Here is a 72,089-nt window from a genome sequence, read left to right as displayed (position 1 = left end):
CCAGCTTACCAGCTATCACCCACTCAGCTCTTCAGAATCATCCCCTCAACTGTCTTCAGAATATGATTAATGAAACCTTCAATGTGAATTTTTCAGATGTATCATTATATGTAGCTCATAGTTCCTGGTCCTTACAGAGTCCAGCAGCCTAGAATGTATCTTTTCTCTGTTTACACAATATTGGAATTGCAGACAATTGCCAACATGCTAAGTATACCCTGTACCTGTCTTAATTTTGACTAACTTTAATTCTCTTGAGTGACATGTAAATATGTATCCCCAGAGTTTTAGCCAGACCTCTGGGTTGGGTTCATGCTCTACAACACCCAGATGCCTTTATCAAAACAGAACCCACAATGAAGATCTTTACTGACTAGATGCAAGCAGGGATTTAGGCACAGAACAAAAGAGGGCAGCTTTCCTAGCTGTGGTTACCTGAAGATAAGTAACAGGACAACTCCAGTAATGTTACCTCCTTTAAAAGTTCAACTGCTGTCTATTAATATTTCACATTCAGAGCCATTTCTCTGAATTGAAATAACTGGGTGTATGTATGTATGTTTCCCCAGAGGATGAACAGGAGAATAGACAAATAGCAGAGGAGTAGGTCACAGGATGGAGGAGCAGTCTTGCTAGGCCACAGATAAGGACATTGCAGCCAGTCCTGGAGATACCTGATAAGCTAGGGTCAGATGGAAAGGGAGGCGAACCTCCTCTATCAGTGGATTTGGAAAGGGGCATGGAGGAGATGAGGGAGGGAGGGTAGGATTGGGAGGGAAAGGAGGGGACTTCAGCTGGGATACAAAGTAATTAAAATAAAATAAAAAAAAATAGTGAGGACTAAACCAACTTACCCAGGTACACTCAGGAGTGTAAGCTTAGATTTTTCACCAAACCTACTTTATTTAGGGTTCTTATACACCTTTACCTTTCTTCCAACTCACAGCCTTAGATAGGAGATTAGTAGGGAAAAGAGCTATAAACCTCTTTTATCTAGCTCCTGCTGATTAGGGTCAATGGGTCATTAGGGAATTACCAAACTCAGATGTCAGGATACCAGCAGTCTAGTCCAAAGGACAACACCAAGCAGCAACAGGATTCAGAAGATCAGGACAAGTCAGCGAAAGCCACAAGACTTGGCTGGATTGTCCTGAGAAGTTCTCTGAAAGGTTTCTCTCTGTGAAGTCAAATGTTGAAGCATGAAGATTAGCACAGCGATCCAGAAAGCTAAACCTCACTGTGAATGGGCCTCGATGTACCACCCCTCCTCAGTCTACCCAGAGATGTTGTAAGCTGCCCAAAGCCACACACACACTCTTGTTCAGATAATAGGTTGGTAGAGGTCACTTACCCTTAGTGTTAGGCGTCCCCTCTTTATGAGATCCAAGTGAGTTCTGTAGAGGCTTTGCTCAGTCTTTTGTCCGATACTTTCTGTCGATGTACTTCTACAGTTTCAGTTCACCACAGTAACTTTAGAGAGGGTCATTCTTCCTACTCCCAGGAATTTACCAGTCTGTGCTAATGAGTTCTGCTGAATAGATGCTCTCCCATTTCCGCCTATGTACATGGTCGTCATTCATCCTGAAGATGGGCCTTGTAAATGGAATATCTCAGGGCAACCACAATATGCACAAAACCCAGTTTTGCACAATATGAGCTATCTTAGGGCAGGACACAAATCTTAACACTGTCTATACTCCATTGAGCAAAACAACCCAGATGAAATACTGGACGGAAAGTAAACTCCCGTTGTAGGAGCAGCAAACCTTCAGTTAAGTGAGGGATCACATTGTCCATCTTCGGAACCGTAGTAAAACCTATGCTGTGATAACTCACATGCTTTGTATGTGGTAAATGTGTGGACATATTTACCTCCAACATAGGCTGAACACAGGACAGTTCTTTGGGTCCACCCTGGGGTTCCCCATATGGCAGAAGCCATCTTATGTTTCAGTGACGGCAATGTTTCCTAGGGACCTTCAGAAATGGCATCTATGTCCTTCAAATAGCTTCTTCCTCAATCTCTCACATGGTTTCCTTATTGTGCTGTTCTGATAAACCAAATATTGAGATAATTCATCCTGAAAACCAGCAATAGAATTCACACAACAGCACCTGCTTCATATTTTACTAGTCAAAGAAAGTAAAGAGTCACAAAATTGCACATGTAAAGGGCTAGGGATGAGGATGTTTTTATCTTGGTAGAACCTTTATCTCAAATATGCAAAGCCCTGGGTTCAATCACCAAAACCATTTAAACTGAGCATAGTGATGCAAGCTTGAATTTGCAGCATAGTGACGCAAGCTTGAATTTGCAGCATAGTGATGCAAGCTTGAGTTTGCAGCATAGTGATGCAAGCTTGAGTTTGCAGCATAGTGATGCAAGCTTGAGTTTGCAGCATAGTGATGCAAGCTTGAGTTTGCAGCAGAGTGATGCAAGCTTGAGTTTGCAGCAGAGTGATGCAAGCTTGAGTTTGCAGCAGAGTGATGCAAGCTTGAGTTTGCAGCAGAGTGATGCAAGCTTGAGTTTGCAGCAGAGTGATGCAAGCTTGAGTTTGCAGCATAGTGATGCAAGCTTGAGTTTGCAGCACTTGGGAGTGAAGGCAGAAAGTTCCCAAGTTCACGGAAGTACAAGAAGGTTGGCACATTCCTGAGCCACAAGAGGCCCTGTTCAAAACAACAAATCTCGGGAAAGGCTTCAGTTGTCGTTGTGAAGCAGCACAGGCAGTTAATGAAGAGGAAGGAGTGCAGCTAAACACCCTGACACTTGTATCCAACTGCTATGACTTCAATCTTTTCTGACAAAAGCAAACAAACTTTCAGAGAAGTCACTTCTCATTGCAGCTGCCCCTGCCAAGCAGGACACAGAGATGTCTTTCCACTCCTCCCTCCCTTTTCTCCTGTGACAATGCTTCCCACAATATAAAAACAATAGGGATATTTTTGACACTGAAAGTCTATGTAAAGGTTATTTTAAGTGGCCAATTTCCCATAATATAGACTCTCTTGAGAAAGGAGTCTCAGTGAACAAATTATCTAAAACATGCTGGATACGGAGCTGTCTGTGGAGAGTATCTTGATTATATGAATTGAGATGGGAAGATCCAACCACTGTAGGTAGCTTCTTACCCTAGGCAAGAAATCCTAAACTTCTAAATGGTTCAAAAGTAGAGAATGTGAGCTGAGTACAACCATGTGTTCTATGGTTCTCTTGGCTCTTGACTGAGGATATGATTAGAAGTTAAGGTCCTGCCACTTTGACTCCTCCATATAACTTGGAAATATGGGCTAAAATAACTCATTTTCTCCTTAAATTTCTTTTCCAGGGTGTTTCATCACAGCACCAGAAATAAAATTTAGAAGTCATAGCATCACAAATAAAACTTAGAACCTAAAACAAGGCTGTACACATACTCTAAATGACTATTGCCTGAAGAAGATTAGAGTCTTTGAGTACTGCAAACATTCCTTTGTTTTAGGCTGTATCTTGCTAGAATTATATGTTATTAGTCTTATAAAGTATTCTTTCATGTCATTTGTCTATTATGGTGAGATTTTTGGTTTCTTTTAAAACTCAGTTATGTTATGTAAATATGCTTTTGTTGTAATCCCAAGTGTGGGATGTGGGAATGCTATTAGTTTATACCCAGCTGATAACAACCTTGTGAAAAAGATCATGATCTTTGTCAGCTGTCAGCTGTAAACTGCCTTGTGCTGGGGACATAGTTCTTCAAGCTGGAAAATCTCCTGTGCAGACTCTGGGAGAATATAAATAGGAGGAGAGAGAAGGAGAGAGGGAGAGAAAGAGAGAAGAGAAGAGGGGAAGAGAGAAAGAAAAAGTGAAAGAAGAAGAGAGGGAGAGAGGAAGAGGAGGAGAGAGAGGCAGAGAGGGAGAGGAGTAGAGAGGGAGAGAGGGAGGAACAGGGGGAGAGAGGGAAAGAGGGAGAGAAAGGGATAGAGGGAGAGAGAGAGAGAGAGAGAGAGAGAGGACACTTTAAGATGCTCCTAGAGAGAAACACTCCAGAGAGTTCTGAGGAGGATGCTGCTGCCATTTGCAGTTTGTTTGTACTGCTGGAATCCTGACAATAAAGAGTGCAATCACCACAGGCAATTAAGTATGAAGAGATCTACATCCCAGCCCCTACTGACCTTCTTTTACTCCTGCCTAGGGTGTGTGTGTGTGTGTGTGTGTGTGTGTGTGTGTGTGTGTGTGTGAGGGAGCATTGAAGGGAGATAGAGGCATTTAAGAACCCCAAATAAAGTAGGTTTAAAAATCAAAGCTTATGTTAATCCTGCCAAGCCATGAGCATGGGAGATCCATGGCTTGGCAGGATTAACATAATTAAAATGGCCATTTTACCATCTACAGATTCATTGCAATTCCCATCAAATTACCAACACAATTCTGTACAGACCTTGAAAGAAAAATTCTCAACTTCATATGGAATAACAAGAAACCCAGAATTGCTAAAACAATCCTCTACAATATAAGATCTTCTGGAGGCATCTCCATCCCTGATCTCAAGCTGTACTATAAAACAACAGTAGTAAAAATTGCGTGGTACTAGCATAGAAACAAAAATGGTGGATCAATGGAATGGAAGAGAAGACCATGAAACAAACCCACACACTTATGGACACTTGACAAAGATGTCAAAAGCACACAAAGGAAAATAGACAGCATCTTCAACAAATGGTGCTGGTCCAACTGAAGGTCTACATGCAGAAAAATGCAAATCCATCCATACTTGTCAATCACCCTTATCACAAAACTAAAGTCCAAGTGGATCAAAGACCTCAATATAAAGCCAGACACTATAAAACTATTAGAAGAAAAAATGGGGAAAAGCCTAGAACTCTATGGCACAAGAGACAACTAATTGAATAGAACATCAACACCACATGCTCTGAGATCAAAAATCAATAAATGGGACCTCATGAAACTGAAAAGCATAGGACACTGTCATCAGAACAAAACAACAGCCTACAGATTGGGAAAGGATCTTCACCAACCCTATACCTGACAGAGGGCTAATATCCAGAATATATAAATAACTCAAGAAGTTAAACAGCAACAAATCAAGTAATCTAATTTAAAAAATGAGGTACAGAGCTAGACAGAGAATTCTCAATACAGGAATATTGAATGACAGAGAAAAACCTAAAGAAATGGTTAAAATCTTTAGTCACCAGGGAAATGCTAATCAAAACAACGCTGAGATTTCACCTTCTTTTTTTTTTTTTTTAATTTGACTTTTTTTAATTTAAGTTTTTTTCATTAACATTAGAATTCTAAATTATTTTTCTGAAGACAGTCCTGCCTTCTGAGTTTGTTTCTTTGAGAATTACACTTCTTTCATTGATGATGACAGTTATATACTAGGTATGATTTTCTTCCTATCTTATTAGCTTGTTGATTTTCTTGGGTTTCTAAATGAATGTTTTATACAACATTTGTGAGTTTTTTCAGCAATCCTTTTCTTTCTTCAAAATTTCTTCATTCTTTTTTCTTTTGAGATTTTGTTAAATAATTGTTAACTGCTTGATGTATTTCACCAGTTACAGAGGTTCAATTTTTAAAAATATTTTGGTACTTTGGATTAGATGATTAATATTGTTTTGTTTTAAGTTCACTGATTATTGTTTTGCCATTTCTTATCTCAATGCCCAGTGAAATTTGTCATTTTAGATACTGTCATTTCAGATCAAGAATTTTGGTTTTGTTTTTAACAGTTTCTATGTCTGTCTTCAGATATTTATTTATCTATTTATTTACTTTTAGACAAGGTCTCACAATATAGCCTTGGCTGGCCTGGAACTTACTACAAAGATCAGCTGGCCTTGAACTGCATGCCTCTGACAGACAGCTGAATATTGGGGCTTTCTGTTGATTTTTGATAACCATCTTTCCCCCAACATTTTTGCCCACATAAATAATAGAGATTTCACCTTCTAACCATCAGAATGGCCAAACTCAAGTGACAACACATGCTGGAGAGGTTGTGGAGAAAGTAGAACACTCCACCATTGCTGGTGGGAATGTAAACTTTTACAACCACTTTGGAAATCAATTTGGCTCTTTCTCAGACAATTAGGAATAGTGCTTCCTCAAGACCCAGCTATACCACTCCTAGGTATATATCCAAAAGATGCTCAAGTACACACAAGAACATTTGCTCAAACATGTTTGTAGCAGCTTTATTTGTAATAGCCAGAAGCTGGAAACAACCCAAATGTCTCTCAATTGAAGACTGGATACAGAAATTGTGAAATATTTACATAATGGAATACTACTCAGCAATTAAAAACAAGGAAATCATGAAATTTGCAGGCAAATGGTGGGGACTAGAAAAGATCATCTTGAGTGAGGTATCCCAGAAGCAGAAAGACATGTATGTTATATACTCCTGTTGTACTTTATTTAGTTTATTTAATTATTTAGTCCTTGTTCCTCACATACACCATGGATGTTCTCCTCTTTAAGGTCCATACTAAACTATAATAAATAGCTATTTTTATGTCACCATGTGTCATTATATTTTGTGACACTAACATTTGGTGTGTGGATCAGAAAAAGGATAGTATCTATGTAATTGAAAAAATTAAAACTGTAGTATCTCTATATGATAAACAAAGGAAAAGGTTATGAGTCAGGAAGGAAATGGTAAAATATTAATATCTATGTCACATTATCCACCATAAAATTTAAAACAAAAAATATGCAAAATAATGAAGAATAAGAAACATTTTTTTTAATTTCTGACCATTTACATACATTTCCCAATATACTGTTTTTCATTACACCTCTCCAAATTGTATGCTGCTTTCAATGGAGTGTTTATCAATTGATCAAATTTCAGAGTCCTTTCTTTTATACTTACTGTTTTTTAATGTAATTCCCTATTAAGTTCAGTACAGAACTCACCAAATGAGACTTTTTGGGTACACACACACACACACACACACACACACACACCTACATATATGTACTAAGTGTCAGGAGGGGACAACAGAATAATTTAAGCATTATTCAAATCAATACCAGTTACTCCGGTTTCTAGAAGTGTACAAGGCCACATCAGCTACCTATTGAACTCACTCTTTCTCCTGGAATAAATTAGAAAGATGCATTGATGCTTCTCCTGAAAAAAATTATCACACATGACATGTCACACATGGGCCGCCACCAAACAGCAGTTACCAGCAATGTGGAAAACAGCTCCTTTTTCCAGAAAATGAGAGAAAACAATTTGGGCCTTTTTTTGTATGTTACATATCAGCACTTGGCTTATATGAATACATCTGAGGAGGAATTTTTTGACAGCTTTCTGTATGTTTCACTAAAAATATTCTTGGTAAGAAAGATTACTGTATTATGTTGGTGATTCTTTATGATTTGTCGTGAGACCTGGGAAGAGAGTGAGCCTCAAGCCAACAAACATCAGCTGTGCACCCAATGCACACATTTTAAACAGCTTACAACCTGGTCATAGCAGTAAACGGGCCAAAGTTCAGTCACAGAGATGTACACAAATTAAATCAAAATAGTTTATCAGAGAAAATCAGCAGGTGGTCTTTGTTTGGTCTTCCTACTGAACTTACTGAGAAAGTTTTCAGTGGTCACTCATGAAACAGTATTTCCATAGGAGCTAATTTAAGTAACATAACCAGAAAAGATGGGACTGCAAAATGATGTCAGATTTCAGGGCATGGCTGGTTTTGACTCCTCTTAGTGAGGCCCTTTTCTTTTCCCTTTGCTCTTTTCCTGATATTCTTTTTAATCAGGATTATTTTTATATTCATGTGCATGTATATGTGTTTGTATAAGTAGAAGGGACGGGTTCCTGATGAGGCTAGAAGAGAGTGTAATATGCCCTGTGGCAGGAAAAACAACTGTTTGTGTACAGCCTTATGTGACTGTTGGGAATCTAACTCTGAAACTCTGGCATCACAAGAGCTCTTTTTAAATTTTTTTTTTATTTTTATCAATTAAAGTTTATTCACTTTGTATTCCCAGCTGTAGCCTCCTCCCAAGTCCCCTCCCACTCCTACCCTTCCTCCCTCTTCTCCTCCCATGCCCCTCCCCCCAGCCCACTGATAGGAGAGGTCCTGCTCTTAACTGCTGACTCCTCTCCAAAGCATTTCTTCCTATTGAAAATAACAAACTACTTTTCTGTATCTAATCAGAGAAAATATAAGTAAAGTTGTGAGGTCTTGTCTTGTCCTCAGACCTTCAAAGTGTCTATTTTTTTGTGTGTTTTCTTATTAGTTTCTCTCTGTGAAGAAGCCTTTTCTTGAGACAAGGCAGCGTAGAACTTGCTTGCATTTGGCTCTAGTCATTTGATTACAAACCTTCTTTGGTAACTGGACTGGGAACAGTTTTGATTTAAAGTTCTGTATTGTTTCAATCTCATAGTTCTAACTTACACTTTGCAATATTATCCTCTTCTTTACAGTAATTTTTGTTTTCTCTTAAATTGTTATTCAGGATCATATGGTCAGCAGTGAAAGCATAAAATGAATGAAATTTGGCAGGTTGTAGTTTGCAATATATGATATGAACATACGTGTAGGTAACAACAATTAATGAAAAAAGCACACGTCTTTGAGAAAGAACACAAAGAATGTATGGGAAGCTTTGGAGGAAGAAAAGAAATTATCTAATTATTTTGTTATCTCAAAAATAAAAAGATATGTTTATTATTAAAAATATTAAACTGTTGTTTGTGTGTGAAAACGCAGGGTAGGAGAGATGCTCTGCTGTTCAGGAGCATCAAACTCTTCAGGTCCTGAGTTCTATAGTGCCAGCTTCAGTGGGTCAGATTTCGTCAGAACTTATTTTGCATACTCTATTTAGACTGCTTTGATTTGTTCGCTTGGTTTATTTTTGTCTAACTGATTAGACCATGACTTCTTAAACTACATGTAATAGAAATGTGACTTGGCAGCCCATTCCTATCCCTGGCCTTAGGGAAAGATTATCAAAATTCTGCTATTGAGGGTGATGTTAGCTGTGGTCCTACCACATGCTTCCGTTACTGGATTGGTGCATATTTCTTGAATGTGTAGACACTGACTTGGTGTTTACCATGAACAATTACTGAATTAGATGAGATGACTTTTATGCATCTCTTGTGATGGTAAATGTGCTTAATGTTTTTAGAACAGTTAGGAGAATCTTATTTATGATAGCATTAAAAATAAGAAGACACAGTGTCTAAACAGGGTCCACATATTAGGTAGGAGGAGGTATCAATGGCCCTATAAATATTTAACACAGAATCACTTAACAGGCTCTAAATTTTAGGACCCCTCCCCAGCCAAAGGGGGAAAATTTGTTTGTGAATGCTGGAGAAAGGCTTTAGTCATTCCCTGAGGTATGGATCACTAGCATGCTTTTTACAAGTTTTCTGGTATCCCCAGAGAACCCATATTTATCTCTATACTATTTAAATCCAGTGGCCATGGACAATCAAGCTCTTAGGTAGCACAAACACTGTCATCAAGTCAGTATTTCCAAAGCCTAGATGCTCTTTTCTAGATGTACTTATTATTAACTGAGGTCACTATCTGAAACTTACAGACATTACTGACTAAAGATCATTAACATTGATCTAAAGTAAATTAACATTACTTTGAAACACACAAATGGATAATATTAAATCAAATTTTAAAAATCAAATGCAAAGTTATAAGGATAAGATCCCAATTTATTTCTAATATCAGAGATCAGACCTCTACTCTTGCCTGATGCATCTAAAAAAAGGGGGGAACTGTAGAGAGCTGCGGAATGCTATGCCTTAAAGATGGAGCTGGTTTCCACCTTCCACCTTCCCGATGGTGAGTGCTCTCTGTCACGAACAATTTCACATTTGGCTAAGGCTGAGGATCTGGCTTGCTTCCATGTATGTGGACCTATCTGCATTGCCCATGTGGCACGCCTGGGTTGGCTACCCAGAGGCTATTTAAGCTGTGGGCTGGCTTTCCCCAGGGTCCGAGGATTGTTCAAGGTTCCTGAATAAACTGCATTGAAAAAAAAAAGATATTTCAGCAATTACTGTGACAATTTTGCAGTGTGAACGTCATAAAAAATAGGTATAAAAAAGATCCCTCATGCAGGCATGCTCTACCAAGGACTCAGGGAAGCACAGCCTCTTTTTGTTCCATTTCAATAATAAGAGGACACACAGCCAGGTGAGAGGTAACAGGGCCAAGTTATTGAGTAAATTTACAAAAAAAAAAAAAAAACAATAGTTTTGAGGATCTAATTTCCAATTATTATTAAATAATATTGCCCATAGAGTGTCTTAAATGCAGCTGGTCTTGATTCAATTTATCTCTGAGCATAAAATTTGCTGTTTTATAAATATAAATATGCATCAGTGCAGTAGATGAGTGTGTGTGTGACATACTCGCTTATTATCCATGAGTGTGATTTCTTGCTTATGGAAACCAGAACTTAGAGCTTCAAATTACGAAGATTTCCAAATCAGTGGCCTTCAGGGGATGCCAAATTAATTAATTTTTAATTCACTCGAAGTGATGGACATCTTTCTATATTTAGAATCATATGAACAGAAAATTGCCTACTTAGTTTAAATACTAAATAATAGTAACTTGTTCCTTCAATGTAGATAAAGTCTCCCTGGAATAAATAAAAAAAATTAAGCAACATGAACCTTAAGGCTCTAGAGAATTCCATAAAATATAGAAGTAGTTTTCTATTGGTTTGTACATTGAAATGCATCTCCACACTGTTCCAAACCCTTGGATAGTTCTGAAGATAATTTACTACAATAAGTAGTTGTTGAATGTCCAGTTAGTGTCAAGAGCTCTGGAAATTGTTATTCACCTGTGAAATAAATATGCATCTTATTTCATTAATGTGCTTTATGTTTGTTTGGATTTTCTGTTTTGTACTGTTTTGGTTTGGTGTGGTTTGGTTTGGTTTGGTTTGGTTTGGTTTGGTTTGGTTTGGTTTTTTGAGGCAGGGTTTCTCTGTGAAGCCTTAGCTGTCCTAGACTCTCTTTGTAGACCAGGCTGGCCTCGAACTCACAGAGATGCACCTTCTTCTGCTTCCCTGAGTGCTGGGATTACAGGCACACACTACCATGCCCTGCAAGCTTTATAATATTATTACACACACATACTTCAGATTATATTCACATGGAGTGAGATATAACTATCTATGGAAATTCAGGTATTTAAGTAACATAATAAGAAGAATAGTAAATAGGAGAGCTATTTAATGGTAGTCAAAATGGTTTCAGACTGTTGTTTCAGGTCTCTGTTTGATAGTGGACTGTGATGCATCAGTTTTGTGTAAAGCACAATGTCTCAATTTGTGCTGGTCTGTGATCCACCAATTTGTGTAAGTTGCAATGTCTCAGTTTGTACTGATGCCTCATTATTTAGCATAATAAAAAGATCATGTTCTGCCTTAGTCAAAATGTTTTCTGGAGTTAAGTTGTTGGACTGCTGACTAACAGGACATTTGTTATGACTCCGGTAGTAAGAAGAGGGATAGTGAGGAAAAACAACCCTAACTTTCAAAGTGAAGTTACTCACCCAATCAGAGGATATGAACCATATGAACAGCTCCTGCTTGAAAATTACCTAAACCAAAAACCTTGTTGTATAGAAAAAGGAAGAGAAGCTCTCCAAAGATTACCAGATGTGTGGCCATTCACCATCTTAATGGCAGATGTAGAAAGATAGTTTAAGTTTCTGACCTCGCATATTATATTATCTATCATTAACATTTCAAGAATCACCAAGCAAACTTACATGATGTACCACAGAAATCAACAAGATTTATATTCTACACTTGGTTAAGTGGTCTCCCCTTTTCACACCTCTATTTCTCTACTGATATTTGATGTGTAGGTGACTTTTATGTTCCTACACTAAAGTATCCTGTAGTTTGTTCTATATATATGAAGCTCATGGGTGTTGGTGTATAATTTTTACAGCTGTGGTTGCAGTGGTCTAATCAAAGAGGTCACTGTTTCATGTTCCTCATTAAAGGCACCTTTCAGTTGGACCATTATACCTTATACCTTGTAACTGCTACTTCTAGAAATGATTGTGGAATGAATGCAGAGAAGTAATTTTCATTAAAAATAAATATCCTAAGTTCTAAATCAGTCATAAATACATTCGTTATAGTAAGATTAATTGAACAAAACTTTTTCTATGCTTATCTTAGGAACTATGGATTCACTCCCACTCTGTACATGCATTCATGTGTGTATATATATGTGTATGAGTGGGAATGTATGTGCGAGGGTGTGTGTCTGTGTGTGTGTATAAGTGTGTATACACATGTATATACAAACCTGAGGTTAAAAAAATATTCTAAATTTTCATCATTAATCTAAGGGCAAATAGATAAACAATGCTTAGTGTTTTGTAACTGTCAATTTAACAGGATCTACAATTGCCAGGGAGATGGACCTCTGGGTATGCCTGTTACAGTAATTAGTGTAGGAGAACCCATATTAACTGTAGGTAGGGACAGTCCCTAATCAGGGAGAGTGAACCGAGTACCAGCAAGACTTTATTCAACTATGAATGTGATGTGCCTAGCTGCTCTTAACTTCTGTTGCCTTAGTTTCCCGGATATGATGGACAATATTATTGTGCTGTGGGTTAGAATATTCCATTTCTTAAGTTACTTTGTCAAGATACTCTATCACAGCATAAGAAAACAAACTCAAACAAGCTAAAATGTAAATGTATGCTTTATTGTGTGTAAGCTTTTGCATTACTAAATTTCAGAATGGTAAAGCTGTTCTGAATCTTCAGTATTTCTGTGTCAGGGTCAGTGTAACATGGAGTAGGAGGAAAATACCCGACACCAGTATGAAATTTCAATTTCAGAAGGCACAGTTAATTTTCCGGTTCAAATGTGTTTCCAAAATTATACTTGCTTACCCCAACTTATTGATTCTTCAAATCCTTGCGTTAGTTTGCACTATTTATTCATGTTAAAATTCATTAACAACTTCGATAAGGGTTAGTTTATGTATTCAAACTCGAACTCAACCTATTACAAAGTTTTTCACAAATGAGCAATTGCACTGTGAACCCATTTGATCATCTTAAGCAAATGTACAGACTGAAGTTTTTGTCTATTCTAACACAACTTCTCCAAGTGCTGCATTCTTACAATGGAGATGCTTCTTTGCCAATTTCTAAAGGGTACCATTCAGGCTCGGTCAGGTTTTACCATTTAGTCATTCTCCCCAGTGATGAACAGTCAAGAACAGTAGAGTAAGATGTTGAAGCAAATTCCAAACCTCATTAAATAAAGCCAGCAAGAGTTTGTATACATTGAAGTAACGGGATCTCAAGAGTCACAAATATGCCTTTAGTAACACAGAAGAGTGTGGGTTTGTGACCCACAAAATCATAATTTATTGTATAATTGAAAATATCAAGCTATATTGGTTTGCTAGCTGCAATTTTCCAATTTGTCTTAGTAACAGACCATTGCAAAATGGAGGCTTTTGTTTTCTCTTCATTACTAATATTTATTCTCACTTCACAGATTGCATATCATACAGTGATTCTCTTAGTGTGTGTATCTATCTGTCTCAAGGCCAGTTACAGAATGGCAAAATGGCTTAAAAGTTTGAAGCAGCATTTCAAGAGAGCTAAAAGGCCTTTCTGAAGACAGAGGTGACAAGCTAATAGAGATGCTGAGACAAGCAGAGAAGCCACATTATGTGCGGGGGCCACACTGAGCTGAAACCACTGGGGCAGTCGTGAGTTTTCTGCCTGCCAGTTTTGCAGCACACACAGTTTAGCAGATGTCAGATCAATGCATGACACTTCCATCACAGTGCTAGGTGTCCTTCTCTTTGCAGGGCTTCTCTTTGTGTTTTCTCTTTGCAGATAAGGAGATTCAGATGAAGAGGCATCCCTGAAAATATGCAGTTGATGAACAGGTGCAAATGATGAAAAGGTGTAATGAAAGGTGCAGGTGAGGAAGTTCAGGTGAGGGTGTCTCATTTTTGCTTGGTCTTATTACTAACTCAGCTCTCAGTCCTGTTTTTTTTCCTAATTGTTTTAATATGCCTGTGTACTCACATGTCCACTTCTCAATTGCCACATTTATAGTGTTACCTTTGGCGCCTGAAGCTAGTTGTCCGTCTGCACCAGGCAGGAAGTAGTGTACACATGCACAACGAAGTGCAGACCCGTTCTTCGTCTGCATTCACACTCAAAAGGAGCAGAATGAGGTTTGTGAAACAGACTCCCCCAGGACAAGGCACAGTCTGAAAGAAGACTGTTTTATGCAACACACTGTTTTAGACCATTGTACAACCTGGCCTCAGAACCAGGCATCTAACACAGAATGTAAGAAAATTAACAGGTATTTACTATTTCGATGTTTTAGTCTGATGCTTCACTACTGGCTGAGTGGTTGGCTGCTAATCTGTCCCCTGTCTCTGCAACAGTAAACCTAAAAATGGAGGAAAGAGAAATCCAGCATAAGTTCAAAATCTGGGCAGAAAGGTTCTGGTTATATAGAAGCAAAAGTGCAAGAACTCCAAGTTGCGGAACTTCAAGCATGAAGGAAAGAAGGCAAGAGGAAGGCAGATAGCTGTATAGCTTTTGAGGAGCCTTTCTGAGAGGGTTATTTTCTGAAGCTCCTTGCTTAGTTTCCCTTGACTGTGCCTGCACTTTCTAGCCTTCCAGTACCCACTACCTAGCTTGTTTACCATCTTTAGTTTGCTTGTTTATTCATTCACTCATCTAAACATGCCTTCTCCTGTTGATTTGGTCTGGAAGCATACATGTCTTACAGATATTATCACAATGTTTTCATTCTCCTCCCTTATTTAATTAAGATCCATGTAATTAACTCTCATCAGTTTACTCAGAAATTTCTTTAAAATGACAAAGTATGTTACTCTCTGATAACAAGTCTTTGAGTAGCTTCTCGGCTTTCTTGGCATATAAACAAAAACCAATCCAATAACCTTTACAGCCTTTGACATAAATCTCCTTCCACGGTTCCTCTGCAAATAAATTTTTATCTACTTGTTTGTACTGTTCTACAAACCCAGTTAGCACTCACTCAGGATCTTTGGGTGACCTAACACACTGATTTACAAAAACAACTCCCCAAAGATAACTCATTACCTCACTGATTGGCAAGCTTTTCTCATTGATGTCCTAATTATCTGAATAGTTTATCTTATAAGCTTTATCATATACCCCACTCCTTAGGACCTATGTGCCGCCTTTATTTTTTTTCTATCATACTTATACAATCACACATCCATAAACATGAAAGCACACATGCTCTCTCTCTCTCTCTCTCTCTCTCTCTCTCTCTCTCTCTCTCTCTCTTTCACACACAGTGGTGGTATGGGTCAAATATAAAAAGGAGTGCAGATTAGACAAATGTGTTCCCACAAAGCTATATCCTCAGTTATCATAACTTTGCATATCTGTTTTTCATTTGTGTCCAATAAGAATTTAAATTATGTGAAGACAAAGTATATTTCTTTTACAACTGCAGTCCTCATCTAAAATATATCAGGCACTAGTAAGAAGTTTTTAAACTATAGTATTACTATCATTGGTTAGTTAACTAAAACTTATAAAAACACTGGCGATCTGTTGCATACAAGAAACACACCTAAGTCACAAAGATAGACATTACCTGAGGAAAAAGGGTTGGAAGACAGCTTTGGCAAATGGACCCAAGAAGCAAGCAGGAGTAGACATTCTAATATCTGATAAAATAGACTTTCAACCAAAATTAATCAAAAGAGATGGGGAAGGACACTTCATACTCATCAAGGAAAAATTCCACCAGGAAGACATCACAATCCTGAACATCTATGCCCCAAATACAAGAACACCCACATTTGTAAAAGAAACATTGATAAAACTTAAACCACACACAGATCCCCACACATTAATAGAGGGAGTCTTCAACAACCCACTCTCAACAAAGGACAGGTCAACTAAACAGAAATTAAACAAAGAAACAATATCTCTAACAGAGGTCATGAATCAAATGGACCTAACAGACATTTACAGAACTGTACTCCAAACACAAAAGAATTTACCTTCTTCTCAGCACCTCATGGAACCTTCTCCAAAATAGACCATATGGTTGGTCAACAGATACAAGAAGATTGAAATAATCCCTTGTATCCTCTCTGATCACCATGGACTAAAGCTGGACCTCAACAACAACAGAAATAACAAAAAGCCTACACATATATGGAAACTGAACAACTTGCTACTAAATGAGAGCTGGGTCAGGGAAGAAATAAAGAATGAAAGAAATTAAAGTCTTCCTATAATTCAGTGAAAATGAAGGCACAACATATGCAAACTTGTGGGACACAATGAAAGCAGTGCTAAGAGGAAAGCTCATAGCACTAAGTGCCTTCAAGAAGAAACTCGAGACAACTCATTCAAGCAACTTAATGGCTCACCTAAAAACCCTAGAAAGGAAAAAAACAGACACACCAAAAGGGGGTAGACAGCTGGACATAATCAAACTCAGGGCTGAAATAAATAAATTAGAAACAAATATAACAATTCATAGAATCAATGGAGCCAAGAGCTGGTTCTAGGAGAAAATCAACAAAAGAGACACACCCTTAACCAAGCTAACTAAAAGGCAGAGAGACACCATCCAAATTAACAAAATCAGAAATGAAAAGGGGGACATAACTACAGACACTGAGGAAATTGAAACAATCATTAGGACTTACTTCAAAAGTCTATATGCCACAAAATTTGAAAATCTAAATGAAATGGACAATTTTCTTGATCGATTCCACTTACCAAAACTGAATCAAGATCAGGTAAATTAATTAAATAATCCTGTATTCCCCAAGGAAATATAAGCAGTCATCGAAAGTCTCCCATTCAAAAAAAAAAAAAAAAAACAAACAAACAAACAAAAAAAAAAAAAGCCCCAGAACCAGATGGTTTCAGTGCAGAATTCTACCAGACTTTCAAAGAAGAGCTAACTCCAGTTCTCTTCAAAGTATTCCACAAATGAGAAACAGAAGGAACATTACCAAACTCATTCTATGAAGCCACACTCACCTGGGTACCTAAACAACACAAAGACCCAACAAAGAAAGAGAATTTCAGGCCAATCTCCTGTATGAACATTGGTGCAAAAATACTCAACAAAATACTTGCAAACCGAATACAAGACCACATCAAAGATATCATTCACTATGACCAAGTAGGCTTCATCCCAGGTATGCAGGGGTGGTTCTATATATAGAAATCCATCCATGTGATCCACCACATTAACAAACTGAAAGAAAAAAAAAAACATGATAATCTCCTTAGATGCTGAAAAAGCATTTGACAAAATCCAACATCCATTCATGCTTAAAGTATTGGAGAGATCAGGGATAAATGCACATATCTAAACATAGTAATGGCAATATACAGCAAGCCTATAGCCAACATCAAACTAAAAGAAAACTTTATTTTTATTTTTTTAATATTAGTTACAGTTTGTTAACTTTGTATCCCTGCTGTATCCCAATCCCTCTTTCCCTCCCAATCCCACCCAGCCACCCTCATCTCCTTCCTGCCCCTTTCCAAGTCCACTGATAAGGGAGAACCTCTTTTCCCCTTACATATGATACCGATTTATCAGTTGTCTTCAGGACTGGCTGCAAAGTACTCCCCTGTAGCCTAGCAAGTCAGCTTCTCCCTGGGGGAGGGGGGTCAAAGAGCCCACCATCGAGTTCATGACAAAGAGAAACTTAAAGCAATCCCACTGAAATCAGGGACAAGACAAGGCTGCCCACTCTCTCCATATCTCTTCAATATAGTTCTGGAAGTCCTTGCTAGAGCAATAAAACAGTTGAAGGAGATCAAGGGGATACAAACTGAAAAGGAAGAAGACATATTATCACTGTTTGCAGATGATATGATACTATACCTGAGTGACCCCAAAAATTCTACCAGGGAACTCCTAGAGCTGATAAACATCTTCAGCAAAGTGGCCAGATACAAAATTAACTCCAAAAAATCATTAGTCCTCCTGTATACAAAAGACAAAAGGGCTGAGAAAAAAATTAGGGAAACAACACCCTTCACAATAGCCTCAAATGACATAAAGTACCTTGGTGTAACCCTAACCAAGCAAGTCTAAGACTTGTATGAAAAATAATTTCAAGTCTCTGAAGAAAGAATTAGAAGAAGATATCAGAAAGATCTCCCATGCTCATGGCTTGGCAAGATTAACATAGAAAAATGGTCATCTTACCAAAATCAATCTACAGATTCAATGCAATTCCCATCAAATTACCAACACAATTGTTCACAGACTTGGAAAGAAAAATTCTCACCTTCATATGGAATAACAAGAAACCCAGAATTGCTAAAACAATCCTCTACAATATAAGATCTTCTGGAGGTATCTCCATCCCTGATCTTAAGTTGTACTATAGAGCAACAATAATAAAAACTGCATGGTACTGGCATAGAAACAGAATGGTGGATCAATGGAATCAAATAGAAGACCCAGAAATAAACCCACAAACTTATGGACACCTGATTTTTGACAAAGATGCCCAAATCATACAATGGAAAAAAGATAGCATCTTCCACAAATGGTGCTGGTCTAAATATATGTCTACATGTAGAAAAATGAAAATAGATCCATACTTATCACCCTGCACAAAACTAAAGTCCAAGTGGATCAAAGACCTCACCATAAAACCCGACACATTAAATTGGTTAGAAGAAAAAGTGGGAAAGACCCTAGAACTCATTCGTGCAGGACACAACTTCCTGAACAGAACTCCAACAACACAGGCTCTAAGAGCAACAGTCAATAAATGGGACATCATGAAACTGAAAAGCTTCTGTAAAGCAAAGGACTCTATCATCAAAACAAAACGACTGCCTACAGATTGGGAAAGGATCTTCACCATCCCTATATCTGACAGAGGGCTAATATCCAGTATATATAAAGAACTAAAGAAGCTGAAAAGCAGCAAACCAAGTAATCCACTTAAAAATGGGGAACAGAGCTAAACAGAGAATTCTCTGTAGAGAAATATAGAATGGCAGAGAAACACTTAAAGAAATGCTCAACCTCATTAGTCATTAGGGAAATGCAAATCAAAACAACCCTGAGATTTCACCTTACACCCATGAGAATGGCCAAGATCAAAAACTCAAGTGACAACACATGCTGGAGAAGTTGTGGAGAAAGGGGACTCCTCCTCTACTGCTGGTGGGAATGTAAACTTGTACAACCACTCTGGAAATAAATCTGGCGCTTTCTCAGACAACTAGGAATAGTGCTTCTTCAAGATCCAGCCATATTGCTCCTAGGCATATATCCAAAAGAAGCTCAAGTACACAATGAAGACATTTGCTCAACCATGTTTGTAGCAGCTTTATTTGTAATAGCCAGTAGATGGAAACAGCCCAGATGCCCCTCAACTGAAGAAGGGATGCAGAAATTGTGGTACATCTACACAATGGAATATTACTCATCAATGAAAATAAGGAAATCATGAAATTTGCAGGTAAGTGGTGGGACCGGGAAAGGATCATCCTGAGTGATCTCTCCCAGAAGCAGAAAGACACACACGGTAATATACTCACTCGTATAGCCAGATAATACAGGATAAACCTACTAAAATGTGTACATCTAAAGAAACTAATCAAGAGAGAGGACCCTGACTAAAATGCTCAATCCCCATCCTGAAAGGCAAAGAGGAAGGACATCAAAAGAAGAAGAAAACCGGAAATAAGCTAGGAGGCTGCCACAGAGGGCCTCTGAAAGGCTCTGCCTTGCAGACTATCAAAGCAGATGCTGAGACTTATGGCCAATTGTTGGGCAGAGTGCATGGAATCTTATGAAAAAAGTGGGAAATAGTAAGATCTGGAGAGCACAGAAATGCCACAAGGAGAGCAACAGAACCAGAAAATTTGAACACAAGGCTCCTATCAGAGACTCATATTCCAACCAAGGACTATTCATGGCGATAACCTAGAACCCCTGCACAGATGTAGCCCATGACAGTTTAGTGTCCAAGTGGGTTCCATAGTAATGGGAAGAAGGACTGCACTCCTGATAAGATCTGATAGACTAAGATCAGAAGGAAGGAGAGGACGACCTCCCCTATCAGTGGACTTGGGGAGGGGCATGTGTGAAGAAAGGAGAGGGAGGATGGGGCTGGGAGGGGAGGAGGGAGGGACTTATGGGGGGATACAAAGTGAATAAAGTGTAATTAATTAAAAAAAGTAAAATAAAAAATTATAGTCTAAAAAACGTTAATATTTGTGTAAAGAAAAAATTTAACAGGAATGTTTGCCTCAGTCAAACCAAATCTGAATATTAACTTCAGTACTTTTTAACATGGAAACTGATGCCAGTTCTGGTTCCTACCTGGTAGATGGCTTTGTATCTAACTTATGGGATTTTATTATAAATTGATAATATTTGGAAATGATTCATAACAAATACTCACCTATCCCTAGTAAGGGAAATAAACCATGATTACTAAGCCAGAATATAGCAATATTCACATTTAAAAAATGGAAGTGGCATTTTGCTGTGTATATGTTAAAACTGACCCCTTTTCTTAGAGAAACTGATCATGTTATAATTTACACTTAGAGGCAAAGAATAGACCATGAAAGAAAATGGAAAAGTAGGAAAATCCACTTACCTCCTGACTCTCATAGGCTAACAGCTAACAGGGCCAAAGGAAAAGGTAAAATTAAAGACAGATATAATAAATTCAAGTTCCTGCCATAAATGTACACCCCTGAAACAGGTGATGTGCAATATTAACAATGATAATAATAATTAATATAATAATAACAAGCTCCCAAGCACTTAAGAAGGTAAAATGGGAAAAATAACTTGAAAAAGTCATAGTGAGAAGTTGTATGTAGGGTGCCAAGTTTGTTGCCTTCTGAGGGATTATAACAATTAATTTGAGCATATTTTTTGTGTAAATCATGAACACTTAGACATTATGTGTTTATGTGACTCTTGTACAGACAAAGTCCCTCAAAGGACCCTATGGGAGAAGAGTCCTCAGTGTTACATTTCATCATGCAAGAAATATTAAAAAATATTAATATGTTTTCCACAAGAGTCCTATATTTATTATTTCCAAGTTTTAGTGTCTATGTGAATCCAGTTTATGGTTTGGCCTTCCATATATGAAATTATGCAAAAGCATTATGAATCCAATATCTAGAGAGTAATACTATCCTGTTCTTGCTGAAAGTAAATAAGGAGAAACATTCCTCATTTATGAATGCCCTGAGACTTCTCTGAAAGCACTGGGTCTTTAGTCATGAAGTTGAAGACGGCTGACTCTTGCTTCATCTAAGAATAAGAATGAGAATAATGTGATGTCCGGGACTCCTCCAAACGCAGTAGTCCTGGGGCAAATGGTGGCCAGGGCAGCAGAAGGAGAAGTCACCCTAACACTTGAGTAAGGTTAGAGCAAATTCCATCCAACAGGGGCCATTGTAATGGTACTACCAAGAGTCTGCACAATGTTAGTGATGCACAGACTAAGTTGTGTCCTTCTGGTCTCCAAACTGGACTGTGATTTGTAAACTGTTCATTGTGTCTGATATGTTTAACCACATGATCTATTCTTCAGATTTGAAATTGTGATGAACACAGGGAAGGAAAAGGCACAAAAATCTAAACTGCCAAGTATAGGAGTCCCAGGTAATCCAAATTCATTGTCTTAGAAGTCATACTCTGACAAAGGGTATGTAAAATACGAACGTGTAAAATAGTAATAAAATGTGTCTGAACACAACACACACACACATTTACACACACATAAAAGCACACACACATGCTTACATGTAGGCACAGCCACTCACACATGCACAGATGTATATACACACATGTGCACTGCTAATCATAGGTAAACAAATATGAACTCACAAACACACTGTATGTCACAGGTATAAACACATCTTATAACATTACTTATAATCTCCAATTTTGAGAAAATATATTTTACTTAATTACTTTTTCTCCTAGATGGTTCTAATTGTTGTCTGAGGTTACAACATATGTAAAAGCAGTGGTTATCTCTGGGCTAGAGTCGCTCAGGAGTTCTGTGTTTCTGCTTCAGACAAATGAGTTTGTCCAGATCATAGCGCTGCTCAGGAAGCCAGACATGGCAAGTATAATAGTACCTCTCCTCAGCCCTTACACAACAACTTAGCCTCTACGTGTTGGAATCAAAGAGGAAAAATTTACTCCTTTAAATAATGATATATTATTCTGCAGTCACATTGTTCATATTTGATATGTAAAATGATATGACACATGCAGATTTTATTTGTAACTTGATTTAATTCAGGAGTCACTTTAGAAAAACTTATTATGATAAAAAATATCATTTTAACAGCTGATGCAAGGCTTTATAATAGCTTCAGAAAATTTCAGTTCCGATGAGATCGATGAAATTGTTCCTGGGCAATTGTGTTTATATCTGACTCCATCACTGTTCTCCCTGGGGACTGGTGCCAGGGTGTAGATCACAGGGCAGCCATGCTGCCTGGGCATTTCATTAGCACAGCTACTTGATCTGACTTTCAGAATATATTTTCTTCTCTCTCTCCCTTTTAAAATGTATGTGTTTAACCATAGTAAGGAACAATGAAGAAAACTATTTCAGAATTAGGAAACAGTGAAGAAACTCTCAAGACAAGGCCACATTTCAGTTGCTAAGCAAAAGACTTCCCAGAAGTTTTTTCCCCAGATTCCACTGTTGTTCAGTATCTTTACAAGCTCCCAATCAATACTTCCTATGTGAAAAGAGAACAGGACTTTAGAGTGAGTTAAATTTGATTTTCTTACTTACTCTTGATAAGTTCAAAGAAACATGCCATTTAGAAGCAGAAGTAAGAACAAATTTAGAGCTGGCTAGATAGCCAAGCACCGCCCACAGGCCTCTGGGAGCTTCACCTGGGACTGCTTAATACTGATTTGTAATATGAAGGAAGGATACAGAAGTTTTGATGAAAATGCTGTGGAGTATGGAACCACGCTGTGTGGGGTGTCTAGCTTGTAGAGATTGAATTCCAAACCAGAGTCCAGCAGTGCATGTAAAACAGAGTGGTAAGATTACCAGTGAGCCTTTTCTCTATATGCCTTTTCGCTGTACTTTGAACAGTCTATATATTTAAGCACTCTATTATACAATTTGAGAATGTAAATACACATCACGTAGACTCCTAACCGCAGCACACTCTTAGGTCTTCCAGCAGGTCACTGCTGTGTGTTGACCGCAGATGCTGCTATTGATGACGTGCTCTACTGGCTCAGGTGACTTTTGCATCTCTCCAGCCATGTATATAAATATTTGTTCTCTGGAGTCCAACAAATACTGCATTTGTCTCAGGAAAACTCTTCAAGGTCGCATAGTAACCTCTGTGAGATAAGAGCTAAAAACAATGCAATATGTTTGCTTTGCAAGGCATTCCTTGGGAAATTTCTCAAAGTTAAACAGTCTTTAGGTAACAGTATGACACCAGTCCCCACCATGCTGTGCTTTCATGACATTCAGTTATGCAATGTGGGAAATCCCCAGGTACATGATGTGAGCTAGGCATCGTGGGGCTGTGGTATTATCTTAATTTTAGAGTCTATAAAACAAATGCATTTACTAATATTTATTATGTATTAAATTAAATGTAATTAAATTAGAATATTGATTAAATTGATGTCATTAGTGTAAGGATTAATAAATAATTTAGCCATGACTTTAAAAACAGATCAAGCCTATGAATCTCCAGTGAGAGTAACCTGAGGCCAGCCTCGGAAGTTTTATGCACCCTCAAATTTTGTACCTTCTTATACCACTGCTGGCATTAGCAATAGCATAAGAATTCTGTATCTTTAGCTATGAGTCAAATGAATTACGCTCAACCTTTCTCAGGACAGCAAGGCTTGAGTTATGTATCTTATTTAGTTTATAAAATATTCCCTTTATCTTTTGAGATTATGATATTATTACATCATTTCCTACTTTGCTCCAAAACTTCCCATATTCTCCTTCTCATTCTGTTTCAAATCCACGGTCTCTTTTTCATTAGTGTCTGTGTGTGTGTGTGTGTGTGTGTGTGTGTGTGTGTGGGTGCGCACGCGCACGTGTGTGTTACTTTGGATTTAATTCACAATGCTTCTGTAAAGCTTTCCCAATAAAGATTGTCATCTGGGAAAGGCCATTCCTCCTCTTCACTATTGCGGTGATGAGAATAGAACCTTTAAAGGAACTGGATTTTATTAGCAAGTTTGAAGTCCTCACTATTTCCATTGTGCTCCTCTTTGAAGCCTATTTAAGTTCTGCCTTCTAGTTAAAGTATCGTTTTCATTGTCTAATTCTGTAACATGGAAGATGGCCAACCCTGCTTCACACATGAAGTGAAATGGAAATCAGGGGTTTTTTTCTTGTTTTTTGTTTTGGTTTTGGTTTTGCTTAAGAGAAACAATATATAAATGTCTAAATGTCTGAATTTATTCCCAGAATTTTAGGTATACAACCTGTTGTGAAAATATATGTATCCTCCTTAATCTCCAGTTCCCTGTCATTACAAGCTTGGACAGAGATTTTTGGATGTTCAGGTTCAAGGGGACTACTGTATCTGGACATGTACACACATATTCAAAAACAATTCATTTCTCTTGGTGAAATTATTTCTTCTATTTGACACCTGTATTCTGTATCAGAAATTGTAAAAGGTGAAAGTGTCCTTCGTAAAAGTCTGAAAGTGTCCAGACTAAAAGTTATTTTAGTCTGAGTCTCAAACAGAATTTTAAGGACAGATTGTAAGATTGTACCTTTAGTTCTGCCAGAGCAATCAGCACTAATCATAGACAAACACTGGAAAATATGTGCCTATATCAGGATACTAAAAAAAATAGCATTTCAGACTTGGAAACTTTAGTTCTGGCTAATCTTCTCATGACACTCTCTGACAAAGAGGGAGAACCCTCTTTGTTCAGACCCAGGCATGTGTGTTCCAAGGTGCCCTCCATGCCCCCCTGTCCTGATTAAAGTTCTCTAATGGGAGCGCAGAAAGCATGTGACATTTATGGGTGGTACAGTCATTGTAAATCTGATACCAGCTGGGGAACAAACCGTTTTCAGGAGATATTATTATTGTTTATGCTGTGGTACAACAATTTCTGCTGTGGGACAAAGAAAGTATATGTTGCACATACACTTATGTTCATTCGCATACAGTTAAGCTCACCAACACACGCTACAAATTATCTGCTGTGAGAACATCATTATAAAATAGCAAGTGAGTTTGAGAGGTGGAGTTTAACCCTCCTTAAACCAAGTTCATTAGAAGAGGTGCCCCTGTAATTAACATTAGGAATATGCTCCATCACAAAGCATGACTTGACTTTATGCATAAATTCAAGTTGCCTCTCCCCAAGGGAGCCTCCATCAAACTCACTTGCCCACAGTTTTCAGCTTTGCCGAAAGTCTTCTGATCTTCAAACCTTCCCAGTCCTTCAGATATTGTATCCTGCCTCCAGATTTCACCAAATCTTTTTCTCCTTTCCAGAAACCTCACACATAGATCATAGAAGAAACATCCAGGGGACTATATCCCCAGGCGTAATTAAATGTCTGGATCTCACCTCAGCAAGCACAGGGGTGGGAAGTGGGTACAGCTCAAACATAAGCAACCAAGAGCCAGCATTTACCGAAACTGGCTGAATACTCCACAGGATCTGACGATCTGTTGCCCCCTTATGATTTACACATACATGTGTGCACAGATGTATGTTTAATGGCATTATTAGAGTTTAATGCAAAGTTCTGTCATAGTGTTTATGTGAGTATTCATAAAAGCAAGAGCATGACAACTAATATCCACCTCATGGGTTTTATTTCACTTTATTTTTTTTTTTATGTCAGCTATAACCCTTCAGAAATGTAAAATAGGGAAAAATAATACCTTTAGGATCTAGTCTGGCTTAGTTAACTTTCAGTTTAATAGCTCACAAAATGTTGAGATATGTATGAGTAATTTTATTTATCATCTTGTTTTCTTCATACAAAAAAAAATATATCAAGTTGGATGATGAACTGCTTTCCTAAAGAGAAATGAAAGACTCAAACACATTCTCTCACTACAAAACTCCACACAGCCTGGGCATCCGTTCACACAGATTTCATGACAGCTGATGAACCTTCTCATGGTATATCAGAACTTGGAATTTTACCTTGTGTTTTATTAATAAGGACACAAACATGTTATAACCAATATTAATATGATTTTCCCTTTTTTCTTCACTTAATATTTGCTATTGCATGGAGAAGGGAGAAGAAGAGAGGGATTGGGAGGGGAGGAGGGAGGGAACTAGAGGGGTGATACAAAGTAAATAAAGTGTAATTAATAAAAAAATTAAAAAAAATTTGCGATTTCTTCTGAAACTTTGTTTCTAAGAAAGATAGGGAAGTGTGAAGGACTAATGTATTTCAGAATTATTTTGAGTGTTTAGGAAACATTCCAAAAAGCAGAAGGAGAAAGATCTGGATTCTATAGGTGTTTTTATTCTATAGTGGAAATTGTGCTCCAGATGCAAGCAAAGACTTCCCATGTGTGATACTGAACATGTATGTCTCAACTCTTGTTCTCTGTCTCTTTCTCTACTGTTACTCATAAGAGTACTCTGGCCGTGTACAATCTCCCACAGTCTCTTTCTAGAATTGTAAGAGTCAACAGGGGACACTGTTTTTACAAAACATTGATAGCTTTCTTTTTTTTTTTTTGTATTTTTTTTTTTTATTTTTTTTTTTATCAGTTACATTTTATTAACTCTAGCTTTCTAAGCGCCCAGGGTGCTTGGCTTTGTGGTGAAGCGGGGAGGATTATGTTAACCAAAGCAATGATTTCCTACATTTCCCATGTGTCACAAAGCACTACGTATGTCAGAATTACTCAAGGAATCAAGGAAGGAATTCATTCAGATCGTTCCACTGGCAATCCCTCAGTCAGGGCCTAATGTTCTGAACAAGACGAAAGTGATAGATCATTCAGCAACTCAGTATAATCTGATTTCCTCTTATGTGTGAAAGTCGCCATAGAAACTATTTTGCTGCTAATAATGAAAAACTCTAATTGTGAATGGGCACAATAACTCAACACTTAAAGTTACCTGCCAATCTTGACAACTTGAATTCAATGCAATTTGGTACAAGGTAAGAACCAAGTCCCTCTGACCTGTACACACAAATTAATAACAGATCAATTAAAATTTAACGTTGTTCATTGTTTCATTCATATGGCTGACTAATGAAGCCACTGCTTAACAGTTTTGATTACATATTTTAATATATTTTATAGAAACCCTAGGGATATCTTAAGGTAAGCATAATTCAAGATAATTTAATGTCATGGTGGAAGTAACTACAGCAAGCATATAGCTGTTGACATTTATAGTTCCACTTTTTAATGGTAACACCTAAAAAAAAGATATAATTTACAACTGCTGGACTTCTTCACAACCCTCTCATGCTTATTATTGGTATTAAAGTGGTTTTTAAAGTTTAGATGTCCCAGTGTTAGACATTTTCTTATTAATTTTGCTGACTTTCTTTGCTAGTTGGAGCTTATGAAATGTTTAAATGAATTTAATGTGTATGATGCAGTGGCTTGTATATTGAAAAAGGTGAATGGAAGAAAGTCTAAGACTGACAAGCAAGAGTGGGACAGTAGGTAGCTGTTCTACATTTAGAATCTTTATTGTATTATTAAATTTCTAAAGCAGCTGTAGGCACCTCCTTCCCTTCAGAAATCAGATAACAGTAAGGAGAAACCAAAGGCCACAGGAAGGAGACCTGATACATCTGAAGCACACCCAATGAGAGGGCAGGGGACTGCACACTCACTAAATAGTTTAGCAGTCGAACTGCTAGAAGTTTCACAGCTAGTACAAAAGGAAAAACCCATCAACCATTAAATGAGTTTGCCTGCCTTCACAATAATTTAAAGAACAGCTATTGCTTCATAATGGAGAAATGAGGAATTTGGGCCAAAAGTATTTCTTTCAACCCTTTTCAATCTAGATGACATGAACCAGACCCACCACTTTCTAATTTTCTGTGTAGTTCTGCCAAAATGAGGCAGCTGTGCTGTAGATATCAAGTTGGGGTTTTACATATTGGTCTACTTTGGAAGCTGAGAACAATGGAAAGAGCCTGGCCTCTGGATTCAGATCCACCAGCTGTGTGAGCATGAGCAGATCACTGGCTCAGCTCAGCTCAGTGCTTCTGAGGGCTGAGCAAGAACACTCGCAGAAGGTCTGGAGCAGGTCTAGGAAGCAGCATGGTATGCAGGAAAGAGTCTCACAGTTGGTCTCAGAGCCACTTGGAGCAACTTCTGCTCTGCTTCTCTTGCACAGTCCCATCGTTAGCTCTGCCACACAATGCTGATGTTGACAAACAAGGACAGTTTTTAAGCCACTTGTGTTTTATATGTAAATAGAATGATAGCTCCCTATTCAGGTTTAAAAAGGAAACAGGGAGACAATTAAAAGCATTAATAAAGGTGACTCACACAATGTGTTATTTATGTAAATGCTTTTTATCACTTTAAATAGAAAGGTACTAATTTTTCCATGAAACTGTCTCCTTTTTCTTCTGTGAAAATTTTCTTTAAAAAAGCATTGTTCACACACACACACACACACACACACACACACACACACAGTGACATAGATATACACATACACAGAGAGAAAGACAGCCATTACCTTATAATTTTCTGAATCAGAAGTCTGAAATGAGTCTTACCACAGCAATTCAAGGCCTCAGTCCAGTGATGTGGGCTAGGCGAAGATGGCCTGCTTCTTTGTTCTTTCAGAACTCAAGTGTTCACTGTTTCTTACCTGTGGCCTCATTTCCCACATTTTCCAAGTTTTTGTATCTGCTCCAGTCTCATCACAACGTCATTTCTATGAATGTCCTGCTTTCCTTTCTAATCTTCAGGACCTTGTCATTGAATCTGCCTCACGGGAACATCAAGAAAAGCCTTGTCATCTCACATGCATTTAATCAGCTTCTATGATTTCATCTACAATTTTCATTGTTCTTTTTCATGTAAACTCATGCATGTTGATGTTTGGAGATAAGCATTTGGGCTGCACTGTAGAGCAATTATTCTACTAGCACATAATGAGAAAAGATTAGGAGACTTCTCATTGAGAAAGGGCTTCTGAGTATCTCTGTGCAGAAGCATTTTACAAGATTTAGGGATAAAAACACCATTAGCCAATAGGAGACACCATATGATGAAGGCATAGGGCATGGCAAGTATTGTGGCAGGCTGTGGAAAGGCCTGAGGTCTGATTAAATTAGACAGAATGCATAGTATCTACATCCATTGAAATACATGGACAGATGGAGAATGGGCTTTTCAGATAGGAAACTGTGTTTCATTCAGGGAAATGTGATAATAATATGTGAGCAAAAATAAAGAAAGGCAAATGTGCAGCCTGGCAACAATTGGAGTGGGAAGTACTTGGACCAGTTCGTCACATTTGGAATCTATAAGAGTAGATCAAATAGAATACAATCAGAAGGTAGGGACTAGAAAAGTACATGTCTGTAGTGTTTGAGTAGGTATTGTGTCTGAATTGTATGAAGCAAGACACAGAAAGGAGTAAGAAAGCTAGGACACAAATGATAATTTTCATTTGTGTGATCACACAATGTGGAAATAAAGGAGGAGAAAAACATTTGGAAGGCAGAAATAAGGAAAGTTTAAAAATAGCTTGTAGAATTAGAGCAAACAAAACAAAACTAGCAAGCAAAGATAAAAAATCATCCTACATTTGGCAGTTCTGATCTACAAACACAATAATGTGCCGGTATAATTTTGGAAGCATCTCTTCAATCATCGTATTTGTGAAACTGACGAGTTGCTTACCTGAAATAAGTCCATCTTTTTCATGCCATTCAAAAGTTAGACACTTATGTCAGACCAGCCAGTACTCCAGTTAAATTCACATAATGGAATTTCTCAACATACATCATATAAGAATCCCATTTTAATAATTTTGTTTCAAAAGTTCCTTCCAGTGAATAAATATAAAGTCAGTTCTCAGAAAAGAAAAGCATGGAGTTAGTTAGATTCTTGACATCTCAACTCCTGTATTTCTCCTACATTCTAGGACACCAGGAAAGATCAGGAGAGGATAAGTCAACCAAATGATTATGGGGGCTAGGTCCTTGTTTCTGCTCATTAGTTTAAGTAAACATTTATGAATAAACCATCTAAAACAAATAATCTGAATTTTATTCATGACATCAGTGCATGAGGCAGGAGGATAACAGTGGTGACAATGAGTCCATGGTGAAATGTGACCCATTTGTGTTAGAGGCCATGTTTTAGTCCAAAGAGTCTAGCCTAGAAAGAGCAGATGATTCTTATCATTGGCTTTCAACATACTATGACATTGTATCAGTCTGAAAACGAAATACCTGAAAATAATCTTTCCTATTTTTATATACATTTGAACATTGTTTATGTTTGAGATATATTTCCATCCATCTATACTGCAAAAAGAAAAAAAGAAAAAAAAGCGTAAGTGATTTGCCCAAATATCACCTCAACAGTTAACAGGGTAGAATCATGACACCTGATAGACTATCTCACCCTTCTTGATGTAGGCAGCTTTGTAATGGAAGCACATTGAGCAACTGAGCCAATCTAATCAAAGATTTTAACTTACTAGGCCATTTAAACCCTTTACCTCTCTGGTGTTACTTTAGAAGCCTAATTTTGTTTCAGATTTAATAAATGTCTTCGGAAAATCAAAGACCTGAAACTATGAAGTTGGGGAATTGCTTAGCAATTCCAAGTGTTTGGGGAACAGCTAATGAGCTAATTTCTATTCATTTTAAATGCATGTGTACATAATTAATTGACAAATAAATTCTTCTGAAAATCTTCCTGGTTTATATATTGATTTATCTTGTAGTTAGCCCTTTCCCTTAATTGATCATTTAATATTTAATAACAATACACAGTAATACAGAGTATAATGAAGTCACAACTCTTAAGTTATGAAAAGAATGTGTATCTCTTGGGCTGAAAGTGCTTCAAAATGTTGTATTTATAATAAACTTGGGAAGTATAATAATTACATGTTGCCACATTATTTGAAATTACTGAAAGTATGTGGAAATGAATTATTTCACTTGTTGTCCACCAAATTGTAATATTAATTATTAAAGTTAGTTTTTGAATATTAACATCAAATGAATTTTAACATTATAGTTATCATCAGCCTACATCAACTTTAAAATTGGTAGTCTTTGAAAAAAATCTGGGTTATCAATACACAATTTCTATTCATTAGAAATAAACAGATCTGGGGCTGGGGATGTGGGTCAGTGGTTAAGCCCGGAGTTCGATGTCCAGAATACAGATCAGAAATCTCACAAACACCTATAACCCCAGTTACAAGTGATTTGTTGTCTGTGCACCTCAGACAATTGCACACATGTGGAGTATGTATACACAGATGCCCAAAGAGTGAAGGACCTGTCTCAAAACTAAGTTGGAAAATAATAGAAAAGCATCTCCTCATATACAAGCATACCAACCTTTAGAAAGGGCTAACTACAAGATAAATCAACCTTTCCAAGTCCACTAATAGGGGAGGACCTCCTCCCCTTTCATATGACTCGCTTTTGTCAGGTATTTTCAAGACTGGCTGCAAACTCCTGCTCTGTGGCCTAACAGTACTGCTCCCCCCTTGGGAGGTGGGGAGGTCAAAGAGCCAGTCATTGAGTTCCTGTTAGAAATAGTCCTTGTTCCCCTTACTATCCTCACGTGCACACATACATGCCCAAACAGAAAAATATACATTATAAACCTCCAAATAATGTTAATCATCTATCATTATTCTGAAATGGGATTATGAAACTATCAGGGGAACTTGTACATCAAGTTGACTATTATGAGTGAGAAGTCCTATTTCTTCTAATTAATAAAGAATGATGAAAAAACAGTAAGGCAATTTTCAAATTGTACATACACATGTATAATTTAATATGATCCTAATTCCCTCCATACCTCTTCACATGTCCCTCTCCAAATTCAAGACTTTTCTTTATAATCCTGGAAGTACAGTGTGTGCTACCCATATATATATTTGGGAATGATGTAAATGTTTTCTTTTCATTTTTTATTAATTAATTCAGTTCATCCCTCAGTCATAGGCTCCTCCCTCCTCTCCTCCCAGTTTCACTCTTCCTCCCTCATCACCCCTACTTTAGCACAGGGGAGTACCCTACCCCGACACCCCAGCTCATCTATTCACATGAGGACTGAATTTGTCGTCCTCCCCTGTGGTGTGGTAGGGCAGTCCCATCACAGGGAAGTGATCAAAAGAGAAGCAACATAGTCCATGTCAGAGATATCTCCCACTCCCCTAACTAGTGGGACCATATGAGGCCTAAGATGGCCACCAACTATTTATAAGTAGAAGACTTAAGTTCAGACCATGCATTGTTCTTGGTTGGTGCATCAAAGTCCATATGCCCCTTTTTCTCCCCTCCCCCCTGTGCTGCTCTCAAGTATCCTCTCTTTCCTGTCCTATGCTCTTAAGACTTGGGTGTATCCTATCTCACTCATTCTGTCAAATCTTTCTCTGATTCACCTCTTTGTTTGCCCCTCAATTAGATGTCACATTTAAACATGGCTGCTTCCTTCTATGAACTAATCTTACCTTTGTTGTTTGGGATTACGGTGTTAACTAAGGACATGTCTCCATTCCAGCCAGATCATACTGCAGTCCAGAGCATGTCTACATTTCAGCTGAATCAGCTAGACATACAAGGTCTTTGGATGTCATTCCTTGCCAAGGCAAGCATGTTGCTAGATTAAAATTACTCTACAGAGCCTGATATTAGAGCACAGGACTCTTTTGCTGTATCTTCAAAAATGACTGATTCTTGCTCTCCCAGTAGCTACTGACTGTCAATACTCCCTTGGAATGGGTATGGTTTGGGGATCATGTATGCCATGGTTTGACTGTCCTGATACTAGACACATCTTGTACAGGTAATCATGGCTGCTGTAATTCATGAATGTGATATTCATGTCATGTGCAAAAGAAAGCATTTTATAATACTGCTTCTTACATTTTTATTTGTCTTAATTCTTACATTTTCATCTGTCTTTTCTTCAGTAATGTTTTCTGATCCTTGGTAGGGGAAAGTTAATACTGATACTCTCTTTAGAGATAAGCATTTATATTCTTTATTTCAGCACTTTGATCATTTGCTTGTCTCTCTATTGACTGCTTCCCACTGAATAAAGAAACTTCTATCACCAAGGTGGAGAACAACTTGGATATAAGGCTATAAATAGAAATATTAAGAAAGCACTTTGTTGAAGTGCTTTAGCAGACTAAAAATAGCAGGTTCTACCCTATAACCTCGGATCTACTCAACTCTGGGTATTTGACCATGACTATCATCCAGGGCATGAAGTTCCCTAGTGTGAAGAATGTAATAGTCCTGCACTATTGCACCCGTAAGAATATCTTATCTGGGAGGTTGGAATTATAGTGTGCTGGTTACAGCATAGGTGTCACCATTGATGTGTTGTTTACCCTGTCAGTCTGCAGAACACCTTCTAGCTTCATAGAAGCTAGTCAACAGGGAGGAAGTTTGCTCATCTGATTGAGACTGTGTTCTCTGTGTCAAACAGTTAAAGTGTGTGGCGCCTTCGGCAATGAGTTTTATCAAGTAATTATAATGGACATCAGTATCAATGGCAAGAACCTGCAAGGCTTTGGAGACCTCTGGGTATTCCTGATTCTCCACACATCACAGTGCAATTTTCTTCCATTAACTTAGCCTTGTAGTCATGGGCCACATGTCTACCATTCAGTCTAATCTTGATAGACTCACTTTCAAATTTTATTTTGAAATTAGTTTACTTAACACTTGTGTTACCATAATAGTTTCTTGTGCATCTTTAATTTTGGTTAACCTACTCACGGACTCTTCCATAACCCAAGCCAGCCACTTTCCTCCCAGCTTAATGCTTTAACCTTCAATATTCATCTATTCTTCAATTTTGCATGTATTGTGCTGTCATCTACTATTTTTAAAGTGGGATTATATGCTAGTAATTTTCCAAATAGGTTTTCATTACTACATTTTTGGAGTTAGCATTTCTGATTATTTTCAGTTTTCTTCCATGCTCCCAAAACAAGGCATGCTTAAACTTTTCAACCCCAGTATCCTGCTCCTTTACCTCCAATTGGCATATCATCTACCCCTCCTTCATTATTGTGCACCACCCCCAAGAAAGGTTCCTTTTTAGTTTCCTAGCTTCTACTTTTGTTACAAGTTTAAAAGACCAAATAAATAAATAAATAAACAAGTAAATAAATAAATGAAAAACAATCTAGAAACTGCAGATTGTGTATAAGAGAGAACAAGTGGCCTTTGTGTTTCTGAACCTGTCACCACACTCAATATTTTTTCCAGATTAAGTTACCTGAAAATTTCATGATTTAATTCTTTATAGGTTAATAATATTCCATTGTGTATAGTACTGCATCTTTTTTAATTTATCTGTTGCTGAACATTTAGGTTGATTCAATTTTACAGATACTCTTTGGAACAGAGTATCAATATCTAAGGATACAAACACATTAGGTACATTCCATTGAGTGGTAACAAAACATTTCTAATTATACATTTTTTAGAAACTTCTAGGCTTACTTTCAAAGTATAAGACAATATTTTCAAAGATACTGTTTTATTTTTCCCTTGTTTAATATTAGAAGATCTTGGCCAGTTGGTGGTGGCATGCACCTATAATCCCAGCACTCTTGGAGACAGAGACAGGTGGATTTTTATGAGTTTGAGGCTAGCCTGGTCTACAAAGTGAGTTCAGGACATCCAAGGCTACACAGAGAAACCCTGTCTCAGAAAAAACAAACAAACAAACAAAAAATACAACAACAACAAAAACAAAAAAACAAGATCTTAAGAGCTGGTGTGTCTTTAAATTGCTGTATTCTATGAAAGACACAAAACATGACCATATATTGACATCGCTTAGAAAGGAATTTTATATAAGGGGGAAATGTTATCATAGCTGGTTTTATCCTACATTGAAAAAGTATTAATTTAAGAAAATAATTTAGAAGCCAGGTATGGTTAATTCCATCATCAGGGAGGCAGAGGCAAGTGGTTCTCTGAGTTCAAGGCCAGTCTGATTACAAAGTGAGTCCAGGGCATCTGAGGCTAAACAGAGAAACCTTGTCTCAACAAACAAAAACAGAAACAAAACAAAACAAAACACAAAAGGAAAGAATTCTTCCTTTTAGCAGATATAAGCTGCTATCTTGTAAAGTGGACATTCCTCTGTTGGATGGACTCTTCTGTTGTATATATGTCCATCCCATTGTTTCTCTTTACAGGATAGTTTTTTTTAAACAATCACCATGTAAATCTTAAGGGTGGGTATCAGTAGTTCTGTCTCCTCCCACATAGACCTATAAGATATGACAAACATAATGAAGTCTATACACCTAAAGAAGATAAACAACAAAGAGGACCTGGGGAAGATGATCAATCCTTACTTAGAAAGACAAATGAGATGGACATTGGATGTAGGAGAAAACAACAGGACAGGAGCCTACCACAGAGGGCCTCTGAAGGGCTCTACCCAGCAGTTCTTAAAGATAATGATCAGCCTGCTCTGGTTTCAAAGTCAGTGGGTACCCAACTTTCAGGCTTTTAGGGATTGAAATATGAATTTATCTAGGCATCTGCAGTGGGTCAGTAAAGAGAGGAGAGGAACCTGCTTGAAAGTTAGGAAGGTCTTACTATCTCCCACTTCTTTCATAAGATTCCCTGCACTCTGCCCAAAGTTTGGCTATGAGTCTCAGTATCTGCCTCGATACCCTGCAGGCTAGAGATTTTCAGATTTTCTGTGGTAGGCTCCTGTCCTGTTCCTGTTTTCTCCCCCTTCTGATGTCCATCTTCTTTGTCTTTCTGAATGGGGATGAGAGGACAGGAACTCCAAAAGGACAGCAACAGATCCAAAAAGTCTGGGTACAGGGGTCTTTTCTGAAACTGATACTCCAGCCAAGGACTACTCATGGAGATGGCCTGGAACCTCTGCAATGACATAGCCTATGGCAGTTCAGTGTCCAAGTGGCTTCCATAGTAATGGGGTCAGGGACTGTCTCTGACATGAACTAATTGGCCTGCTCTTTGATCACCTCCCGCCTGAGCGGGGAGCAACCTTACCAGGCCACAGAGGAAGACAATGCAACCACACCTGATTACCAGGCCATAGAAGAAGACAACACACTCATTCCTGATGAGACCTACTAGACTAGGATCAGAGGGAAGGGTAGGAGGACCTCCCTTATCAGTGGACTGGGAGAAGGACATGGGTGGGGAAGATGGAGGGTTGGATTGGGAGGGAAGGAGGGCGGGAGGGACAGGGAGGATACAAAGTACATAAACTGTAATTAATAAAAATAAAAATAATTTAAAAAAGAAAGTTAGGAAGGAAATCTTGGAATAAGTTGAAGCTCCATCAATCTAAAAGACATTCCCTTTAACAGAGAGAAGAGAGTGGTGTCAAGGGGACATAGATCAAAATATAGGGACTCAAATCTTCAACTGAGACTTTTCCAAAACATTGGACCAGAAAAAAACAGAATGAAGCTAGGTTTGCAAGGAGTCAGAACAGAGAGTGCAGACGCAGGATGGGGTCATTCCAGACAAAGAGTGCGGGAACTTTTATATCTTCTTTTCTATTAATCTGTTTTATGTTTTTGTATACTCTGTGCCTCTTAGAAAGCCAGTTGAAAGAGAGGGGATGCTTCAAAGTGAATGAAGGCCCTTGGTTTCTTTGCGAACTGGCAAAGTTACTCATTTGAGTAACTTGTTTAGCTTCTTGGTTTTTATGAACTAAAATCTTCTAAGAATGAGAAGATGAGCCTGGAGAAAACAACCTCACTGTTGTTAAAAACCTTATTAGAAACTGCCCATGAAAGGTCAGTTTAATAATAAAATGATTAGTTCAACAAATCTAATGTTACATTCAGTAATAAATCACAAAATCAATTCTATGGATATTGAAATTATCTTCAGATGGCAAGTGAAACACTTTTAAAGAAGTGATACAGCATGCTGCCTGTCCCATAGCACCTTGCAATGTGTCTTAGAAACTGTGTACATGGCTTTGTCTTGTGCCTCAGGCAGAACCCACACAAGATCAGTCTAATTATAAGAAGCTGAGAAACATAAATGCAGCTCCAGATTGTCATTGCTTAGCTTGTATTCAGACCTTTTGAGAGAAAGAAAGAAAAGCTTGACATTGGAAGACAGCTATCTGTTCCTCTTCCAAAAACTAAAATGTGCATATAAATATACTATTCAATAAAAAAAATTGACTGCAAGTCACAATCACGGCAAGTATCCTGAATAGCACCGCTTCCCAGGCAGTGCTGTACCTGACCATGGCCTCCGCGTCTAGTAGCTGCTCTGGAAGCGTTTACTAGATACATCATACTAAACATAAACTGTGCTTGACTCAACACAGAAGGCAGTTGTGAAAGAAACAATGATCTGTGAGGGAGACTGAACACACTGTGAAAGCAAAAGGCTGATCACATGGTGAAGAAAAAGAATTTCATCCAGCAGGAGATTTTGAGAGTAGAAGCTTCATGTTCAAATCCTTAAAAGTATCCTTTTTTGGAGAGCTTTGCCAGTAAAAACATACTGGCCAAATGCAAAACAAGAATTACAGAGACAGAAGACATGAACTTCCCTCATTTTCTGTATTGAAGCATTAGAGACTGGGTAATCTTGGGAAGTCTCCAAGGAGCAACTGAGTCAGCACTCAGCTGTTACATTTTCTGTCTGGAATATGTGGTGTGTATATGTTCTGCTTTCTTATATTCTGGAAGTGACAACGTCAGACCTGGCTATATTCATGCATAATGAGACCCATTTAAAATTGTTTCCCCAGCATCAAGGGTGACGCACATTTCAATCATAATCTCTTCCTATACAGTAAAATGCAAATGTATCAGTAAACGTATTCAAGATGATAATTTTATTCTAAAAGGCAGTGATTTATTGTCCTAAATGGTATGATGCTTAAAAAGCTAGCACTGAACAAATGGTACTCTTGTGAGGGATGTATCAAAATTTCTATACGAAATTATTACTCACATAGGGAAAATGCATTATTCCATTAGAGCTTTAACATAATTTCAACGACATCAGTAAAATTTGCTTTTAAATGAGTCGAGGAATACTAAAATGAGGCTTAATATACAGAAGTCTATGAATAAAATACCATTTCTATTAATTTGAGAAATTTATTTTCCAAAAATACTTGAAGTTTTTCTTTTCTATTTCTTTTCCTTTCTCTTACATAAGTTAATTAAAAGAACAAAAGGTGAAGAAATGCTTTATGCATCTTTTCCTTTTTTTGCTCTGTTTCCTAGAAATTCTGTAAGAAAATATATTAGGCAATGTTTAAAAACCAGCTATAAGACAGACCCAGGAGTTGCAATCAGCCGTTTAGTGAGCAAAGTGTCAGATAAACATATATAATTAGTTAGTTTAGAGATACTGGGATGGCAAACATCTATGCTTCTCACACAACCCTGTGTACATATGTTCTCCAAAATCTTTCCATGAAAATTGAGGATTACTTTTTATTCTTAAAACCATCACGTTTGTTCAACACATGAATATGTACGTATGCTGTTTTGTTGACATTTAGTCCATAAACTAAATGTCTATATATGAATAGGAGAAGGATTAATAACAGCAAAAAAATGAATGATAACAATCACTGTGTCAAAAAAAATGGCTGTAGCTGGATCAGATGGAAGAGGAGGAGGACCTCCTGTATTGGCGGACATAGAGGGACATAGGAGGAGATGAGGGAAGGGCTGTGGGATTGAAAGGGGAGGAGAGAGGGGGCTACAGCTAGGATACAAAGTGAATAAACTGTAATTAATATAAAAATAAAAATTTAATTAAAAAAGTCACTGTGTCCATATAATAAATGAGTACACATATAAAAATCTAAAAGACAAAGTACATGATGTTGTCAATTATAAATAAGGTGAGTTTGTTAAAAAAAAAAATCTCCAAAAAGAGAAGGAATGTGATTAGGTGGAAGTGCCTTAGGTTTATGCTAAAAATAGTAACAATGCTGGCTGCTTATCTTCCTCATTGATTTAGATATTGGTTGAGGGTTGGCGGGAAACTTTAATGGTGCATGTGGTAAAACTGTTGCCCTGGGTAATAATGACCACTTTAATTTTTAAGCGGCTTCCAGAGTTGGAAAGCACAAAGCAAGGGACATCATATATAGTACATCTCAATTTTACTGGGAAAAGAGATAAACTGTACCATTAGTGAACTTTTTGGTATAGACCAAACTAGTCAAAAATAAATATGTAGTAAGATGCCTAAAGGGAAAAAAGGAAATAATTATCATGCTTTCCTTATATTAAAGGTAGATGACATGCTTATTTCTGTTATTTTTTTCCTATTAGTTCACACTGAATTTTTTATTTGATTGAGTGTTCATTTCAGATAGGACATCACACCAGCCCATCTGACCTTGACTCATTTGCAGCCCGGGTAGACCACTACCTCTCTGGCGTTGCCTAGTGTAAGCTGGGGTTACAGATGTGTACTAACAAGCCCAACTGCATGCTTGCGTGTGGTCTTCTTCCTGAACAGTCTGCAGCTGCAGAGTATTTACGGAGCAAGTAAAGAATAAATGATCTTAGAAATCCAACTGGCTTCTAAGTGAAAGAAAAACCATGTACTGAACAGGCTTTCATGTGAATACTCAATGTGATTAGTTTACTGGGTGAATCCTTTTGGGGTAATATAAACATATTTTGACAGACAAACTGTACATGAAAATGAATGGGCATCACATACCTTTTTTTACCAGTTATAATCCTATGTGCCAAATTAAATATTGGGCCTTCCTATAAATGATGGCAAAGTATGTATTTTAATCAGAACCAGGAATTTCTATGAATAAGACCTCACAAACTATATTGACTTGAGAAGAACATTATTGAATAACTATTTAAATAACTAACTCAATATCTCTAGTTTTGTTAAGCAATTATCACTTCATCAATTGAATCTACTATTAATCATTTAACCAAACACATATGCACATAAATCAGCAAAAATAAGCATTATGATACCTAGAAAAATATAAAACAATTCATACTAGAGAAAACATCAAGGAATTCTGGCTATGCTAAACCCAATTCTCCATACTTTTTTTTTTTTTTTTTTTGGCAAAGTCTCAAGCACATTTTTAAAATTTTGATTGTAACTTTCCCTTAAGAACAAAAATGAGTTGACTCCTAATTTATTTAATAGTAGTTGATTTCATAGTATGGGAAAATCTCCATATTTGCTTGAGAAAACTGAACATTGTTAAAGATGCACAATTAACAAACTAATTAAAATTACTTTAAGACTGTTATGGATAAAAGCAGAATGAGTATGTATTATGATTGAATATCAATGCCAAGAGACTGCAAAGTTATGAGACAGCTGGCTATTTTCATTTACCCACCTTGTCATGTAATTAATTGGATGAGTATATAAATGGAAAATGTGGTATGGAGACAGCCCTATCTGAGCAGATGGTACATGCTTTCACAGCTCTAAGAATGTACATCGTTAATTTATTTTATTTAGTTTTACATTCCTCTCACAAGCTGTGTGTGAGAATGATATGAACAGTGGCACTGAAACTGCCCTGAATATGCACAGCCAACTCACCTGACTTTTTCATTCATTAAATGTTACTGTGAATTCAACAAAGGCAGGTGCTCTCCAAGGTGCTAGAATTCACACCATGAATAAAACAAACTGATCTCTGTCTTTGTCATGTTGAGAGCAATGGTAGAAAAAAGGATTAAAATATGATAGGTTATTCATGTGTGTGTGAGAGAGAGTGTGTGCTCACATGCTCATGCATGCATTCACACACACAGAAAGGAGAAAGGAGCAAAAGGGAAGAAATAGGGAAATACTGGAGATCACTCCTTATTCAAAACACCTAAACAAGGCCAACAATTTATCTGACAGAACCATTCTAAAAATTAAAAAAAAAAAAAAGTTCAGCATCTTGACTCAGTTTCAGAGCTCTTGACGCTTACACAGTATGAGAAATCCAGTCTAGCAGAAGGGAGGATCCTGGGGACAGGGAAATGAAAGTTGGTCTGGAGTCATTGTTCATCTTTTGTTTTCTTGTACAAGAGAAAGCAGTTAAATTTGATATTTGGATCATTTAAAGCAATTTGGTTTACAACTGGCTAAATAGTATGTCAGACTACTGAAGATCATTGTGGTCACAGACTTGAAACATCATCAGCAGATGCACGAGATGGAAGGCAAGAGAGTAAGATGGTGGGAACCAAGCAGGCAAGTGGTGGAAGTGATGTGAAAGGAGCTGACATATATTTAAAAACTCGGGTTAACATTTTTGTATGTATGAATGTATAGTCTCTAAATATGAATTCTTGGTAGAGTAGCTGCATAAATATGGTTGCTTTTTCTACAGTGGAATGTCCAATGACTAGAAGATCTTTAAACTTCCTCCAAACTTATTTTACTCTTCTAAGAGGGATGATACCAAAGAAACTCTAAATTAACTTTATTATATGAACATGAAAGTGTTTTGATTATTTTCTCATTCTTAAGCATTCCTATGAGGTACATCTTATAAAAATAGTAAAAAAACTAGAAGTTAAGACCATGCAAAAATCAAATGCAGGCAATATTCTGGAAGCCTAATGTAACATTAGTGATGGGGATGTGAGCTCTCTTGTTTTTCTCTTTAGGCCTTTGCTTTCTCCTGTGACATATACAAATGAGAACTGCTCATGACCTAGGATAATTAAAGAAGCAATACTCAGATTAGGAATCAACTCTCTTACATTAGAAGCTACTTTTGGATAAAATAAATTCTTTACCAAGATAATATGATTCTTGAATAATATGTGTCAAAGCATTCAACATCTCCCTTCCATCATTATTTCTGTAGTTGTTTGTTTTTTTTTTCCTACAGTGACTGATACTTTTCTCATGTACTCAAATATAGGGGCGGTTTTTGCCTCCATTTTGGCAAGCAAAGAGATGATTTTGGATAAGTATTTTTATCTCCAAAACATGACAACAAATTATTTTATTGGAATTAAATTTGGATCTACTATGGTTTCTATATTTTCACATTTAGCAATTTACATAATGTTATAGAGCATTTTATTTGTGCAAAGTACTGTCATGTTTATTATCAATTGGACCCATTATAAGCAGAACTATTTCCATATATCACTGCTAACATTTGTGCTCATGAAGAACTCTGAAGATCAATTTCTTTGCAAAACCTGACAAGGAAGCTGTACTTGATCGGAAGTCTCTGGGCCCGAGTCTTCTCACATCTTTTGGCTCCTGTCTAGATTCATATGCCAAGCAAGATGTCCTAGAAGTGCCCAGAAGGAGCAGACTACCTCCCACCTTCTGGAAACAGCACTGAAACACAAACATCTACCCTTTTTCTTTACCCATATCAAAAGCCACATACAACATGCTTAATAATTCAGACTTCGTAAGCCTCCTTTCATCACACTCTTTACCATATTTAACCCATATTTAATCGGTCTTTGGTCGATGCATAAGCCTCAGCAGTCACCCTGGGCCTTGCATTCTTTTTTTTCCTTTGTTGGTCTCTTTTTATGCCTCCTGTCCCTCTTCTCCACCTTGGTCCTTTTATATCTCCCTTCTTCTGTGAGACTCCTGGTCTCTGTCCGAAGTTTGGATGCGAGTCTCTGCATTTGCTTTGATCCTCTGCTGATTGGAGTCTTTTCAGAAAACATCTGTGTTAGGCTCTCATCCTGTTCTCTGTCTTCTACTGCTTCTGATGTCTATCGTATTTTCCCTTCTGAATGAGAATTAAGCATTGTCCCAAGAATCCTCCTTGTAGTTTAGCTTCTTTATGCCTGCAGATTTTATATATAATATATATATAGATATATAGATATATATCCTATATAATATGGCTTATATCCACTTATAAGTTAGTATATATCATGTGTGTCTCTCTCTTTTTAGGATACCTCACTCAGGATGGGCATTTCTAGTTTCCACCATTTGCTGAAAATTTCATGATTTCCTTGTCTTTAATAGCTGAGTAGTATTACATTGTATAAATGTAGCACAATTTCTGTATCCATTCTTCAGCTGAGGGACATCTGGGTTGTTTCCAGGTTCTGGCTATTACAAAATAAACTTTTAAAATAAGAAGACCTCTATATATTTCTGAGTCTCACCTTAGTCATTCTATCCTATGGCCTCACCTACCCACTTTCATTAAATGATTTTGCATATCATCCTCAGGATACACCAAATCTATTATTTCAAATACATAATTTCTTATTGAATGATGCAGTCCAATGTGAAAAAAAAAGTATTCAGACATTCATGATCCATATCATTGAAGCCCTGAGTGTCACCATGTCCAGAGAAAGCTTAATTGCCCATTTGACTAGAAAACTATCTCTATATTATGAGATTATTTTCATTACCTCAATTACATAGCACATATCCTTATATTTAAAAAAGTACATTTCACATATACAAAAGAAAAAGAGATAGGAAGATGCGAACGATATTTGGAAATGCTTATATTTAATTTTAGATTGATTCAGGCCCTTACAAGGGAACTAAAGAAGAAAGAAACTTATTATTGGGATAATTTCAGACATTGGTTTAAAATTCTGGAAACCAAAATGTTGTGAAATGAAGTCTTTGTTGCTTGGAGCTGAACACAAAACTGCATAAGCAGGAGGTAAGATTTAATACTGTGTCATGGATTGTTAACCACTAACTCGCCCTATTAGTTACTCAACCTTGCAATTTTTTATAATCTCTCCAAGAACATGATGTGTTCATGTCTAAGGTCTATCTCAAAAGTTTCCTATTCAATGTTTTGAGTGGGTGTGATGGTTGATTTACAATCACCATGAAAGCAGACCTATGAGGTTGTTTATGCTGTGCTGCATAGACTGGGCTAACTGAGGCAGAAAAGCCTGCCTCAACTTTGGCATAATTATGTGGGTTTAGGTCTTAGACTGAATAAACAGGAGAAAGAAAGTTCAGCACCTCCATCTATTTCTCTCTAAGTGCAGATGCAAAGGGAGCAGCCATTGGTATTCCCAACTCCATGCTTTTCCCGCCACTATGGACTATACCATCAATGTGCCAGTCAACAAAGGCCCTTCCTTCCTCATTGATTATTTATGCAGTGTTCTGCCTGCCTGTGTGCCTGCCATGAAGAGGGCGCCACATCCCATTACAAGCGGTTATGAACAACCATGTGGTTGCTGGGAATTGAACTCAAGACCTTTGGAAGAGCACCCAGTGCTCTTAACCTCTGAGACATATCTCCAGCTCCACTTCCTTCTTTAAATTGCCTTTGTCATGTCTTTTTATCATTTCTCTGAGAAAAGTAGTTAATGTCATGGGCTAGTAACCTGAATTTTTAATAAGTTCTTATCACTACAAATTTAAAAAGCACTCCTCTAGAATGCTAGGATTAAGTTTTAGCTTATATAAAGAAATACATTTGTGCAGGGGCTCTAGGTTATCTCTATGCCTGGTACTTGGTTGGAGTATGAGTCTCTGGGAAGACCCCTGTGTTCAAATTGTCTGGTTCTGTTGCTCTCCTTGTGGGGTTCCTGTCCTCTCCAGATCTTACTATTTCCCACTTCTTACATAAGATTCCCGGCACTTTGCCCAACAGTTGGTTATAAGTCTCAGTGTCTGCTTTGATAGTCTGCAGGGCAGAGCCTTTCAGAGGCCCTCTGTGGCAGGTTCCTAGGTTGATTCCTGTTTTCTTCTTCTTCTGACGTCTATCTTCTTTGCCTTTTGGGATGGGGATTGACCGTTTTAGTCAGGGTCCTCTCTCTAGATTAGTTTCTTTAGATGTACAGGTTTCAATAGGTTTATCCTATGTTATGTGTCCATGGCAGTGTAGTGTCCAAGTGGGTTACATAGTAATGGGAAGAGGACTGCTTCTGACATAATCTGATAGGTCTGTTCTTTGATGACCTCCCCCTGAAGGGGAGAAGAGCCTTACCAGGCCACAGAAGATGACAATGCAGCCATTCCTGATGTGGTCTGATAGACTAAGATCAGAAGGAAGGAGAGGAGGACCTCCCCTATCAGTGGACTTGGGGAGGGGCATGCACAAAGAAGCGAGAAGAAGGGTGGGATCAGGAGGGGAGGAGGGAGGGGCTTATGGGGGGATACAAAGTGAATAAACTGTAATTAATAATAAAAAAGAAATACAGTTCTATTTCTATATGAAAAATCATAATTTGTGATATATATTTGATAGTCTTTATCAATAACTGTAGGGAATTTAGAATGGATCTTGGAATGTCAGAACACAAGGAAAAACATTCAGCATGCACAAGAATATGTTGACAGAAACGTATTTATTGACTTAGGCCCAGATGTTCGGGCTAGGGCCTGTCATAATGAACTGTTCACATTGTTTCTGGAGTGAACTTCAGGCATGACTACAACCTAAATTGGAGTAGGAATTGTAAAAGAATTTTAACAGACTATTGAGCAAAGGTCTCATGATTCACAATAGAAAAGATAATTTTGATGTAGCCTCCAAGCCTTTAGAACACACTATTTGATCACTTAATCAGAAAGCCCTTGTTTCCTTCCTACCACACTGAATATGCCATCCCAACACTGATCTCTGACCAAGGTTCATTTACAGCTAATGAATGTGGCTATGGGAACCTTGTGGTCAGGTTTCTGCATATGTAGTAGCAATAGTGATGAATAGATACCCTTGACAAATGACTGGAAACTGCACTTTAAAGGTCGATACACTTAATTTTGTCCCTAGACTGTGGAATGACCCAGTGTGAAAATCATAGCAAATGTCAATAGCCAACATCATCTGTTCACAGCCAATATCACGTAACAGAGAGGCCACTGCATTGGTAGTTAACCTCCGTGTGGTACGGCATTTAGCACTTCACGCCCTGAGAAGTCCTGATGCCCACTGTGTTGTTTATCTCATCTGTCGCGTCCCTGCAGATTCAGGAGGTGGTGCAATGAGGAAGGGCTATAGCGAATCAAGGCGCATCCAATTTCAGTTCTAGGCTTGATAAAGCACTGATGGAAACTTTGCCACTTGGCTCCTCCAAAAGTTTGTGGGTTTTCTTTGTTTGTTTGTTCTTTTGCTCTATTACTATAATAATAATTATTATTATTTACAATTTATTCACTTTGTAACCCACTTATAGCCTCCTTTCTCATGTCCTCCCTGTCCTGCCCTACCTCCCTCTTCTGCTATCCCTCTGCCCTAGTCCACTGATAGGGGGAAGTTCTCAAAACTTTGAAAAGCATTTTTATATTTAGCATTAAAAGAAATCATTCCTGTTATATTCTGCACCTGTGCAAAGTTATATATTAGTACGATATTTGGCTCTCCAATCAGTGAACAGCATACAGAATGGAATACCCCCTCTTTCTTTCTATTTGGCTGTTGTCAACTTGATAAGATCAAAAAATTACCAAAGAGAGAGGTCTCTGGAAATATCTGTGGTGTATTATCTGAATTATTTAATTCCTGTACATATTTGTGATAAATCATCTCGATCAGTGCTGATGAAACTGCTTCTTTAGGATCTTGCCTCCATCATGATGTAGAGTATCCTAACGTTGTGGACCACAACAGTCTCCCTTCCTTATATCACATCGGTTTTTATGTGGTACAATTTGACGTATATTTTCTCTATCCTCTGAGGCATGCTGTAAGTTAGCCCATAGTTCTTAAAGGAGCATTTGACAGAGAATTCGGGGGAAAGTATGTGCACTGTAACATCCCAAAATGAGGAGATCCTGTAACGCTGGGTGCAGAGAAATTTCTACATCAACATTTTTATAGGTTAGTAGACCAAGCTTCCTGAGGGTAAAGTTTTGTTAAATACTTTTAGCAATATAAAAGAAAAACTAGGAGATGGTGTGTGCTTAAAATGTGCTTGAGAGAGCTGGTAAGTATTCATAAACTGTGTGGGAATAACACATATCATTGGTTTCCCTGGTTTCATGATAAAAATCTTAAGTGCTGTGGGCCTTAGAGGAAGAGACAAGCCTGAGTCAGAATAGCGGAAAAGAGCTTTATGGAGGAACTGGGATTTGAGCAAAGTTCTGGGTAATATTTGAGGAAATAAAATGAATATTGTACTTGTTGAAAAGAAATACAAAATGCATACAAAGAGAAGACTTGTCTTAATCAGAGTGTGGGGGATAGTAAAATTAAGAAAAAAAAAGTGAGAATTTTGTCATCAGCTCTTGAAGGGCTTTTTTTTAAATCACATGACCTTAGCAAATTATTATATTGTATGAAACCAGAAAGATTCCAAGATACATAAAGAGATAAATTGACTGGTGAGAGCAATTTTAACAGAACAACTGTGGAAAGGCATGCAAAATGAAAGTTCCTCACTTCTTTTGTAAATGTTTCGAAAATAATCTGTGTCCTCTTTGAAAGATTTTTTATACTCTAGCTACTCAATAAACCTCATAAGATAATAAATCATTCCTAGAACTTACTCAAACTTCCTCCTCTGAATTTTCATTTGTATCCAGTGATTTATTAACCACCTGTTCATGGACTTCTGATTATTTTTCATGTAACAGTTAAATCAGATAACTCTCATGAACTGCCAGTGTCATGGTAGAGGAACATGATGGCTGAAGCAGAAGAATGTCCATGAGTTTCAGTATAGTATAGGTTTTACACTACCCATTCTAGACTTCAAATTGAGAGTCTTAATACAAATCAAAAGAAAAAGAAAACTACATATATATCTTCTCCCTGGTCTCCTTTATTCATTTGCGGTCACATTTCAGAGGCCAGTAATAGAAGCTAACAGAGTGTAGGTTACAAACACAGGTAACAACACATAAAATACCAGTCTTCCTCTCTGGGTACCCTGTGTATACTTTTACCGTGTGGTGTTCCTCTCCATGCGTGTAAGAGGGCTGCTTCTGCTTTAGAGAAGGTATCTTCATTCAACAGGAATGCGGTTGTTGGAGATGGGTAAAGGCCTTGTATTTAGTTTCGTTCTTTTGTCTAGTGGTTATTTTTATGGTTTTTAGGGTTTTTTTGTGGTTTGTTGTTTTTGAGAATATTGGCTTTTCATAAAGCTGTAGCCAGCAGCTTTAATTTCCTTTTCATTGGCTTTGAATAAATTATACAAACATTGCTCCATATATGTGCATAAAAAATTACCACCTGTACTGACCTGTCAAAACTAAGACGATAACCAGTAAAATAAGGACACCTAGCAATGCAGGAGAAGCCTCTACTATAATACCTAAGACTTGTTTCATGGTTGTCGCCTCTTGAAAAAGTAAATTTTCAGTAGTGCCCTCATCAGTAACCATCTCCTTAGGCCTGCAATACATTACGTTAGATGGATGTTAATCTTTCCTACTTCTCCATGTCTGTTGTTCAGCCACAACTGCCCATTTTTCTCATTCCAAACAGGATTTCAAAGTAACAGGTTATTTACTGAATTATTGAAGAAACAGTCTAGTTGGTCCCAGCAGCTAACCTTACCCTCAAGCCTTTTCCAGCCGATTTATCACTTTACAGCCAGTTGTTTTCTTAAAAGGAAAATTGTATAGTGTCACCCAATGTTTTCCTTCCTGCAGAGGCTTCCCATTGCCCTTAAATAGAAGCCCCAGTCATTAACATCACCCATAGCATTCCATCATCCTGAACGCTTGCCAACTGTAGCTTGACTTATCCGTCGATTCCAGAGACTCCACTCTCACTGGAATTATTTCTTTGCTTTTCATTTTTTTCCTTTTGAGAATCAAAGCATGTTTCTTCTTTTTGGAAACACACTTATAATTTTTTTCCGTGTGTGTGCACATCTTCTTATTGATTTATAAATTTCTGTATGAAGGCATGCCTGTATAGACATATGTAAATCTGTGTGATGACCAGAGTTCAACATGTGGTATCTTTCTCAATGACTATTAACCTCATCCATTTGTATGTGTAAATATGTGTGTGTACTTGATGGTGCAAATGTGAATGCTAATGTGTCACAGCATACCTGGAGAAGATGGAGGAAACCTTATGTGTTACTAAGCATCTCTCCTCTTGTTTTGAGATTGTGTCTGGTTGTTTGCTTTGTTTATCAATTCTGGACAGCAGAGTTGCTAAACTATAAACATGCAAAGATTCTGATCTCTCTGCCCACCGACATGACAGATGTGTCTGCTTCACACACCTGCCCAGATTTATCCACCAAACCATCCCTTCCTGGAGGGATGGTGGGAGGAGCCTGCACTTCTTAACACTGCAGCTTTTCACTGGGAACTCAACTTTAAAGGTGTCCAAACTCTTCTCAGCTGAGACTGGCTCCTTCTATTTTACCACCCTGCTTATACACAGCCATGTATTGTTATTTGAAAACTTTTGGTATTTGGTTAATCATAATGATCAAAATCCCTATTTCAGTGTGAAGCACATTTTGCTGTAATTTCTTGATTCCAACTAGGATCTGTTTATTTGTACTCATTGCCTCAAAATCTACCCCGAAAAAACTTTCTCATCAGTGTCTCAAACATTGCCTCATTTTGGGTTATACTTAAGTAAAACAATTTTTGTTTTAGTAGTTATGTGATAAAAGTGGGTCTAATTTAGGGATTCTATTTCTGAGATGAAACACCGTGTCCAAAAAGCAAGTTGGGGAGAAAAGGGTTTATTTAGCTTATTCTTCCATATTGCTGTTCATCAATGAAGGAAGTCTGGATAGGAACTCAAAACAGGGTGGGATTCTGGAGGTGGCAGCTGATGTAGAAGTTGGAGAGGCTGCCTCTTACTGGCTAGCTTTCTTCATTGCTTGCTAAGTCTGCTTTTTATAGAGCCCAGGATCACCAGCCCAGGGATGCCATCACTATGAGCCAGGCCCTCCCCGTTTGATCACTAATTGAGAAAATGTCTTTTTTTTAATTTTTTATTTTTATTATTAGTTACATTTTATTGACTGTGTGTCCCAGCTGTATTCCGCTCCCTTATTCCCTCCCAAACCCTCCCTCCCTCCTTTATCTCCTGGCTGCCCCTCTCCAAACCTCCTGCTTGGGGAGGACCTCCTCCCCATTCATCTGACCCTGTTTTATCAGGTATCTTCAGGACTGGCTGCAAAGTCCTCCTCTGTGGCCTAGCAGGACTTCTCCTTCCTTGGGGGGTGGGGAGGTCAATGAGCCTGCCATTGAGTTCCTGTCAAAAATAGTCCCTGTTCCCCTTACTACCGGAAACCAATTGTTTACTGAGCTATCAGGGGCTTCATCTGAGCAGAGGTTCTAGGTTATATCCATACATGGTCCTTGGTGGAGTGTCAGTCTCAGAAAAGACCCCTGGGCCCAGATATATTTGGTCCTTGTGGAGCTCCTATCCTTTCCACGTCATACTAACTCCCCCTTCTTTCATATGATTCCCTGAACTCTGCCAAAGATTTGGTTATGAGTCTTAGTATCTGCTTTGATACACTGCTAGGTAGAGTCTTTCAGGGGCCCTCTGCGGTAGGCTCCTGTCCTGTTGCTTGTTTTCTCCCATGTCCAAAGCACCTCCCATTTGTCTTTCTAAGTAAGGATTGATCATCTTACCCCGCGTCCTCTAGCAATAAATCAAGTAATCCAATTAAAAAATGGAGTATGGAGCTAAATAGAGATTTCTCTGTAGAGGAATATAGAATGGCAGGGAAACACTTAAAGAGATGCTCAACATCCTTAGTCATCAGGGAGATTCAAATCAAAATGATCTTGAGATTTCACCTTACACCCATCAGAATGGGTAAGATGAATAACTCAAGTGACAACACCTGCTGGAGAGGTTGTGGAGAAAAGAGAACCCTTCTCCATTGCTGGTGGGAATGTAAATTGGTACAACCACTTTGGAAGTGAATCTGGCGCTTTCTCAGACAATTAGGAATAGTGCTTCCTCAAGATCCAGCTATATCACTTCTAGACATATGTCCAAAAGATGCTCAAGTAGACAATAAGGACATTTGCTCAACCATGTTTGTAGCAGCTTTATTTATAATAGCCAGAACCTGGAAACAACCCAGATGTCCCTCAACAGAGGAATGGATACAGAAATTGTGGTATTTTTACACAATGAAATACTACTCAGCAATAAAAAATGAGGAAGTCATGAAATTTGCAGGCAAATGGTGGGATCTAGAAAAGATCATTCTGAGTGAGGTATCCCAGAAGCAGAGAGACACACATGGTATACACTCACTGATATAGACCTATAAGATAGGGTAAACATACTGAAACCTATGAAGAAGATGAAGGAGAAATGTCTTCCCGCAGGGTCTCGCGGAAGCACTCTCTCCGCGGAGGCTCTCTGTTGGCCCGACTCGTGTCAGCTGACAAACACGCTGGCACAAAGTGTGCGACAGGGTGTGTGCAACAGGCTGTCCAACGGAGAAGGTCGCCCTCCTGCCTTCCTTTGCAAGTACTCCCTTATTTCCATTCTTAATTTACAAAGAAACGTAATAGGTGTCTCAGTTTCTGTCTATTGCTTGGATAAAACACCATGACCAAGGCACGTTATTAATGAAAGCATTCAGTTGAGCTTACAAGTTTTCAAGGATTTGAATGCAGAACAAAGTTATGCTGATAGTTACAAGAACAGCTGGGAATTTTGTCCTTTTAAAAAGCCCACACCTGTTTGTTTATATCCCCCATTTTTATTCACTGTTAGCCAGATAGAGCCAAGTAATTGTGGCAATGATACTTGCTTTTTTGCCCAATGCCAGAATGCTAGTGAATTTACTTATGCCCTGATTACTCGCATGCCTCTCTGTGTGCCTGTGCCCGTTGATGCCCCTCACGCTATGACTCTCTTCAGACAGAAAAGGGACTTGGAACTACAGCCGCCACTGTAACTGCCATCTCATTGGCGGCTGTTGGAGCTACCACCGGGGCATGAGTCATACTGTGCAGACTGCTCAGACCCTGAATAATCTTTTAGCCAATGTAGCTCATGCCTTAGATGTACAAAAAGGAATTAATGCTTAACTAAAAGGAGGCTTGATGGTGTTCAATCAGAGGATTGACCTCGTGCAGGAGCAAATTGATACCCTGTGACAAATCGCTCAACTTGGCTGTCAATGGAAGCATGCTGGACTTTGAGTCACTAGTATACAACATGAAAATTTTTCCTGTGCTGCAAATCTGTCTAAACAATTGTCTAGCTATATTTTAGGTAATTGGACTGGAGAATTCGATACTACGATGGAGCAGCTGAGGGTGGCCATTATCACAGTAAATTCTACCAGAGTGGACGCAGGACTAGCCACAGGATTATCAACATGGATTGCTGCAGCCATGAATCATCTGAAGGAATGGGCGGGCATGGGAGCTTTAGCAGGCCTTCTGGTGTTAGTCTCCTTGGTTTGCCTGTGGTGTATATGCAAGATTAGAGTCTCACAACAGCATAATGCAGCCATGATCATTCAGGCCTTTACAGCCATTGAAGCAGGACAGTCTCCCCAAGCATGGTTGGATACCATAAAAAGCTAAAATGTTATGCTCAGGATGCGAGGCTAAGCACTGCACTCAGGGTCAGCCGCTTTCGACCCAGAGAAGAGCAAGTCTGATTGCATGCGGGTTGATGCCCCAGGTCCCGCCTCTGAGAAAAAGGCATCGGAAGGGTCTGATGCTCTTTGGGTGGATGACACCTAAATGAACATCGGTACAAAGTCCCAATTTATTTCTAATATCAGAGATCAGACCTCTACTCTTGCCTGATGCCTCTAAAACAAAAAGGGGGAACTGTAGAGAGCTGCGGAATGCTATGCCTTAAAGATGGAGCTGGTTTCCGCCTTCCACCTTCCCGATGGTGAGTGCTCTCTGTCACAAACAACTCCACATTTGGCTAAGGCTGAGGATCTGGCTTGCTTCCATGTAAGTGGACCTATCTGCATTGCCCACATGGCACGCTCTGGTTGGCTACCCAGAGGCTATTTAAGCTGTGGGCTGGCTTTCCCCAGGGTCCAATGATTGTTCAAGGTTCCTGAATAAACTGCATTGAAAAAAAAATCAATCTTTTGTGAGATTATATTATAATTACAGCACTTTCCTTCACCCATATCCTCCTCTATTCCTGCTGAGAGCTCATGTCTCCATCCACAATCAGTAAGCAGAGAAAGACACTCAGAAAGACCCCCCGTGAAACACTTTCTCCAACAAGCCCAGACATACTGGTCTTTCCCAAACACTTCCACCAACAAGGAACCAAACACTCAGATACAGAATCCCATAGGGAGTCTTTTTATGTAAACCTCCACAGTGTAGTTTTAAGATCAGAATGTTAAAACTCACTTCTAATATTAAAAGTATTCAGAATTTGATGTGTTTACAGTTCATATAAAAATGAAAAAGTATTTTGTGCTAAATTTTATTATGCTAAATTAACAGCAGGTTATTAAGAAGGCAGAACTCACATGCCCAAGTTCTTAAACCTCATAAAGTGATTTTCTAAACATTACAGTATATTTACACTTCACTTGTTACTAATTACTAATTGTTACTAGTTGCTAATTGTAACTTCAAATAACATTTCAACAGTATATGGTTCATTATGCAAGTGAGAGGCTATGTCCTCTCGGAGCGTTTGTGTGCGTATTCGTTCGTTGTGCTTAGCGGCTTTTCTTTCTGAACCTCTTCCACTCTTTCTCTCATATTCGCACTACCTTACATATTTTCTCGATACCTTGATTAGCCTTCACTTCCTTTGCTCTTTAAACATTCACTTTTCTAGTGAGCTCACAGTTCTATGACCTCATGTAGACATAGCTTGTATGCCTATTTTTTCTCCCCTCAGAAAGTTGTGACTCCTAGTAAACAGCTTCACAAGTATGGTGAATAGCTGTTTCAGATTTCTCAAAGTCAATAAAGAGCAAACCTTCAAGCAGAGAAAGCATTTCAGTCATACTGTCTTTTACTTGGTGATTTTGACCTGGAAAATAAATCAGTTTCTTACAGATGCAAATCAAACAATATGCTAGTATGTTGGCATTTTTAAAGTACTCTACAAAACCTAGTAGTGTGCAGGCTAGGAAAGGGGAGGGTCTCAGATCAGCAGCATCTGGTTCCTTGCTTGCTGTGGTTGAAGAGTAATTGGGCAGAGCCCTGAACTCACCAGCTCCTCAAACCGTTCTCCCCTGCCTCCATGTATGTGTTATACTTTGCATATAGTATATGAACATGAGTATGTGTGTGTTTATCTTGTGTATGTGGTATATGGACTTATATGTATTAATATATGCCCATGTGTGTGCATATGAATTTCAGGAGAAGACATACAGGTTTCAGGGGTTTTTGTTTGTTTGTGTGTTTGGTTGGTTGGTTTCGTTTGTTTTTTGTTTGATTGTTTGTTTGTTTGTTTTTTATGCAGGAGCTCTAATTGGACCTGGAACACTTCCCTTTGATGAAACATACTATCCAGGAAGATGGCAGAATCTTTGTCTCTCTGCCTCAAATGCTGAAATAACAGGCAAGTATAGCCATGCCTAGATTTGATGTTGGCTGTGGCGATTTGAACTTGGTCCTTTTGATTTCAGATCAAGTGATTTTAACCACTGAGATATGGCCCCATCTGATGTTTTTATTTCATGTCAGTTCTCAGATCCAAGAGGATCTACTGATTCTGGCTCCAAAAACCAACCACTTCATCCTAAGCATCTCTTCCATCCAGCTCCTGTCAACTTCCTGTCATACCTGGTTCATCACAACAGCTTCTTTCCTCGCTGTTATTGCTAGCACAGATGTTAAGTGTGCTGTTTTAAAATAAAATCAACTAATTTCTATATTTATAATTTTCAAATTTGTTGTTCCCACATTACAGAACAGACTCACTGGCCGACAAAACTGGAATGGTCTTCCTGAGTGCCATCGTTCAGCTCTGTCAGATTAACTTCTTCCCAGCCTATGAGTCTATAGCACCAGACACAAAGGCGTCCTTCTCCCCCTCCGTAAATTGTTTGTCAGAACTTGTAACTCCTGTCTCCCCATTTCAGGAAAAACTGAGACACTGCAGTTTGTACAGGTCTTGCTAATCAACTGTTTCTAAATTTTCTTAAAATTCTCATTAAGTTGACCCTCAAAACATCACTCTAATTAAATTTTAACCCATGCTAGGCATCCTCAAGCTTTTCCTTGTTTATTTGTCCCCATCATCCTTTCCCTACTTCATTTTACTAAAGGAAACCTTCTTTGGCCATGTGATCTAAAATCTTCAAACTTCTTTCCCTCCCTTTGAGCCTTGCCTTTGCTCATTAATATGCATCATTTTATAAAGCTGCCCTGTAAGTTTCCATTTAAATATTTTGTTGACTGTGTTTCTTTGACCTTAGATGTATATACTTATTACAGTTTATTGATTTACTTGTATAAACATATGGGTAGAATTTTATGATTATTCAATCATCATTATTTATTAATATATTAATATAATTTTTTATCAAACAAATATATAACTTACTTGTAAACAACTTTGGAAGAATATTTCCACATTTTAAGGAAGAAAGTTTCCAAGTGACATTTGTCCACAAAACCATTTGTGTATTTTCTGTAGAGTGCTATTTTGCCTGATATTGTTTGTACATAAGGCTAACACTGAATTATCAATCCTGATGGGCAGTACAGTGCACGCAGCCTCTCACAGTCAGAATAACAGCTGAAGTCGCGCATTGACTTAATGTATTTTAAATCTTTCTCAGCTTGCAGCCGTGTTAATAACCTGTGATTGATGGCTCAGTAATGCATTTACGCTCTGCTATGTTCTTGGCATTTTTTTTCAAAGATTTGTAGTAGCTTTTTGCTACTACATGTTCAGTTTGTCATATTTGATGTAAATTATATTCCTGAAATTGTAAATTTCTATAGCCCTGTAAGACCCAGTAAGATGTATTATGCCTTAGTTGCATTTCATTTTATGAACTTTTATTTTGTTTTAATTTGGGGGTGGAAAGTTGGGCTCCAGAGAGGGTTTCTCTGTGTTGCCTTGGCTGTCTTGGACTTGATTTCTATATCAGGCTGTCCTCGAACTCATAGAGATCTACCTGCCTCTACCTCCCAGAGTGTAGGGATTAGAGGTATGAGCCACCACACCCAGCATGTTTTAAATTTTTGAAGCAAGTTATTTATAGTAAACTTAGTTATTATCATAAAATTAAAAATAAAACTATAGATACATAATAAATATAAATATATCATGTATGTTTTAAATAAATGCATCATCTTGTTCATTGTGTAAAAACGCTAAGTATCGATTCTTACTTTTCCATAAGGCTGTCCAGTATTTGGGAGGGGCATCGAGGGAGAAGAGGGAGGGAGGGTGGGATTGGGAGAGGATGAGGGAGGAGGCTACAGCTGGGATACAAAGTAAAAAAAAAACCTGTGATTAATAAAATAAATAAATAAATTAAAAAATACACCCATAAGCACCTTGTGCTTTTAAGTATTTTGTTTATCATTTAATAACACTTCACTTGCATAAGATGTGATAACTTGGACTTTGGTGTCCCCCTTGTTAAATCCAACAAGGAAGAGAAAATGTTAGATGTCTTCATGAAGAGACAGGATTGTGTGGGCTCTCACCTCCTGAGGGGATGCACGCCATAACACTTTGGTAGGTGGAGAATGTGTTTCACTGGGACGTGTCTTTAAAGGATGAGTTTTGTTCCTCACTTGCTCTTGTGAATGTTCTCTCTCCAACTTTCCCTCTCATTCATGATGCCCACCCCACCTCACCGCTGTCCCATATCTGTTGCTACAACGTGATCAGTTTTGCTTCTTGTTTTCTAGGGACCACGTAAACCTCCTAGTGCAGTGTGACCCACATTCACAATGGCGCCTTTTCTCAAGACTGAAAACACTCTCCCAGACACCATCAAAAGTGTGTGATATTGAGCTCCTATGTGTCTCTCAAACCACCCTTTTTAACAGCAAAGCTTGACCGTTAGTGGGTTTGCACATGGACCTTGGTATTGTTATGTGATGTAGCTCACTAATTATTTTGTTAGTTGTAGTTTCATGCTACATTCTCATGGATTCTAAGCACTCATTCTCGCCTGGTTTTTTCTGCCAATTTCATGGCATCCTTGATCTTTGCTCTTCAAGCCTTTGCTTGTCAACGGTACATGAAGTGGTAGTCACTGACATGTCTGTGATCCAGAACTGTTTAAGTATACTCATAATAGATAATACATAGCCTTATAGTGGAGGAATACCATTGCACTTACTGCCTCTTAAATGAGATCAGCCCACATTGCTCTACTACAGGAAATACTCATAAAATGTGTAATAATTGTAATCTCATTGTTTTTGTGTCCCTTACTGTGTAAAACAATGCACTCTGCTTAAAATCAAATCAGCTCCTTTCTTTAGGAAAAGCAACTATTATATACCAAATTGCTTTTCAAAGTCCTCACAGTAAAATTTCTGCTAATTCAGAAAAACAACAATTTTCTGCCTCTTCTCTTTACAGTCAAATCACAAAAGAAAAGAATAACTGCCAGAAATGTTAGGAAATCACGTTTCCTCAGCACAACTTCCTCTTATTTCTCTTTATATATGTAGAAGGAAATATATAAAGCCATAGCTGTTAGAACCTATCTTCTCTTTGAGTCTTGCTTCTCTTTGGCACTGAACATCCACAATGATGGCCACTTGACCTTGATGTTCCTGTGGCTTTCTTTTGACTCTGCAGTAAGCCTAAGCTTGTTCATAAACATCTGCTAGGTCCATAATGTAAGAACATTCGTCTCTGTGCAGGTATAGTAGGTATAACTTGTTCAGAATGTGGTCCTGTATAGATTTATGCAAGTGATAACCCACACAAAATTTATTGCACTCATCCCTTAGCTAGCTTCTTTTTCTCAAAGGGCCTCAGCTTCTAATCACTGTCACATTAGTGATTTTAATCATATAATCTCAACAATTTTTATCTCTAACTCTATCACATTAACCAAGCACTTACAGTCAAGAAGTGGCTGCAGTTGATACTGCAATCATAATGTGTTTTTTTTTTTTTTTTCTTTTTTCAATTTCTACTGAAACCATGGGCATTTTGGAGGTCTGGACCATTTTACAGAATATATGACACGTTTTACAAATCATTTCTGACTTCCTAAGTTCAGTTGCCAAACTCACTTTTAGAGGTAACTTTAAAGTGCTTTTCATAAGTAAAACAGCAAGCAGTGTATATGCTCATTCACAGATTTGCTGAACATTTATTGACTTCTTTCCACAGGTGTCTTATAGATAAAATGTTTTCCAGTTAGGCTTTGTATTCTGAACTGAAGGATGCCTTCCTGCACATATTACAACCTGTTGAAAAGTTACCCCTATCCTTTTTATTCAAATAACAAGTTTTTTTGAAAAAGATGTTTAAAAATAATTTCTCATGAATTGAACTACTTTCCGTGAATAGTTCTCTAATTTATCAGACTCCCGTGACTGCTTCCTTATTGGTCATGGCTATGTTGTTTTTCTTCCACTTTACGATATTGATGACTACACAAATAGGTGTTCTTCTCAGTAAGATTTTAAACATAATCTGTTTGAATTGTATCTTTTCTTTCTGATCTCTGACCCCTTGGTATATAATGCCTTTATGGTGTATTGAGTGTGGTATGAGGGAAGGCATGTTGTTGTGTGAGTTTGCGTTCCCACATCTTAAAATTTATCTTTTATAACTATTGCCACATAACTTTGGAGCCATATATCTAGCATACTTTTATCTGTATGTTATACTCTTCATACTTCTTGCTTTCATACTGATATGATTGTCAGTTTTCTACTTTTGGAATCCTACAAGCACTAGACTTATGACAAGTACTCTCCATGTTTACCTCTTTCCTCAGAATTAAACTGTGTTGAGTGACCCCAGCTTTGGGTGACGAACTAAGCTATGTCATCTAACATCTCATACACTTTCCTAACCTGAAAACAGACAGCAAAAACCATTTATATTGAAATCTGTTCATTTGGGAAAACAGGAAGACGCATGGAGTAGAATTCTATTTCCTGTCTAATTTCTATTCCTCAAGAGAAAATTGCACTAAAGTAATTTACGGTTTTTGTTTTGTTTTGTTTTTGCCCCAAATGTTAATATTTACATGACCAAGTTCAGAAATCATAATGGAAGAACAAAATTGGATTAACATCAATGAACTTTCTATTCATCATATTATCATGTGGATACAAGAAGATGTGCTTAGCACTATCCTATTGTCCTTACACCTTCCCCATTACAACCAGCTTACCTAATAATCAATACACATACATCTAACATTGCAAGTTAGTGATTTTATTTTATTATATTTTTATGTGGAATCTGTCTTTGTAATTCAAGGTCGTCAGAAACTCATCATGTAGTAAACTCATAGCAATTCTTCTGCTTAAGAATTGGAAATTCTTATGATAGAAAGGGGAGATAGAAAGACCTGGCAGGGATAGAGGCTCCACAAGGAGAGCAACAGAACCAAAAAATCTGGGCACACAGGTCTTTTCTGAGACTGATACTCCAACCAAGGACCATGCATGGAGATAACCCAGAACCCCTGAACAGATGTAGCCCAAGGCAGCTCAGTCTCCAAGTGGGTTCCCTAATAATGGGAATAGGGACTGTCTCTGAAATGAACTTATGGGCTGGATCTTTGATCACCTCCCCCTGAGGGGGGAGCAGCCTTACCAGGCCGCAGAGGAAGACAATGCAGCCAGTCCTGATGAGATCTGATAGGCTAGGGTCAGATGGAAGGGGAGGAGGACCTCCCCTATCAGTGAACTTGGGGAGGGGAATGGGAGGAGAAGAGAGAGGGAGGGCAGGTTTGGGAGGGGCAGAAGGATGGGACTACAGCTGGGATACAAAGGGAATAATTTTTAATAAATATAATAAATGTAATAAATATTTTTAAAAGAATTGGAAATTCTGAGATTTTATCTACCTAATTCTATTAAACAGGTTACTTTTTTCTTGGTTTCTCTGAGTTGAAGTTTTATCATTTCATATTCTAGACTAGAGATAATTTCTATATATGTGAATCCATTCTATTTGTACCTCTGTATGAATATATTTATATTTTAATATCATTTATATACTAAAATTATTAATAATTGTCTTTATGTATATCTTGTTTGCTTTAAATGTTTAACTCATATGAATATTCATGCTATGAATAAATTTAATGTACTATCCAAAAATATACCCTTCTCCTGGGCATATGACTAGACATGGAACCATGTAAATTCATGCATATCAGTTTTTATCAGTATCCTAAATCTAACACAGTAGTAGACTCATTTGGGTCTTATTTTACAGCCAAACTTCCTTTTTTTTCTTTTTAAGTTTTATGTTTTTCTTCACGATGTATTAATTGTATATCCCGATTGAAGCCCCTTTCTCTACTCTCCACGTCTTATACCCCCCATCACCTTCCCCTAGTCCACTGAAAGGGGGAGTTCTCCTCCTCTTCCATCTGCCCATAGCTTGTCAAGTCTCATCAGGACTGCCTGGATCCTCTTCCTCTGTGGCCTGGCAAGGCTGCATTACCAGGGGCGAGTGATCAGAGAGCAGGCAACTGAGTCCATGATAGAACAGCAAAGCATCTTTATCAGAGATGTAAAATACTTTAAGAAAAAAACTACTGAACACAGAGTTCATGCTTGTTCATTTCTTTAGTCATGTACATGGTAGACTATGAATTTCTCAAGGCTTTATGCATTCAAACACAAGTCTTGGCTCTCTAGCCATCTTTAATTATTAACAGCACTATTATATCTCTGAATTTTTGTTTCAACCTCCTATCTGATATCTAGCTATTCTCCCTAGGGCAAAGAACCTTGAAATTTGTTGCCGGAATATCTGAAAACTGAAAGCCTTGTTACACCTCTATGTTACATATATAATATTTTTTTTAGCTTTTTGTAAGTCAATCTACCGACTGTATACAATAACCCTCAAAGACAATATTGTTTTGTTTTTTTTTTAACAGTTGTTCTTATTTGTCTTAGAAAGCGCCAGATATCTTTCCAGAGTGGTTGTACCAGTTTACATTCCCACCAGCAGTGGAGGAGGGTTCCCCTTTCTCCACAACCTCTCCAGCATGTGTTATCGCTTGAGTTTTTCATCTTGGCCATTCTGATGGGTGTAAGGTGATATCTCAGGGTCGTTTTGATTTGCATTTCCCTGATGGCTAATGAGGATGAGCATTTCTTTAAGTGTTTTTCTGCCATTCGATATTCCTCTGTCGAGAATTCTCTGTTTAGCTCTGTTCCCCATTTTTTAAGTGGATTACTTGGTTTGCTGCTTTTCAGCTTCTTTAGTTCTTTGTATATACTGGATATTAGTCCTCTGTCAGATAAAGGGTTAGTGAAGATTCTTTCCCAATCTGTAGGCAGTCGTTTGTTTTGATGATGGTATCCTTTGCTTTACAGAAACTTTTCAGTTTCATGAGGTCCCATTTATTGATTGTTGCTCTTCCTCCAGACCCAGCTATACCACTGCTAGGTATATACCCAAAGTTTGTTCAAGTACACAAAAAGGACACTTGCTCAATCATGTTTATAGCAGCTCTATTTGTAATAGCCAGAACCTGGAAACAACCCAGATGTCCATCAACGCTGGAATGGGTACAGAAATTGTGGTATTTTTATACAATGGAATACTACTCAGCAATCAAAAAGGAGGAAATCATGAAATTTGCAGGCAAATGGTGGGATCTAGAAAAGATCATTCTGAGTGAAATATCCCAGAAGGAGAAAGACAAACATGGGATATACTCACTTATATAGACCTATAAGATATGATAAACATAATGAAATCTATACACCTAAAAAAGATAATCAATTGAGCGGACATGGGGTAAGATGATCAATCCTCATTTAGAAAGACAGATGGGATGTGCATTGAACGTATGACAGGAGTCTACTGAGCGCATCTGAAAGACTCTAACTAGCAGTGTTTTCAAAGCAAAGACTCATGACCAAACCTTTGGCAGAGTACAGGGAATCATAAGAAAGAAGGGGAGTTAGTCTGATGGGGAAAGGATAGGAGCTCCACAAGGACCAAATATATCTGGGCACAGGGTCTTCTCTGAGACTGACATTCAACCAAGGACCATGTATGGATATAACCTAGAACCTCCACTCAGATGTAGCCTGTGGTAGCTCAGTAACCAATTGGTTTCCCAAAGTGAGGGGAACAGGGACTATTTCTAACAGGAACTCAATGACTGGCTCTTTGGTCTCCTCACCCCCGAAGGGAGGAGCAGTCCTGTTAGGCCACAGAGGAGGGCTTTGCAGCCAGTCCTGAAGATACCTGATAAAACAGGATCAGATGAATGGGGAGGAGGTCCCCCCTATCAGTGGACTTGGAAAGGGGCACGGTGGAGATGAGGGAGGGAGGGAGGGACTGGGAGGGAATGAGGGATCGGGACACGGCTGGGATACAGAGTTAATAAAATGTAACTGATAAAAAAAATAAAAACTAAAAAAAAAAAAAACAGTTGTTCTTGTCAAATACTTGATAAAAACATAAAAGCATCTCCTGGAGAATTTTTACGAGTTGACTGGCAATTGTTCTGAAGTTCTGCTCTTGAGAAATCTGAAGTTATTTCCCAAACGCAGAGGTGTTTGGAATGGGGGAATTTTAGAAGCAAAAAGGTGCGCTGGAAAACAGTTCTGTCAAATGAGCTGCGTGTGCTGCTGCTAGTCTCAGGTGACGATGGAAGCTGTGTGTGTTACCTGCACATCTGAGCATTTTGAAACAAGCACTACTGGCACACTCCTGCGATTCTTTTTCATTCCTGATGGCAGATTGCTTCTACTCCCATGACTTACCATTTTCACAGCTCTAGAATTGGACCTAAGCATTGACCTATAACACTATGGATAAAAATCTCATCTTAACTCCCAAGCTTGTGCTGTTGCTTCATCATTTACAATGTCAGTTTAGAAATATAAGAATCTACTCAATTCTCTTACAGCCATTGAATGGTATCAAGCTGAAATAAGACCATCAAGCATACGTAAATGAAGCTGGAATGAAAGAAAGTAGGTAATTTTTACTAAAGAAGCACTAAAGGGGTATTTACTCTTCCACGTACCAGCACAGCAGTGGGAGAGTCTCTAGTTACTGAGTACATGTGTCTCAACCTTCATTTATTTATTAGACAAATACATAGTTAGCATAAGTTCCTACATAATAGCTTTGTAATCATCAAATAGTTTGGATGAAAAATAAAGTTTGCTAAATCCTAAATCCATACTGTATCAAGATACATTTGGATTTCTTTTTATTTTGGTGAATATCGTTTTTTTGTGAATATATATTGAAAAAAAAATTTAAGACTTTCATTATATTTGCATACCAAGCATCATCCTTGTTTAAATTTGTGTAGTATCCAAAAGAACAATTAAAGGCATGATCCAATTATAATGATATGAAATATTCAGGGTAGGTGAATTTGAGTGCGTCTTCTGCCTCCTGCTGAGTGAGTTTACCACTTGCCTAACAATTACCATGAGCGCTCCCCACCTGTGAGGGAGAAAAGAAGCTTGTGTGGCCGCCGCTTTCATGGTGTATGTCGCTATTTTATCTACTCCTGTAAATGACTTCTCAAAAAAACTTAAATACCCATTTCAAAAGCACTACTCAAAGCAAAGTACCAACTCATCTTTGCTTCCCAGAATTTGATGCTTCAGCTGCCAAAATTTTCCAAAAGATGGAACAAACCTGCAGAGAAAATAGGCAATATAAATAAGTAAGCCTAGTATTCAGACTTATATTCAGATTGTTTATGACCTTGCTGAATGTTGGCAGCACACATTTTTAATTAATTCATAGACACTTGGATTACATAAACATGCTACGGGAATGCCAGTGATTAAGCATGAGTAAGTTAAATATGTATGTCTGATTACAATAATTTATGATAATGGTGTTGACCGTTATCTTTTAAAGCCTATGCAGAATCACATCACTTTTGCCTGACATTTTGGATAATACATTATATGTCTGAGACAGGATTAGATTTAGGACTTTTCAAACCATTCTAATTCCACTGAAATCACTGAAAATATCTAGGTCTGAAAGTCCACATCCCAGCTACTCCAGCTCTGACAACAGTCACTGTTCCTTGGGTGGGCTGTATGATAATTTCCAACAATAACTAATGCCTTTGGAGAGGCGATAGACTGAGCTACCCTTAAGCTGACATTCACCTACTATAACAACAGCCTGCTTTATACTGACTCCTCCAAGCACTTACAGCTGGATTTTTAACAATAGGATTCTAGAATATCTATTGTTCTTCATACAGTTTTGCATGTTCCCACCACCCACAAAGTTACACAAACCACTGACTGTCAGACATTAGCTTCTGTATCTATGTCATCCATCTCATCAAGTCATACAAATCCATTTGACTTTATGTAAAGTTCAAGGCCGTGATGATGCTATTTCTCACTGGTACACATGATGGAGGCTCTAATTATATTTCTTTGCTCTCCTTCATCTTTCTCACTATTCGTTTTTTTCCAGAGTTAAACTTTTTTAATATAATTTTCATTTATTACAATTTATTCACTTTGTATCCCATCTGTAGCCCCACACTCATCTCACAATTCTTACTTTTATACTATCTGTACATTTATTTATGCTGCTTTTTGTAACTAAGATACATAATCCTGTTCCTCCACTTGCCACCAGCTAAAGAGTGTGCTCTTTCTATATCTATAAAAATTATTTTAGGACATATTTTTATTTCCTATTAAATATAACAATTTTCACATGAATTTTTGTCTTTGCAAGCACTTTGAAATTGAAATAGTGTCATTGTGTGTATGTGTGTGTGTGTGTGTGTGTGTGTGTGTGTGTGTGTGTGTGCTTGGTCACACCAGAACCTGAATGTTTTTTGAGCTCCCTAATACATAAGCATAGAAACAAATACCTTACTTAGGGATAAGAAAATGTGATTTTTTTTTTTTTTTGATGTGGAATGGAAAGATATCTCAGTGGTTCAGAGCTTTGGCTGTTCTTCCAGAGGACTCAGGTTCAACTCTCAGCACCAAAATGAGAGCTCCCAACTGTCTGCAACTCTACTTCCAGGAGATAGGACACCTTCACACAGACATACCTAAGGGCAACACATCAATGCACATAAAGTAAAAATAAATAAATTAAAAGTTTAAAAGAAGAACATGTGATTTTTAATTAGGATATGTCACTGATACCTCTAAGATACTATCAGGGAAAAATAGACCCAGTACACAAGTTCAGTACCTGGATTATTTCTGAATATTTTGTTAAGAAACTTCAGAATGTCTTCAAAAATAAGATCTTGTCATCTAGTTCTGGCAAATAAGTAGCAAAGGCACCGGGCAGAGTCCCTGGAGTCTCTCCAACAAACAACACAGACGGAGGTATTTACAAATGGAAATGAGTTTATGGTTTAGTATTGCTTGGATTTTAGGCACTTCATTGTGTGGCCATACAGGGTATCTTACTTCTTACTCTATTTTATAATTACATTTTTAATTGGGTGACAAAACAGTAGGTAATGTGATTTGTTCATTCCCTTGGTTTCTATTGACTTTCTCATCCAGCTCTCTCATCTTCATCATCTTCACTGTTTCCCCTTAATGACTAAACCTTCCTTTTCCAGATGATAACACCTGTATAAAATGACTTCACTGTTGCTCACATTAATTTCATTAATTTCAACAGCCAGTTACTAGAGTGTGGGAAGGATAGTGTGCCAGAGGGGTGTCTTAATGTAGGTCAAGCACATTTCAGTGGTAGATTCTGGGCACCAAAAAAAACAGGAGGGAGAGGTGGTGCCGACCTCACATTGCTCCATCCCACCACAATTTACTAACATGTAGATGAGTTGTTCTGGTCCATAGGGAGAATTTGTTTATTTTAACTTCTATGGACTATCTAAAAGATCTTCACTAACCCTACATCCAATAGAGGGCTAATATCCAGAATATATAAAGAACTCAATAAATTAGACACAACAAACCAAATAATCCAATTTTAAAAATGGGGTATAGAGATAAACAGAGAATTCTCAACAAGGAATATCAAATGGCAGAGAAACATTTAAAGAAATGCTCAACATCCTTAGTCATCAGGGGAATGCAAATCACCTTACACCCATCAGAATGGCCAAGATCAAAAACTCAAGTTTTTGATACATGCTGGAGAGGTTGTGGAGAAAGGGGAACCTTCCTCCATTGCTGGTGTGAATGCAAACTTGTACTGCCACTTTGGAAATAAAAAAAATTGGGAATAGCACTACTTCAAGATCCAGTTATATCACTCCTGGTGTATACACAAAAGATGCCCCACCATTCAACAAGGACATTTGCTCAGTTATGTTCAAATTAGCTTTATTTGCAATAGCCAGAATCTGCAAACAACCTAGATGTCTCTCAACAGAGGGATGGATGCAGAAATTGTGACACATTTCACAATGGAATACTACTCAGCTATCAAAATCAAGGACATCCTGAAATTTTCAGACAAATGGATGGAGCTATAAAAGATCATCTTGAGCGAGGTAACTCAGAAACAGAGACAGGCATGGTAAACACACACTTATAAACAGATATTAGTCTTATAATATAGGACAGCCATACTAAAATCTACAGACTTAAAGAAGGTAAGCAACAAGGAGGACCCTAGGAAGGATACTTAAATCTCATTCAGAATGGCAAACAGGATAGACAACAGAAGCTGCGGAAGAGAGGAAACAGGATGGAAGCCTACTATAGAGGGTCCTCTGAAAGGCTCCATTCAACAGGGATCGAAGAAGATGCTGAAAGTCACAGCCAAACTTTAGGCAGAGCACAGGGAGTCATATAGAAGAAAAGGGGAAGGTAGAAGGGCATGGAGGGGACAGGAGCTCTACAAGGAGACCAACAACACTAAAAATTCTGAGCCCAGGGGGATCCTGCAGAGACTGATGCATGGGGGACATACATGGAGAGGATTTAGATCCCCTGCTCAGATGCAGCTAATTGGCACCTCAGTCTCGAGTAAGAGGATCAGGACTGCCTTGTCATGAACTGGGTTGCCTGCTCTTTGAATACTTGCCGTTGGTGATGTGGCCTTGCAGGCCATGGAGGAAGAGGATCCAGGCAGTCCTGATGAGACTTGACTCATGTGGATAGATGACAGAGGAGTAGAACTCCCCCTTTCAGTGGACTAGGGGAAGAGAATGGGGGGGATTGGGAGGAGTTGGGGGAGGAGGCTATAGTCGGGATATGTAATGAATAAATTGTGAAAAAAAAAATAAAATCAAATGAAAAAAATTCTACGGAAGAAGACTATCTGTCCAGAGGTCAGAATTACTTGGGAAGTCATAGCCTTTCTGGAATCTAAAAATTATGTAAATAACCAGCCCAAGATTTATAAGGCTAACTTACTGCAGTCTCAGAGACGGAGGTAAGATGGCCAGAAAATTTCCAAGTGTTGTATCAGAAGAGGTATATGCGCCCATTATCTGCGACCAGGCAATTAAATATCCACAGAGTTTTATCCTTGGGTAAGACTTCCTAAATCATATTTGCTCTTTTTTATATTCCTTCAGTTATAAATAATTAAAATAAAGCCCGGGAAAGGCAAAATGATGACTCAGTGGTTAAGAGCATTGTTGCTCTTGCAGAGAGCCCATGTTCACTTCTCAGTATATACATGATGGCTCACAGTCATCTATATTGCATCTATATTCTTATACTGGGATTGCTCACTGTGAAGGAAGTGGTCAAGGAAATATTAATATAAATTTTAAGAATTTGTTCTTCTCAGAATGTTTTCTTTTTTAAAAAAGGAAAAGAAACAAAATGCTTGTAATTTGCAAGACTGTCAGTTTCAAGGGACCTGAACTCTCTTCTTACTTCTACGGGTACCAGGCACTCCTGTGGTACACAAACATACATATATGCAGGCAAAACACATGTATAAAATTTAAAAAAAATGAATGTAAATATATATGTACACACATATGTATGTGCATAATTGTGGAGTGTGTGTGCATGTATATATATATATATATACATATATATGTATGTATAAATATCAGTGAATGAGGAAGATCGTGAGTGTGAGGAAAACAAAACAAAACAAAACAAAACAAAAAACAAAATTTCCCAGCCTTCAGGATGTGGCTCAGGCAAGAGATATACAGAAGCCTCACCTTTGGAAGTAAAAACCATCATAACTATTTCAGGAGAATGGACAATGAAATAACAATTTGAAATTTTGCTACAGTGATTCAAGTACATGACAGCATTTTAACAAATTCTCACCCTGGGGGCATAAAAACTTTCCACACAATGAGTTTGAAAAGAACAATTAAAGACAGCTTCAGCTTCCATTGTCTTATTTTTTGTGACTCAATCTTGTTCAAAATACCTTTTAAAATAGTCTAGGGGAGATGTGTTAGAACATGTGGTGGCAGAAATGCGCCACTGTAGAAGGTTACACGTGAGCCCTTCAGATAGTAGGAACTAGATTAAACCATATAGACGTTATATAAGAGGGAAACAGTGAGGAAGCATGGTTTAGAAGACTGGGGAAATGGCCTTGCCAGAAGCTTGGCTTTCTAATGTAGGGGCAGTGGATTCTCAGATCCCAACCAATAGCAAAAAAACAAACATACAAAAAAAAAAAAAAGAAAAGAAAGAAAGAGTTCATGTAATTGAAAAGTGCACTATTATAGGTTAGTCTTTGCTGACAGTGAAGATCTCAGAGATAACTGAACACACCCATGCCTACGCACACACAAACATACACATGCACACACCTCTACAAACATAGCTCTGTAGTTCTCACAATGCTGGCGTATGCACTCTTTTAATATTTGATGTTTCCCGAGCACTTAATGTAAAGTAGGCATCATATCGTTTGTGCTTCATATTCTAAGTCAGTCTTGGAAATTACAAGCATTTTGTTTCTTTTCCTTTTTTTTTTTTAAAAAAAAGAAAACATCCTAAAAAGAACAAATTCTTAAAATTTATATTAATATTTCCCTGACCACTTCCTTCCCAGTAGAGCAATCCCAAAATAAGAATATAGATGCATTAAGAAAATGCCAGTACAGTAAATTAAAGAAAAACACGGAAGAAATTGACAGGAGGGCAGAAGCTCTGGCAAACAAGTCCTGAATATACTGTGTCTCTATATCACATTTTACTCTGTTGATAAAGAACTATTGCACAGAGGTAATAGACATGACATTAAGAGTGTATTTTTTCCTAGAAGTGCTCCGGTAGCACTCTCCTGCTCTTCTTTCTTGTTGTTACAAAACCTCTCTTTCTTACAAATTGAACACTGCTTCTCTGTCATCTCCCACTGACGGTGGGTCACACATTTGTCACACATTTCTCTCCATTTCTTCATGGTTACACTAACTGTTTTGAAATGGCATCCAAAGTACTGTGCATCAGTAACTGTAAGTGAAGGATATCCTTAGAAGAGGAGCCAGGGCTGTCTCTGCCATGGGCTCTGTCACATGCTTTGTTATCGCTTCCCCCTGGCTGGGATCTGTTGGCAGACCACTGTGGAAGAGGGTGTGCTCAGTCCTCATGTGACAAGATATGCTGGGGCGGGTTATTGGGGGGAGCTCCCCGTTTCTGAAGGGGAGGGCAGGTGGATAGGGGAAAGAGGGAGAAAGTGTGGAACCAGAAGGAGAGCGGGAGGAGTCTACTATTGGAATATAAAGTGAATAACTAAATAAATTTATTTTTAAAAAGTAGGATATTCAGAGCAATAGTCAAACACTTAAAGTTTGGGCTTCTTAATGAATAGCTGAAGTTAATTATTGGCTTTTTATCTACTCTCTGTGTGACCTTTAGAAATGGTTAAAAAATATTCCCTCCAGGTCTCTAAATTGTTGTCTGGAAAACTTAATCTCTCCTGTACTCAGAGCTGATAAAATACTGAGTAGGTCAGCACTTGTAAAACTAGGCCATATATTTTAAGAATATTTAGTGATATAGTTATGGTTTTCCTTTCATTTCCAAACCAGGCACAGCAATGAAGCTCCGTCTTCAAATGTTTAGTGACTGAGTTATCCCTCAACACATGGAAACATAGCTCCCCTTTGGACTTAAGTAATTTTTCCATGCAAACCAGGAACACTTACTCTCATTTTTCATTTAGGATTACATGTGATTGTACATTATTTATTTTTAAGTAATTCATTCTTTTCATTATAAGACCTAGAAATTAAATACATGCCTTCATATAAATTACAGAAACAATAAAAAGTTTATAGTTTTTTTTTAAACACAGAAACAATGCAAGCACTTCCCATCTACCCTTAATATTTTGTAAACCTTATGTATAAATGGTAGCTTGATTTTTATTAACTAGAATCATGTTGCCTGTTACTTCATAAAAGACTCATCCTAGTTATTCTAATGGTGTTGCATACAGAACATTAAACATTTCAGGCATGATCTCTGCTGAGTGTTGTACAGTGTTTTCAATTTTTCTTTCATACCTGTAAATTGTTTACAAAGCAAATATTATAAATAATATCTGGAGAATAGTATTCAACATGTAATAAATTTACAGAAAGTTGTAAGGATATTTTTAAACTAGTTACCCAAGATACCTACAGGAAAAAATAATGTGAAAATTATATACTTTGTATGTCTATTTTTGTATTTAGCACTAATCTTTAAGACCTACTTTATCTTATTATACCTAGATATGTTATTTATAAAATTTCATTTTAGTAATTTTTCACTCAAAATTTAAAAATTATTCACTGCCAGGTTATTTGTAGATTTTTGAAAATTATTCTGTGAATTTCAGAGAAAATAGGAGTTGAGATTTTAGTGAAATCAGAGACTACGTTCTATAATCATTAAACTAGGAAGAAGAAAAAATAAAGACAAATAAGAATGAAGTTTGGGGAAGGGAGGAAGGTAAAAAATGAAAGAAGGAAGTGAGAAATTAAGAATAGAAGAAACAGTGGGACAAAGGGGGGAAGAAAGAATGAAAGAGAGAGAGAAAGAAAGGAAAGAAAGAAAGAAAGAAAGAAAGAAAGAAAGAAAGAAAGAAAGAAAGAGAAAGTAAAGGAGAAGGGAAGAATGGAGGGAGTGGGGAAGAAAGGGAGGGAGGGAAGAGAGGAAGTAAAGAAGAAAGAAAGGGGAGGAAATGGAGGAAGGGATGGAAGGAAAAAGACAGGAAAGAATTAAAAAGGGACAAATGAAGAGAGGGAAGGGAAATGATAGAAGAAATGAGGTGCTGAGAAAAATAAAAGGATCAGAAGACTAGAATGAGGGTACAGGAGAGGGAGAGGCAGGGAGAAAAATCTGAAACCAACAAGGAAAAGAAAATGGCGTGTCTTCAACAAATCCCTCAGGGCTCAGGGATTTATGCAGAGATGAAGGCAGAAAGATTTTGATATCCAGAGGTGGTAGGGGTCTCCAAGGAACCATCATCCAGTTCAAAAGGACTAATGAGCATATGAACTACAGAGATTGCTAGAACACACACAAGACCTTCACAGGTTTAAACTAGGCAAAACCTCAGCAGTGGTGGAGAGAAGAGGGCACCACATCCCACCCTACCATGGAGCTATTTGAGGATGGAAACTTGCTGGGAGTGCTGCTGCAAGTATCAGCCACACTCCCGGGAGGCCCCATACCTGAAAATAGTTGGCCAACACAAGTGTATACCATGGGTGTTTTTGTTTGGTTTGGTTTGGTTCTGTTTGTTTTGTTTGGTTGTGTGTGTGTGTGTGTGTGTGTGTGTGTATGTGTGCCTTTTGCTTTTTTGTTTTGGCTTGGTAGTTTGTTGTTGTTTTATTGGAGTTTCGTTTTGGTTTCTTGTTTTGACATTTATTTTGTTGTTGT

The sequence above is a fragment of the Meriones unguiculatus genome, chromosome 4 (genome assembly GCF_030254825.1).
Source record: "Meriones unguiculatus strain TT.TT164.6M chromosome 4, Bangor_MerUng_6.1, whole genome shotgun sequence".
Taxonomy (NCBI): Eukaryota; Metazoa; Chordata; class Mammalia; order Rodentia; family Muridae; genus Meriones; species Meriones unguiculatus.
The sequence above is the reverse complement of the archived record's forward strand: the minus strand, read 5'-3'. Positions refer to the sequence as shown.